This window comes from Patagioenas fasciata, chromosome 3 (assembly GCF_037038585.1).
Source record: "Patagioenas fasciata isolate bPatFas1 chromosome 3, bPatFas1.hap1, whole genome shotgun sequence".
Classification (NCBI taxonomy): domain Eukaryota; kingdom Metazoa; phylum Chordata; class Aves; order Columbiformes; family Columbidae; genus Patagioenas; species Patagioenas fasciata.
In genome coordinates this window covers 16724669-16796757 of record NC_092522.1, presented here as the reverse complement: position 1 = coordinate 16796757, position 72089 = coordinate 16724669, and positions in this window count along the sequence as shown.

The following is a 72089-nucleotide window of genomic DNA, read 5'->3' as shown; positions in this document are numbered from 1 at the left end:
AGGAAGAGCTCTGTTTTATAATTTATTTCAACCCAACAGACTAACAGTAGCTAATACAATCAGGTAAGTTGTGTGGAGACAGAAACAGTGTATGTATCTTTGTGAGATGTAGTGGCTCTGAAAAATTATCAGATTCCGCATATAGTTGATTAGAAGAGAATCTATAATACTACAGACAACCCAGTAGTTTTTAAAATGCCAGCTTTGAAGGTTTTTCTGATGAGTTCTCCAGTCTGAATATTGACTTTTTCCAGGAAAAGCCTATTCTAAGCAGCAGTGTATAGGAATGCCTGTATTTCTGAGCCACTGAACAAACTTTTATGTTGAAAATTCAAGGTATAATAATTAGAGTGAACAAACTTGTGGGAAAAATTGCAAACCAGAACAAATACTTTTATTTCACTGAAATCTGGAAATACTAATATTCAAATTACTTTAAGAACAGAGAAAGGGGATGATTGAAATTGCACATGCTTTTGATTGTACCCAATAAGTTAATGCATTCAGAGCAATTGTTTTGTACTGTTTATGAGAAAAGGTTTAATTTAGGTTTACCCAAATCTCAAAATGCTTGAAGAAATATGGTACACAATATATGTGCATAAGCTGATAGAACAGTGATTTTTGACTTTTGAAAAATCTACATTCAGGTCTAAACTTTAAATTTGAAGTAGGAAGCAACGTCAACTGGGGTGGATACTTTTCGTTCTTGAAAAATGATGATAGGATGGTGAGGGAAAACGTTCACTTTGGCTTCCTATTTCTTTCCTAGTAATTTTACAGATTTTGCTCTTTTCATTACTAAGTAATATAAAAATGATCCTGTTTCCCATTGTCACAGTCAAATGTTAATTTTTTCCCATGAAAATTTGACTAGCTCTGAGTCCTAAATTAACACTATTTGTTGTTTGGATTTACCATTTCAAGCTTTCTATAAGTATTTTTTCTCTACCTTGTCATTTGGAATACTAAGGTTTACCTTTCAGAAGGAAAAAAAAAAAAAAAAAAAAAGGGTATATAAATAATAAAGACAAGTACAACATAAATATTGTTGTTTGTGGAATTATCAATTTTTTTAGCCCAAATTAGGACTACAAATTAGGACTAAAATTCTGTTGCACACTACTGTGGCCATGAGGGCAGTTGGAGGAGATAGTCTGAATTACTGAGTGCTGTGGTAATCTTTGGCTTCATTTGGAAGTGCTAAGAGCTGTGGAAGCTGTATAAACATTTTCCAAAACAAGGTCTAATTAGATAGAGGTAGTTATGGCACCATCAATAGGGATTTAATACAAAGAAATCAGAGGTATAAGTCTGAAAGCTCTTTATTTATTACGACGCAGTTGCACACTTAATGCTTTGAGAAGGATTTTATGACTATCTAAAAGCAGTTATACATTAAATCTTCACATTTGCTTCGGTTCTGCTAGAATGTAAGTATTTTCTACACTGGGCAGGAGTTCAACAAGACAGGAGAAGAGAGCTTCAAAGCTTAATCAGATACCATGATAGACTGCTCCAAACAGTCTCCAAGCTTGCACTTCCAGTACGTATATTCACAGCTCACAAATTTACTTTATGAGCCCTGATGAGAATTCTGTTTGAATGCTTAGGATTCTTCTTCCCTTTTTATTGTGCTGCGTTATATTTTTCTGAATCCACTGCAGTGCTTTATGCCCTTACTTCCTTTGTGTAAGTTTGCATGCCAAAGTTAAGCAAGTTTTATGTTAAACAGCAGTTGCCTCTTTCTATGTGAAACAGTGACATCGCAATGCTCAGCTGGAGGTGTTTCAAAGTCAATTTGTATCAGTCAATCATCAGCTGGCCAGACTACACAGAGATTTTAGTTTTGGTTCAGCAGGTTAGTGGAAGGAGGAGAAAAGCCATAAATGGTTCTCCTGGACAGAAAAAATACAGGCAGAAAGTACAACTAAAAAAAGCTGTCAGGAAAAAGGGAAATCTACCTTTCTCAGCCCTGCTGAGGTGACTTCTTCAGTGATTTGCCCTACATATCTTTAAAATACTGCTGTCAGATACTCTTCCCTCAAGAAAAATATCTGTGAAATATGTAAACCCAAAATATTTCACCTTGGAAAAGCTACCCCACTGTTTTCTCTGGCTGTAATTCAGGAATCGTGTATCCATTCTCTTGTCTATTATCGTCTTAGGTTAGGTTGCATCTCCTGTGGTACCTATCTGTCAGTCCTCATAAAGAGTTGGTGATTACAGTGGATCACAGAAAATATGTGCATGGAAGCTAAGCCCACTGCAGACAGCAGAAATATTGAGAAGCAGAAAAATAGATCTCATAATGTATTATACCTGTGTGATATTTCTATTGGGAAGATATTTTCATGGATTTATTTTTAATTTATTAAAAGTTAGCAATTTCTGTTTAAAAATGTTATTTAGTTGTAATCTGATATTTTTACTGAAGAGCTATTGAACAAGCTGACTGGAAATATTTGTTCTCAAATTTATTTTGTCTTGGGATGTGTTACAAGATTTGTGTGACAAGACATGATCCAGAAGTTATCTGGATGTACTCTGTAAGGAAAGCATATCCAGTTGCTGAGACTCAGCCATGGCACTCATTTATCTACTCGTGGTTTCACAGAGCCCTTTCCACTGACAAGAGAGCAGTGGTGGTGAAGTCTGCATGAAGAAAAACTGAAGGAGAGTGAATTCTCTTTCTTGTTGCTCCTGCATAGGGCCTTTCTGAGTATTTGTGGTGTATGTGTGCATTTGAATGGAGGGGATGGGATTTTGGGACACTGGACTGGAAACAAATAGTAGTCAAGAGATTTGCTCTAGCATGCTTATGACATTAAGTTACCCCTTAGTAAGAAATAAGACCTACCTTTGCTATGCCTTTATCTGTTTCCTGGGTACACCTATTTCTCCTAAGTTCTCAATATCTGAAAATAGTTTGTATGACAAGCAAAAAATCACCAAAACTGAGAAGCCATTGATGCAAGTTTTCATCATCAGGCTCAGGGGACTAGGCAGCACAAGGTCTATTAATACTGTTAAAGGCTGAGGAAAAAAATGCATTGAATGCCTCTTCCACCTCTTCATTATCCCTATTAGTTGGATGGCCATCTTCAACAAATATCTGTCCAATGTTTTCTTTAGACCTTCTCTTGCTATTAACATACTTTAAAAAGATCCTTCTTGTTATCTGAAACAACACTAGCTAGTTTCAACTCTAAATGAGCTTTGGCCTTCCATGTCTTCTCTCTGCATAAATGAGAGCAAAAATGTTCTCTACTCTTCCAGAGAAGCCTGACCTCTCTTTCTGAGATCGTACAGTTTCGTTTTCCTCTTGAGCTCCATTAGGAGTTCCCTGTTCAGCAAAGCTGGTCATCTGCCCCACTTGCTTGAATCATGACACAGTAGAATTGTGTGTAATTGTAATATGTACGGAAGTAAGCAGGCAAATTTATTTCTTACTTACTTTTGGAGCCCTAATAGGCATTATGCTACTTACAGCTGATTGTCTCTTCAAGCTCTCTTGTTAGAACCAGAAGCAAAGAAAAAGTTCTCCCCAGGCAAATCTTGGGCCACCTGTAATGATCAGATATAGAGAACTACAGAAAGAAAACATTTTGTAATATGTAAGAAGTTTTATTTAGCTGACTAAATAAAGTTGCTGTTCTATGCTTTTTGAATGTCATGCATATGCCCAAAATCTAGACTAACAGGTATTCAGATACGTAACAGCATTATAATGGCACAGAAGCAAATTGTTCTTCCTCTTGTTTGGTGACTGACTTTCAGCTTTGCTCTTTAATTGTATCTGCGACAATCTTGTTTAGAAGGCGTACCCACCAAAACCAGTACACCACAGCCTAAAATAAGTTGATGGATAATGTTGCATAAGCGTTACAGGTGACAAACAGGACTGGCAGCAAAGGGGTAAATTTTTTTCTGTTAAGGCTATTTTGTCTTTGAACAGAAGTGTGGCCCCATAAGAGATCCCTAGATAAGAGCTTTAAGGTTTCAGAGAGGATATGCTGGAGGAATCAGATAATGACTTTAGTGTTAGAGAGGCTTAAGGTTTTAGCATTAGAATAGATGCAGAGACCATAAATAAAGGATTTTAATTTTGAAGCATAGTAATACAATTGAGTAATGTCAGGAAACACTTTAAAAATCAAGACATTATCAAAACTATGAAATGGAAAACGGATTAACCTGCCTTTTTGGTCCATAATTTTGCAATCCTTTGCAAATGCTGCTTGCCAGTAATAGTATTTAATTTTTAACCCAGTTATATCTGGTCTGTTACAAGTTTAATTCCACTCTGGCCATGTGGGAACTACTTTTTATTGCCTTGTAAGTGTTCTTTTTTCTTCTTGGCATTTGTTTGGGTTTTTTTTTTTGTGGTTAATTTTTTTTTTTCCTTCTGCAAAACCAAGTAGGCAATTAAAGGTATATATTTATTTTGATTGCCTATTTCTCTGAGCTGCAAAATCATCCTCCCAAAACTGGTGGTTTTCTAAGTACATATAAAGACTATTCTGTAACTATAGAAATCTAAACACTAACATCATGAAGCTTTTTTCCTCATCTTGATTCTTCATTATTTGTTAGATACCAGGTAGTGAGGACAAACATAGTGGAAAGGTATCTGTGTTGCTACTTGTGTGAATTTGCTCAAGTCTTGCATTCAGCAGACCTGTACCAACTATCCCATATGAGAAAAAACAAAACAAACCAGAACAACCACTTATTTCCATATATGTTATCTTCAAAGACTTTGCTTTATCAGTATAGTTTACAGAACTGTTGACTTTTAAATAAGAAAATAGCCATAATTCAGGTTTGCTCCCTCCTCCCTTTTTAAAAGTTGAAAAGAGATCACCTGTAGAACACACTTTGTAATAACTATGCTCTTTTTTGTTCATTATCTGAAGTTATACTAGGATCGGTTTTCTATGGCTAATATGTCCACATTCATGACTGCGCTTTTTGTCCGCTTGTGGTGTTTGTTGTTGTTGTTTTTCAGAATAGGATGTCTGACCAAACAGTCTGAATAATTTAATAGCACATGATCATTAGATTTTAGGGGAAAACCAGAGGGAGGATGCACTATATAACAACAAATACTGACATCATGTCTCAGCAGTCTAGGTAGCAGCTTATTGATCTTACTGTACATATGAGACCATGGCTTGATTTCCCAGATCACCAGTTAGGTTGAGAATTGAAACACATGGTAATTAGCAGTCAGTTTTGAGATCACGGTGTACTGAACAAGCAAGTTAGAATAGCTGTCTCCTGGGGAGATGGAAAAAGAAGTGAAGGAAATTAGGGAGATGTTTCTGGTTTGCATCTCAGGGAGGAACTAGCAAGTCTGTGATTCACAGTACCTATGACTGAATCTCTACAATTTATGGCACTAGGGAACATTTCTTGTGAATACCATAAACTTAAAAATTCCTGCACTTGTTCCCTGACAAATATGATTTCATGCAGCTGTAAACATCTTTTATTTGTATTACTTTATCACATCAAGACAGATCTGAATTATTTATTTACATGTTGATTACAACAGTATGCCAGGATCCTTACCACCAGGCAAAGTCCAACACAGCAATTCACTTCTACTTTGTTTCTCAGAGCTTCACTGGGGCTCTGGTAAACCTGAAACTTGCATGCCCAGGTTGTACTTCACTGAATGTGAATATTTGAAGTGCCAGTTGGGATCCTGACCTTATTGAAGGTATTGGAAGCTTTGCTACTGACTCATTGGGGCCAGGAGTTTGCCCATTGTATACCGAATTATATCAGAAAAACATTTTCTGTTTTCTTGTAAGAAGCAAAAACTGTCTGGTCCTTATAGTAAGCCAGGACTGACATGACCCTGCCTAGATATTTTAAATCCCAACTTATTACTATAAGGTGTACCTTCACATCAGATGGATATGCACAAAGCATCTTCAAGCCTTTCTAAGTAGTAGGTTGTCTCTCCACTGAGTGTGTATGCTGGATTATCTACAAAGAGGGTCTAATAAATGGGAAAGTAATAAAATGGGGGAGTTATTTTATTTTTGTGGTGGTGAATTTTTAATTCTTTTTTCTCATGGTGTATGTTGGTGAATCATTTGAAAGAGACTGTGACTTATAGGAGGAAATGTGTAATTTTTTAAACACTCTAACTTTGGTTTCCTCAGATTCTAAAATTTCTTTGCACTGTTTGCTTGCACTGCACTTTTTGCACTGCCTGCTTGCTCACACTGTCTACTTCTGAAGCTCTGTGTCTCTGGAAATTTAGTCAATTGTATCTTGATGCATAAACACTTGCCTGATTGCTCTGCATCCTCGTTTGCTTGCGTGATGGATTGAATGTTTGGCATCTGTCCCCAGAGGCCATCCTGAAAATAAGATGTTGCAACTCATGAGTTTATCCAAGTGAATAAAACTGAAAACATCTCGTAAGTACACAGAAAATTATTTTTTTTCTTACTGATAAAGAGAGATTAAGATGCAATAATGTCAGTTATACAGGGGAAACTTCTTTAAATACCTGAGCCCATTATAAAAATGTGGAAGTTGGGACATGCATTGTGCACTGATAGCAGGATGTCACCATGGACACCAACACAGAAAAGTCAAATATGATGAAGGAGAGGAAAGGGAAAGAGAAGAAGATGTAGTATCCATGACAACAAGTGGAAAAGAATAAGACTAAAAAGTTGAAATATCTGTGCTTGTCTGTATTATTAAAATGAAATTTGCAAAGTTAGATACACACAGAACATTATTTCTGTGCAGCTGGATTTTGTGCAAGTTGTCAGTGTCAGACAGGTACAAAGGAAGTTCAAATGGTGCATGGATCTTTTCTATTGTATATGTATATTCCTGGAGTGATTTGTATGAAACCAGACTGCAGCTGGGTGAATAGTGGAGATCAGATCCACTTATCATTTTGTGTACATATGTATATACATAAACCTGCTCTTAGTCTGAATGTCTGCATTGGCTAATGATGTGACACAGTATATTGCAAATGCATGTGACGGCCTATAAGTTGAGGTACAACAATGTGGTAGGGATGAGTTAGACGGATTAAGAAATAATTTTTCTTCTTGGCAGGAGCTCTGCTTTTGAAGCCTCAGTACGTGGTTTGAAGCAAATGCAATGGGCAGAGGGTGACAGGATAAGTGCTTGTGTTATCTGATGCCCAGAGAATACTATATGTTTCGGTCTCTCTGAAATATTTTGGGCTACTCTACATGCATCCAAATGAAACTGCTTTGCATTTGCTACATCATATTTAATTTGACCTGTCGGAGCTCTAGCATGTAGTCCATTGACATTGTAATACTTCCTTGCAACGGAATGTGCTTTGGGACTTGAATGCGTGCTGCAGTGAATACATCATTGTAGAATTTCTTTCCTAAAACATAACTCTGAAGCACAAAGCATTCTTGTGCAAGTAGAAAAAATGAGATTTTTTTTTTTTTCACATTACAGTCTATTTCATTGTAGAAGTATTTGTAAATATTATTAAGTAAAAAACGTGAAATAAAAAATTGTTAGTTTAGCATTCAGGAATATGAAGCAAAGCTCCTAAAAATATCAGTGAATATATGTTGTTTTCTTATATACAGTGAAAGCTTATATTCCCAAATAGCATGGATCTTGAGAGCTTTTTTATTCAAATGCTTAATTGAGTCCCTGCATGAGCTAAATCCAAAGCCCATTCAAATCGGTGGACAGAATCCACTGTCTTTGACGGGAACTTGGTTAAAGCTTTAAATGCAGAATAAAATGCACATTTGTGAAAGAGAAGTAATTGGTGGGTAGAATTCAAATAGTCTACTTGAAAATAGTTTCAAATGAGATTTTTATGTTGACTGGAAGCTACAATTATGTTGCATAAGTTCAACCACAGAAATATGTCTGACCATACTTCTCCTTTTAGTTATATGTACTTGTTACCTGAATGAAAAAAGTTTAAACATATCAAGTCAGCAGAAAAACAGAGGAATTAGCGAGATTTAGGGCAAATATGCATTTTAAAAAACGTGTTTGCAAACCTGTATTTATTCCCTAATGGCTGTATAATCCAATGAGTCTTTTAGAATTACAGAAAAGAGCAGTTTTATTTCGCAGTAATATTTAAAGTTAACAGGTTTCTAACCATAAAACCTAGTCCACTTGAACTACAGAGGTTTAACTAGCCCATATTAGGTGTTTACTTATATGGAAGATCTCAGAAAAATAGCCAGGAATCACAAGAAGTGGAGTTAGTAATTAAAGAGTTGATGTTATGTCCATATATATATTGTTTGCATACGATAAAACTTGTATAGGTTCCTTGAATAGCTGACATTATGGGATAAAGAAGACATGGAAGTAAAATATTAATGTTAATGTAGAACAGTAGATTAAATGAAAGATCTATAGACAGGATATGAGAAGGAAGAGAGATGATAAGCAAGAATAGCAGCAATATTAGTAGAATTGATTCCAGAAACCAGAAAGAAAGTAACATTTTAGAAGTTGCAGTAATCATATGCTATCACCCACACAAGAAGACTGGAAAGAGCATAGCAAAGTCTTGGATATGATCTCCTTTATTTTGAGTTAAGACAACAAAAGGAAGATAGATAAATACTAGTCTGATATAATTTCCAGAACCACATGAGAAAGTGTTGGCTTTCTTTTTTTTTTTTTTTTTGATAAAACTACCTCAAGAGACTTTTGCATAACTGATTAAAAGAGATATATATTTTACCATTCATGGTAATGAATGCACAGAGCTCAAAGCCAGGCCACATGTTGAATGTTAGTAATATTAACTTGAATGAACTGAGAAGCAAAACTCGAAATATGTAATTTAAAATTAGACTTTATATTATAAAGTTAATTGCTGTAATAAATGCAAATGTTTTGCTTCTCAAAAATATTTTTTCTAGAGTCTGGGTTGTTTGGTAGTAAAGGCAACAGGAAGAAATTTGTATACTCTGCATTCAAGTCCTAATCCTGACACAGGTTGATCCCTGATGAAGTCCACCGGGGTCCATGAAATTTCGGTCACTAAACTTCTTCAGGTCCACAAAGGAATCCTGAGGCAATGATTTCGTGCACATTGGTAAAATATACATGTTTTATGTATGCTCAAATCTAGGATAATCCACCACTTCTAAGCAGTATTGCTTCCAGAAAATAAATCTTTATACAATCAACAGTTAAATAATTCCAAAGAAAATTATGGGCAGGTAAATGAAGGGAGAAGGAAAGGATAACCAGGAACCTCTGGAGAAAGAAGTGTTAATCTTTACTCTTAGATTCTTACTCCCTTCTTCTATATGTACACACATCACACTGTGATTATTTTTTTTTTTTTAACAGCTATATAATGAGTTACAGGCAAATATGTTTGTGTGTGTGTGTGATTTTTCTCTAATTTACATTTTATTTAATGAAGATTGTGTTTATACTTAAATGTTGTTAAATCTTAGCTCAATAGCTCATTGTAGATGTGTTCTATACCCAATATGAATGTCTGACTGTGGTTCAGTTCTTTTAGTACTACTATAATACTAAGCACAAAAAAATTCATATTTTTATCTGTTAGAGACAACTAAATAGATGTAAGGAGCCTTTTCTTGTATTTTATTTTTTTAGTCAAATATTTTCAGTAATTAAAAAAATTACCATGTAATTCTAATTAGAATGTATAGTTGCAGAGTACAATTATAGATACAATCGAATGATATTTGAGATCTTTGTCGGATACTTCCTTTACACTTTTCCTGTCTATCTTTACCTGAAAAGAATACAAAGATATTAATGTCTTCCTCCAATCTCTTCATTTAAGGTGAAACCAATATAATTGGCAAGTTGCTGGGAGAGTATCAACCAATCTGCAAATGTGTCAGGAAGTCTCTATAGCAGTTTGTACATAAGTTTACTTCACCTTTGTACAGTGAATACAAATCAATAGTATCCTTTTGAAGAACCACTGTTGCTCATTGTACTTCATGGTTTGAAGACTGAAGATGGAAAATTAGCAGCATATTTATAGACCGGATATATCTGCATATATTCAGTAACACTGTTCTTAGTATCTTTGACTGATTTCTTTACAGCCTTTATTTCTGTACAAAGAATTGTTACGCAAAGCCTTGACACTCTGATGAAAAGTTGTAGCTCCAAGGGTGTGCAAAGCTGTGCCACATAATAGAAGACTGAAACATTTGTGTATGAAAGTCTGAAAAGTAAGTGGGAACTTACTTTTTACTTGCTTTTTACTTACACATTTCTCTGATATAAGAAGCTGGAAAAGAAATCTTTTTGGATCTACTTGAGTTTGCACTTTGTGAGATTTACCATGAGAGGCTGCTTTTGACCGTGCCCAGAATGAACCTGATGTAAATGCTGAATTTCCTCTTGTTTAAGAGGTTTTGTTTGAGGGAAAGCTCTTGTCACAAAATTAAAATTGAATACAGGAGACATTGTTTTTAAGATTCTCAATTTTCATTGTGTGCTGGAGATACAATCAAGTCCAGTTTTGTGTTTGTTCAATTATCACTGTAAATATTCTTATGATATTAAATTTTAGGGTGGGAAACAAAATCTTTATGGTAGCTGCAATTTGTCTAAAATACTTCAGTATAGCACCAAAGGAGAAAGTCCACAACAGATCACTGTCTTTATAAAAAAAGAGATAATTCAGGTAGTTTAATGATGTCTAGAAGCATGGACATGTATCGCAAAGGTACTTTCTTGTTCAATGCTAGTATAGCTGAATAAGGTGCTGGCTCAATTTTCTCTTCATAATGATGCAGTTTGGGATGTATGTTGTGTACCAGTTGCACACCACCCAATGAGGTCTGGAGCTTTCAATACAACTGCTGATGGTTCTTTGGCCTTTTTATGCCCCCCTGTGCCTGTCCTCACATAAGCACCTCGGTCAGTGCCGATTGTCACATCCTGCCCACCTCGGGGCACTATAACACCTCACATTCATTCTGTTCAGCTGGAGGAGCAGGAGGGGTGGGACCCTCAGTCAATACACAGGGTCCTCAGCCAAGGAGGTGCCCAAACCCATAGAAGCTTCTGGACCATGTTCATAATGACCACAGCCAGATCTGACCAGACTATAAAATGGGACCCCCACTGAAGATCTCCTTTGAGTGGTCTTCTGGGAGCAGTAGGAGTGTGATTGAAGCCTTCCCCTTAGATCAGGGATGCCATCTAAGGGAATTTCCTGGGATTGAGAGTCCTCACCTTCTCCTTGGTGACTGAGTTTTCTTGTTGATATATCATAGAGCCCTTGCCCCTGCCCTACTCAGGTAAGTGGTTACTTCTTCTGAGTACCCTTGAGTGATAGCAGCTTCTGTTTTGAGTAAGTGTGTACCTGCTGTGGATCATCATTCTTGTGTGGTCATATAGCAAAAATATCCCTAACTGGTATATTGAGCTTGCTTGTTTTTGGAGTGCTGATTAATTTAGGATTGTTCCTTCCTCCTACTTGCATTGGTTTCTGTTTGGTTTTGGTTTCAGATCCAAATTGAAGTTGGTTTGAGTTTGCAGTTCCTTAGAGTCATTTTAAATATTATATAGATCATTTCAATGGCATTGAAGCAGGATCAGACCATCTACCTGGATGGGCATATGACCATGTATATTTCCCATTGTGAATACTGAGTTTGTTAAATAGTAGGGAATCATGTTTTGTGGATAGCTTTTTTTTTTTTTAAGTATATTCAAGTAGATTGAAGATACTGCTTAGTACAACTTCCACATTTTACTTCTGATGTATTTTATAGTCTCTTGCTTACAAAGTGCTCACATGATCTTGTAAAAATACTAACAAAATATCCTTTATACTTATGTTTATTACTGTATAGCAAGTGCCTACACTTCACTGGGGATAAGCATCTGATAGTACTATTTGAAGGGTCCTGCAGAAGAAGAGTATTTCATGAATGAATTTTACATGGAGGTCTTTTTGGTACAAGAAAATTAACATCCAGAATAAGCAACTAAGCAGAGCAGAGACAGAGGAAGATTGTGCAGGGGGAAGATATAGAAAGAATCTTTCTTTTCAGTAACAGACTTTTCCCTGTGTTTTGAATACAGATGAGATTAACATGGCTGTATTTGTGGTCATGCTCCAGAATTACGAATTAGATCAGGATAGTTCCCAGAGGAGAGTCGTTTTGCTTAACTGTTGAGACAGACTGCAAACAGAGCATGAAGCTTTGTTCTGAAAAGTGATGGGAGAGCTAGCACTTTCTGTTAGGTTTGTGTTCCATTTTGGACCCTAAGATATGAAATGCATGGTAACCTCTCTTTGAATATGGAAGGGTAATTCAGCTTGATGAAACAATAGAATTCTGTGCTTAAAATAGCTTTCTACATTTCATATTTTAATTAGTGATTTAAAAGCAGCCTGATATCAGATAAGCATGGAAGAGTAATTAATACACAAGGGGAAGCAGACATGGAACACAGGAAATAATTTTTGTCATCATTTCAGTTTGGAAAACTTTCCTGATGTCTAGAAAAGAAGATGAGACATATTTCTTCTTTGATTTTATAAATTAAACTTTTATCTTTTCTCTCTGTATGATGTTCAATAACTTCCTAAAAATTGTTCATACTGTGGGACTAAAATCTCACTGTCTGTAAATAATAATTGCTCAAATAACTGCAGTACTGCAAACCCAGTTCACCCTGTTGATTAACTAGTTATTCTGCAAATAATCCCAGTTTTTATCTTTAAGAATACAATTTTTAAAGGGCAAACAAATATACTGATAGAATGGATACAAATATAGTGTAGGTATATTTTACACCTTTGCGAACTATCAGTTCCTTATACTGCAAATCTTAAACTTATCACGTGGTAGTAGAATTCTAGTGGCAAAACCATGCAAGTGCATTTCTAAGGATGTGATCAGAGATGCTAATGGGCACCAAATGGATTGCAGAGTATAGGGCATAAGAATCAACCTCTAGACAAATAATTCTGCATGCCATATTAATACTTAATTTATGTTGTTCCAGGATAGTAAAAAATTGATCACAAGGCCTCTGACAATAAAATTAAAAAAAAAAAAAAAAAGGAAAAAAGAAAAAAAGAAAAAAGGAAAGAAGGAAAGAAGACTACTGAAGCAAAATGTGTGTTTGTATTCTCATCTGCTGGTTCAGAAAGCCAGATGCAGACCTGCTGCTCCCGTAAATGGGAAATGAAGCTTAGAAAGCAAGTATCCTCAGGAAGGCTAGAAGACGTGCAGTGTGAATTAATATTTTCAGCTGATTTCTATGAATTCCATGGTGGGAACTCAAGCTGCTATCCTTTCTTGTGCTTATTGATATCTGGAAGCATAGGGAAAATGCTCACAAATATACAAGTGACACAGCTCATCAAAAGCCCAAACTTAGAATCACAGAGTCGTAGAATGTCTTGAGTTGGAAGGGACCCACAAGGATCATGGAGTCCAGCTGCTGTCCCTGCATATGAAAACTCCACAGTTCACACCATGTGTCTGAGGGTGTTTTCTAGTCTCTTCTTGAACACTGTCAGACTTGAGGCTGTGACACCTCCTTGGGGAGTTTGTTCCAGTGCTCCACCACCTTCTGGGTGAAGAACCTTTTCCTAATGTCCAACCTAAATCTTCCCTGGCACACCTTCCTGCCATTCCCTTGGGTTCTGTCACTGGTTGCTAAAGAGAAGAGTTTGGTGCCTGGCCTTCCTCTTCCCCTTGTGAGGAAGCTGTAGACAGAGAGAAGGTCGCCTCTTAGTCTCCTCCAGGCTGAACAAACCAAGGGACTTTAGCCAGGGAAACTGTTGGCTCATGTTCAACTTGCCATCAACCAGAACCCCTAGATCCCTCTCCACAGAGCTGCTCTCCAGCATCTCATTCCCAAGTCTGTATGTACAGCCAGGGTTGCCATGTCTCAGGTGAAAAATCTGGCACTTGCTCTGTTGAAGTCCATGTGGTTGATGATGGCCCAGTTCTCCAATTTGTTCAGATCCCTCTGCAGGGCCTCTCTGTCCTTGAGACTGTTAACAGCTCCTCCCACTTTTGTGTCATCACAGAACTAAGTAATCCCTCACGTCCCAGGTCTATGTCATTTATAAAGACATTGAAGAGTGCTGGCCCTAAGATGGATCCCTGTGGAACCCCGCTAGTGCTTGGTTGCCAACGGGACATAACCCCATTTACTAGAACCCTTTGAGCCTGGCCTCTCAGCCAATTTCTCACCCACTGCATTGTGTGTTTATCGAGCTGTGTGCTGGCCATTTTGTCCAGGAGAATATTGTGAGAGACAGTATCAAGGGCTTTCCTGAAATCCCAAATCACATCAACAGGCTTCCCTTGGTCAACTAGGGGGGCAACCTTGTCACAGAACGCAATTAGGTTTGTCAAACAAGACTTTCCCCTCATGAATCCATGCTGGCTGGGACCAATGACTGCATTGGCCTTCAGGTGTTTTTCAATAACTCTTCTCCATGATTTTGCTGGGCACAGAAGTGAGGGTTTATTTCTCCACCTTTTTCAGCATATGTGTATGTTGACCTTTTGCAAAGCAAAACTTACATAGAGAATTTCAGAGTATGGAATGTTACCTAAATGAGATGTGAAAAATTAACCTTTTAATTAGGTGAAGCTATCTGTGCTAAGCAGGAGTTTTGTAACTGGTACCAACACTTTGACTTCAGTTGTGAAGTCTATTCCACATTCCAAGAACCGAACTACATATCTCCTCTCATTAACTCACCCTGAAAAGGTCCTTTACATGAAGATTTGATGTACAACCCTTTGAAAAGGATTTGGGCTGGTAGCAGGTTTTAGTGACCGGGGTAGCATTCTTGTAATAACTGACTGACAGATCAATATTACTCCCTTAAAGTATTAATTAGCAAAGCATGCTGGGTCTTTTTAATTATTTTAATTTTATTTTTTAAAATTGTCTACAAAGCAGTGAAAATAAGACGAGTAAGACTTGTAGCAGTGTAACTTACACTTCGTTACCTGAAATAACTTTTATCTACACAAGCTCATCAGTAATTGCCTTCTATAATTAGTAGTCATAAACTAGAATTATTTTTTAGATCTTCTGGTTTGATTTTGTTTTGATTCACTGAAGATTGAAAAATAACACAAACAATTCACAACTCTTCATTTATATTCCGCATGTGAAACTAAATATCATTTCTGCTCGATGCCTCATTGTAGCTAAACTTCTTCATATGAACAGTGAATACAAAACAACAACAAACAAGGAAAAGTGTTTCTGGTACATCTGTGCACTATTTTCAGAGGTAAATTTTGATTTTAAATTCATTGGAGAGACAGCTGCTCTCTTGAGATCGTCTCAAGTTCCATTTGTAATTGGAGGAAGGAAGAAGAGTCAAAAAATAAGAATATTTTTACCCAGGTTATTTGCCAGCACAACTCAGTGCACCAAATGTATACATGATAATGTGTGTGTGTGAAAATCTAACAACTGCAATGACACAAGAAAGTAGTAACGAAATTGATTCCAATGTCGCCTTTATTGTAACGGTATGATAAGACAAAAAAACCCTATCATTTCTACGCTGTACATCTACATGAATACTGAATTTCATTGTAGGAATAGAAATTTTACAACAAGCAAGAATATCCACCACACTATGGCTGTGCAATGCAGGCATGACTGGCTTGCTACTCTGTGACTAGAGTACCTGACAGACATACCACAAACTGGAAGAAATGTTGGAAGACTTTCAACAATGATGCTTACAGTGTGTCTTACAAATACAGTTAAGTCAGCATGTATAAACAAGAAGGAAGTACCTCATTATACTGCATAGGTCATGGCTAGCCAGAAAGATTACAGAATCATAGAATAATTTTGGTTAGAAGAGACCCTCAAGATCATCAAGTCCAGCTATAACCTAACACTGGCTCTATACCATGTCCCTAAGAATCTCAACCACATATTGTTTAACCTCCAGGGTTGATGAATCAACCACTACTTCCCTGGGCAGCCTGACAACCCTTTCCGTGAGGAAATTTTTCCTAATACCTCATCTGAACCTCCCCTGGCTCAACGTGAGGCCATTTCCTCTCATCCTATTAAATGAAAATTGTAATGGTGTTGCAAAGACTGTGACACACACAAAGAAGGCTCTTAACAGTTAAGGACAAAAATCTGAATAAGCTGATAGAGAAGGTCTGTTATCTCACCTGAGGTAACACCGTATGTTCTCTTTCAGACATCCCAATCTCAGATGAACCCAACTTTGGTTTGAAAATGGCAGTTTCATCTTTTTAAGTCATGTTAATAGGATGAGGCCTACCATGCAGATTTTGTGAAGACATTTTGTATTGATTTGTGTAGCCTCATCTAAGTGTTCCTGCTCCGGCAGGGGGATTGGATTAGGTGACCTTTTGAGGTCCCTTCCAATCCCTAACATTCTGTGATTCTGTGATTTAATAGGAAAAGTAATCCTAAAGTAAGGACCACATCTAACAAAACCCACAGCCTCAGGAGCAGCACAGGTTGTAAACAGCTCTGGTTGTAAAAAGTCAAACAGTACTTGCCCTTTGAATCTTCTTTTTTTTTTTTTAGTTTTCTTGGAAATATTTACTGGTAAAATCTTGTAATAGCTGATAATGTTCAAAACCGATCTTTTATTTATCTCTTATCTCTCTGCTGGTATCTTTTAAAAAGAACTGCAAATATACTGAAAGAAAAAAAAAGAGTAAGCTAAAATAAAAATATTTAAGTTAGCTAGTGAGTTGCTAGTCTCTCAAGTATTTTTAACCACAGCATAGTCTCACAAGCATTCTTCAACACAACAGTTCATATCCAAAGAATTTTCCTGAAGCTAAATTTTCAAGCCAACGTGACTTCACGTTTTGAATGCTTGAGCTGCTTTTAAAATTAGAGCTTGTAACCCTTATCATTTCAAGTTTTCAGAAAATCTTAAAGTCATCTTGAACAAATACTTGATTTGGATAAATATATCTTTGAAAAACATCTTCTGATTCAGGTGAAGATGTCTCTATTCCAAATATTAATGCTGGCATAGTAATCTTACAGAATACCTATAGGGAAGACTTTCCCTAAGTATAAGCACTTTCTCTGAAAACAAGGATGACATTGTAGTTCCAATGAAGCAAATAGAAATTTTATCATTTTTGTTAAGATCGGGTTTTTACCCAAAAATTCACATTGTCAACACTTACATGCCTTTCCTGTACTAATTTCCATTTTTCCTCTCCTGCTTGTGCTAGTATTCGTATTGCAGAAGTTTATTGGAGAAGCTTAATTCACATGGATAAATTCCATGTATAGAGCTGAATTCAGAGGAGTGATGGATCTAGCACTTATTGAGATGTCATATATCAGGTATTAGAATTCTAGTTGTCTTGCACAGTTTCATCTTTTGTTGAAGAACAGGGAAGAACAGTTTTTCCAGGACTACCTCTGCCTACATGCATTATGCTGCACACATTACCAAGACTATTCTGCTCTTCTAACTAGAATTCTGAAATAATTTTATCATTACACACGTGTGCATAGTTATGTTGGATAAAGGATTCAAAATAAAAATTCTTCAATTTTCCTCATTTAAAAAGTGGTATTGTTGGTATTAGCATATTATAAATCATTTATTGGAATACTTTTGGATTAACTACTTGAATTTTAAGAGAAGCTTTTTTCCTGTTGTGATACACTTTCTTCTACGGGATGAAACACAGGCTTTAGCTGGTAGTGTGCTGTAAAACCCAGAGGGCTTAGCTCTACTCTCAGTTTTATTATATGAGCTGAAATCCCATTATACCTGGCAGGGTAAACCAGTTTCCTTGCCAAGCTGTTGGTATATTTTACTCTATTTATAAATATGAGTAAAGAAATATGTATGTTGACATGATGTTTTCTACATAAACAGAAAATAATCAATGTGGCTAGCACATGAGTGGCAGCTACTGTTTGCTTTGAATGAGGAAACACTTATTTTCATAATGATTTTATGGGGCACAGGGAGGGGAGAATCCTGAAGCTTTACAAAATGTGCCACACTGTATCCCAGTCTTTCCTTTGAAAACCACATTTTTACAGCATTCATATTCTTAAGTGTCAATACATGGGATATTATTTTTTTCCATTGAGAACTGTCTGTCCAGGAGACCCATTTGTAATATCTGACAGTGAAAAAGTAGATCTCGAATGCATGGCAACATTTACCTGCAACACATTCGTTTCTCAGAAACAGACGTGCTCTATGACAGTTCACTCTATTCTGTCTTGCATTTCTCTGTGCTGTCTATTAAGACTTGCTAAAAAAATCAATTATTTTCATCAGAAGCCATGCTGCGTTCTGATTGAAAGGAAATTGTAGAGGAATTAATGGCTTTGAAGTAATAAAACCAAAAATCCTTCTCATACTCTCTAACATTAATAAAATCTTACTTTTTAAGACATGATTCAGATAGTCAGTTGTTACTGGCTGAATTCAGTACAACAACTGTTATCATTTCTATTAAAACAAATATGTTTTTAATTAAAGATGGCATTTTAAAGCTTGACTAGTGACAGAGAGTTCTATTAGCAATTTCAAATAATTGGATAGTGTTGAAGGGAACTGTAGGAAAGACTTTGGGTGAAATTGCCCCTCTTCACAGAGCAAACAGCACTCAGCTTATGAATCACTGAAGTGTTGAGCTTAAAGCCCTCAATGCCCATGATTTTCATTCTCCTTATAGCTTCCAATATGCATGAGTTTTATACAACACTTTCGGCTTACCTACCTCAGTAAACGGCAACCGTCTCTGTAGCCAACCAACAGCAAGGACAAAAGTATACTGAAGCAGAGGTACTGCAATATGTATGATGAATATTCCTGATTTTCTGGAAATCAGGAAGAAAGTTTTCCAGTGACTTCAGCAAGTTTTGGGTAAAGGTCTTGTTTTTAAACCTTATACTAAAATGTTTTTTTCCTATTTTTTGTTTAATATTCTCATCAATTTCTAGAAAAGCAAATGTTCTAACAAAGCGGGAAGCACTGTCTAAAACATTTCTTATAAAAGTGTGTAATAGCCATAAAAAACTGCAAAGATGTTTATTCCCCATATCCACAGAGAAGTGGAAATAATTCTTACTTTGTATAAGCACAGGTATGAGTTCAAACAGAAGTACCACAGATTCCTGGAAGAAAAGCCAACCAAACAAGCATGTCTGCATGAGCATATGTTCACACACAGTCAACTAACCAAGAAGCTATGGCAGTCAGGGATAGTCAAATCTTCTGCTTTATTGGGAGAGATGACATGAAAAAGGCTTTCTCACAGATTTACTCTGGGTCCAGCATCCAGCCAGGTATGTGCAGAGCAAAGCATTATTTACCTATGTAGAGTAAATGGAACAGATTAATTCAGAAATAATACTATCAATTTAGAAATTCATTTGTACTTGAGACATGACAACCCTGGCTGTACATACAGACTTGGGAATGAGACGCTGGAGAGCAGCTCTGTGGAGAGGGATCTGGGGATTCTGGTCGATGGCAAGTTGAACATGAGCCAATGGTATCCCTGTCAGCCAAGAGGGCAACCGTGTCCTGGGTGTATCAAGCACAGCATTGCCAACCAGGCGAGGGAGGCGACTGTCCCACTCTGCTCTGCTCCGCACTGGTGCAGCCTCACCTGGAGCACTGCGTGCAGTTCTGGGTGCCACAGGATAAAAAAGACATTAAACTACTAAGGAGTGTCCAGAAGAGGGCTACAAAGTGTGTGAAGGGTTTGGAGACGAAGACGTATGAGGAGCAGCTAAAGTCCCTTGATTTGTTCAACCTGGAGAAGAGGAGACTAAGAGGCGACCTTCTCGCTGTCTACAGCTTCCTCACAAGGGGAAGAGGAAGGCCAGGCACCAAACTCTTCTCTTTAGCAACCAGTGACAGAACCCAAGGGAATGGCAGGAAGGTGTGCCAGGGAAGGTTTAGGTTGGACATTAGGAAAAGGTTCTTCACCCAGAGGGTGTTGGAGCACTGGAACAAACTCCCCAAGGAGGTGTCACAGCCTCAAGCCTGACAGTGTTCAAGAAGAGACTAGAAAACACCCTCAGACACATGGTGTGAACTGCGAAGTTTTCATATGCAGGGACAGCAGCTGGACTCAATGATCCTTGGGGTCCCTTCCAACTCAGGACATCTATGACATTCTATTACATTCTGTGACTGTCTATGACATTCTATGACATAAAATTCCATGAGGATTGTTAATCAAAATATATAGTTCCCAGCTAAGAGGAAGTTAAGGTACAAACACTTTCTTTTAAGTGCAAATAATGTCTTTCTCACTTTAAAAAAAAAAAAAAAAGTCAAAAACCACCTTAACAGTAATGGAAGCTTCCAAGTTTTGACATCCAGTAAACTACATAATTATCTGAAGTATAAAAAATTTGCTTCTGGTTCACCCATATCATATTTTTACATTTTGCAGTGCTTTCTATAAAGTTTCATTAAATCCTTCCAGCATGCTTTACCTCAGGTGCGCTATATGCATTCGGCCACAGATAGTATTCATTAGAGGTTCCAGTAGAAAACCAAAGCAATTTATACTCAGATATGTCATAAATCTTGGAAAAAAAAAAAAACAAGTAAATTACTTGCAGCTGTTTCTAACAGTAGCTGAAATAGTTGTTGGTTGGTTGCTTTGGGGTTTTTATGTACGCTGGGAGTTTAGAAAGTCTTTGGGAATTGCAGCCTGCTATGCTTCACCAGAAATGGATGTGAAACAGAATGAAAGGTTTATGAAAGTTAGATATTGTGTAATAGTATGATGAGTTACACTATGAGAAGATCAAGCCTACACTACTTCTTGAAAGGACAGTTGTGCCTACTAAATTTTCCTTAAAACTTCATAAAAAAAATATCAAACACATCTGACAAAACATGTTAAAAAAACCAATCCTTTCATTAATCTTGCAGAGTGAGTTTACATAGCATTGTTGCACTGGAGTCAACAGAACTTATTCCAGATAACAATTGGACCAAAGATGCCTCAGGGAAACTAAACAAAACTGTAAGAAAACATGTCTAGTCATAAACTATATATACTGGTTAAGCAATAGGAAACAAAAAAAAATTACTGGTTGATATTATTCACGGAGAGAATGATTTGCTATGATTCATATCACGTTTGTTTAGTTTGTGAGAGGTCATTTCATCATGAAGAAAACCTGTAACACCTTTAAAAGCAGGTTTCTGTAGTTTGGTCCTTTCTGTGCTCGGATCCCAGGGGTTCTTGACCGAATAAAGAATACTGTGTGTCTGGAAAGTTAAGATATGCTGAGTGAAATTCAGTCAGAACTGTATAAACTGATATTAACATAAAATGATTTACTGTTACTGTTACAGCTGATGTCTCAGAATGCCTTTTGAAGATATGAATAGATTCTGACTAACAAGTTAGCGAATGTGTTCTTGCTACTGGATATATGTTGTATTACAGTGGAATTCATTTTGAGGAATACTATCATATAGAACAAACAGCATCATTTGCAAGTATACAGCAATTGAACTAACACTATTATTTGTTATATATATGTGTAATAAAAATGAATGTTGTCTCCCTTTCACTTGTCTGTCTAGGATATATAGATGTCTGCCTGTGACCTTTATATTTTGCCATTTTAATGTACTTTAGAAAATTAGTAAAAAAACTCACTAACTTCAATTTTTGTCTCCAGGATAACATACACCACTTTATATTGCTTACTTCCGCGTCTTAGCATACTTCTCCTAATCCCATTCCACCCTTCTCTTTTGGATCTTCTTAGGTCAGTAGTATGGTCCGAACTGAGGAAAACGAAACAAAACAGAACAAAACCAGGAAAAAAATAGCATTCTTAACAGAGCTTTTCTGTTTAACCTTCATGCATATATAAAGCCAGATGCCATAGAAAATTACTGTCAAGGAATGCATCTGGCAGTTAGAAAAGGAAGTGGACAGTGTGTTTACTAATATTTGCTGATGACACTGAAGAAGTTCTGCAAATAAAAATTGCAGATGTGAGAATCTCTAATTGGCATTTAAATGTACTGGAGGAATCCTGGCAGTCTGTAACAGATTCACTTTTATAACCGTAGCTGAAACTGAACATGAGTAACAACATTAGTGTATAGGTAGACAGTAATTTAAACTCGTATACTTATGAAATTTGAACTCATACAGACTTTTAATAAAAAGAGTTAAGACTGTTTGGGGAAGATCAGTAACCTATTATACTTCAGTAAATGAAGAAGAAAGATAGTGTATTTACCATAGCTATATAAAAAAATCATAAAAGAATGAACCTGTCCTATCCTCGAAGGATGTGTCAGTACTTGTGGTACTGTCTTACGTCTTGTCCTCCTGTCCTCTTGTGAGATGTGAATGGAGACTAAGCCTGATTAATAATGAAAAGATGTGATAACAATTATTCTGAATTAGTTATTAAAGAAAAGAGAAATGTCAGCCTGAACTAGAGAAAAGTTTGCCTGAACTATTTGTCTTAAGGATATCGGTATAAATTGCTTAATCACAGAAGTTTAATTTAGAATTAGGATTAAAGAATTCACCCTGTGTCACTTAGAGAAAACCACCAGCATTGCAAATTCGTTGGGACTTTTCTGGAACAGAATCCAAAAGTGGATGTGCAAATTCAAGGGTTGGCGGGCCATAAATTGAGCTAAAACCCAAGTCTTTTCCCAAGCCTCTTTCTAATATTCTAATGAAATGCTATTATAAGAGTATTCTCTGAACTTCTTTTGCTTGTAACTTTTATGATATAATAAAAAATGGTTATAGCTCTTGTATCAGCTACTTATTAGTCACATGGAGAAAGATAGGAATTATAGTAAATTGCATAACGTTCTTAATAATTTTTTCTCACTTCCTATAAATTTTCATGAGGTACTAAATATTGAACAATTTAAAATTTTAAATACAAGCATCAGCTGCTCAGCAGTACATCCTGAATCAGCTGAGGAAGTATATATCTGTATATCTATTGATTCAGTCTCCCTACAAACTCAGTCAATTATTTCTGTATGACCACAAATACATTGATCTCTTTTGTAATCAAAGAGTGATAACTTTGTCACTAATGAACATGTATAGACAGTGGAGATAGTGAGCTGTACCAGTGGGAGACATTTGATTGCTCCTGCCAATTTGCACAGGAGTCTTAATGCCTGTTTGCTAGCTTCCAAAAATGACTATGCAAATAATATAGAAGAGCTGCCTAGACAGAAGATATTAAGGATCACCGCTTGAGGCTCAGTTGGCTGCCTCAAAAAAGCAAGGCTTTTAAGAAAAAATGTCCTGTTGCCACTGATGAGTTTGTTCCTTTGCTTGTGTTGCTGAGGGCCATGCAGCAATATGAGAAGCTGCTACCCTTTCCTTCTTCCTCTAAACCTAGGAGAAATTGGAAAACCTTCACATGCCATAAATATATTGTCAAAAATTATCACATATTGTGACAGTGAATTATGATAATTTCTTAATGTTTTTAATCACAAAGAACATGTTCAGACTAGAAGGGTCTGTCTGTCAGTGTATCAGCAGGGATTCTGAAGGCACATCCGAGGTGCAATGTGTTTTGCAGATAGTTGTACCATGAATCCAAATCTATTTTGTTTTTTGATCCCGTTGTTCCCTAGAGACACATAGGAGACTACCTATGGTGAATCAGTTTGGAATTACTTTCTAGCTTTGCCTATACTTAAGGTTTTCTTTGACATTGATGTTTGAATGTGACATTGCCATACCCCTGAGTATGACAGTCAGTTCTTGGGATTTTGCCATGGAGAAAAAGTCATTGACGTATGCTCTGGATATACTCTTTATGAAACTCATTTTATCTACATTTCTGAGAGAAAGATCATCAAAAAGAATGGAATGACAGGCTATTTTTCCTAGAATTTCAGTCTTTCACAAATATCCACATCCAAGGGAGTAACATTGCTACCAAAATTACATCTAATAAAAAACCTGAAGAGAGGACAAATATATGCCATTTTCTTCTTTTCCTATCTATGCAGCATCATGGTCATTATCATACTGAAGCTGTAAGACCTTATGGACCAAAGATTTGATCAGGCATGCAAATTTTGAATTCCACAAGATTGTGTTCTTTTTCCAGTGAGTAGGCTCTGGGATTTAAGAGGAGATTATTAACTGCTGGGAAACTCACATTGTGCCTTTTACTTAAGGAGTAATTGGGAGTAACTGGTTGAAGGGAAAGGAAAAATTTAAACAGAATCAAAGGAGCAACAGTCTGAGGATGAAATGCTTAGACTGCGGAAAATAAACTTAAGGGACCTGATGATACACTAGGCAATGCACAAGGTAATAATTTTCATCTGGATATATAACCTCAAGTGAAACAAAAGGCTATTTTAAGGCACTTAAAGTGACATTTTGGATTGTGACTGTTCTTTTCTCACAAGCTTTGTTTTGCTCAAATATTATTGCACATACTCTCGGGGCTGTTTTCCCTGTGATCATATGAAATTTTTACCTTACCTGATACCCTCAAGGGCATATTTACAAGCTCTTAGACAAGATAAGTCAAATCTTTAACATGAGGAAAAGTTGAAATAATAAGCATGAGAGTGGTAACACAACTTAAATGGAAGGTAATACCAATTTATGATTATTAATAGAAGTTATATTCTTCTGTACAGATTGGATTCTGACTGAGGTATGGTTTATGGAAAATCTTATTTCTGTAGAGGTTTTTATTGTGAACATTAACAGTTGAGGACTCAAGTGCTTAGTACATGCCAGTGGAGATCAGGTTTTCACACTATATCTGCATCCAGCACTTCCCATTGCAATCAGACATTCAACATTTTGTAATGTCTAGTGTAGCTGAAAATGTTGAGTTCTACTGATTTTACTGAACACCAAACGGGATATTGTGACACACCTAAAAATTAAATAGCATTATGTAATTAAAAGATCAACTTTCCTTTGATTTATAATTTTTTGAAGAATTTTTTAAAAGTCAAGCTTAAAACCCAACAAAGTACTCTAACAATTCTATTACAGATCCATCAGAACAGGGATAATTGAGCCCATGCCTTGAGCAATAAGATAAATCTAGTTCTCTGTTGTTCTTACAAACACTGTCCATGTGGAGCAGATCTAAAACAACAATGCAAATACCCTTAGAAGAATAGCAATGATCTAAAAAAAACCCCACAAACAGATCCTCAAGTTGGCTTAATTTAATACCTGAATATCTAGTGTATATGTTAAATTAAAAGCAGGTCACTTTAATTAAGATCTCATAAACTCATGATCTTTGAATTCTGCATTTTTTTTAAGTGGGTTTGTTGGTTAGTTAGGACCTTCAAATACCTGACTTTTCTTTTACTTATTGAATATGGACCCATTTAACCCTACACCTGTTGCATAACTTCCTTATTCATAAAGATGATTTTAACCCCACTACAGCTAATATTAATCTATAGATTTTATAAAGATGCTGACTGTTTTGATTCTTTATCATATATTGGTATATAAAATTTGAAGGGATTTGTTCCAGTTATTTGGTTTGGACTAAATGAAAATACAAAAATACAGTAGTGACTGTATATAATGAAAGCGTCTTTAGGCTATTTCAGCATTCAGGTATAAGTGGTCCAAAACACCTAAGATCAGGGACCTTCTTATGCTGTGGTCATGGATTAGACAAGGATTTGGGGCATGATGTAGCTGGGGAAGAAAAAGCTGATCTGCTCTTCTGTTGTAATGGCTAGCTTAGCAAATGTACAGTGAGATGTTAATGCTTTCATGCAACTGAATGTGTCATTTTTTTCTATTTCATGCTGCTGAGTGGTCATCAATGTGTTCTCAGAAAAAACTAATGACGTATTCAAGCTTTTGATATGTATTTTTTAGTGAATGTGTGACTCTAAATCAATAAAGAATCATGTCTGCTATTACAAAAGCATATTGAAGGCAAAACCACAGGTGATGTTACTTCTAGACACCACAGTTTATGCTTGCAGTTATCTAGATTTAGAAATTTCCCTGCCTTTTCAAGCTTCTTTAATTTCAAGGTGCTCAACATCTATTCCTCCCTTTACATTCTGGATATGAAATGAGAGACAACTTTTTCCTTAGTACTCTGTTTTTGTTTGTTTGTTTGTGTTCATTTTTGATTTTTTGTTGTTGGTTTTTTTCAGTTTCATTTGGATCAACGCTAGAACAGAAACAGAAGACCAGAATACTTCTTCTAAGCCCCTTTTGTCTAATCTTGAATTAAAGGACTTAGTTCTGCATATGGACTCAGAAAATATTAGAGTAGCCCTTACTGACCAAAGGATCACTCATATTAGCAACGGGGTTGTTCAGTTTTATAACAGCCGAAGGTGTTCTGCCTGCTTCTCATCTTTACTGTGGGAGAAGTATGAGTAAATATTCTGGAAGGCCAAGTCATTGCATTATACAGTTACTTGCTTTGTGCTGACAATTGGCTACAGTGAGAAGCTCTTTGTAGCATCTTGTAAAGCAACACCTGCCATTCTTATTTTTTATAATTATGTATGAAAATCGGAGAAAAGCTAAAAACCTCTCTAAGCCAACTTTCAGTTTTTGTATATGTGCTGGTAGTTCTAAAACGTCTATTCAAATCAAATATTTTCTCTGCTTGTTTATCTTCTCATTCTGAAACTCTGTTCAACTAAGTACTTATTTTTTTTTTTAATTTTACCTCATGTTATGAATATAGTTTGCCAGACATTCAGTACGGAGAACAGCTGACCATAAAAGCAACACATCAAAAGAGGCAAATGCATTCATACATATATTACTTTGGGGTATTGTTGTGGTTTAATCCAGCAGACAGCTGAACACCACACAGCTATTCTCTCATACCCCACCTCACAGTGAGGTGGGGGAGACAATTGGAAAAGGAAGAGGTAAAATTCATGGGTTAACATGAAGACAGTTTAATTAGGACAGAAAGAGAAAATAATAATAGTAAAAGAATGTATGAAAGCAAATGATGCAAAATGCAATTGCTCACCACCTGCTGACCGATGCCCAGTCAGTTGCCAAGCAGTGGCCCCAGGTTTATATACTGAGCATGATGTCATATGGTATGGAATATCCCTTTGGTCAGTTGGGTTCAGCTGTTCTACCTGTATCCCATTGTCAGGGACCATATTTTAACTTGTCTCAGAATCTGCTTGCTCCCGTCTCTGCTGCAACCAATGACATCACTCCCCAGAAGCTCGCGCAGTGACAGTCTGTGGGAGCCTGCAAGCCTGCCCAGCTACAAGAACTTTGCCTGGCTGCAGGAGACTGGGTCCATGGGGATCCACCCTGGTGGCAGTCAATGAGAAGCCTATCTGGCCAAGGACAAATCACCTACCCCGCTAAAGCATGTGCGGTGCTGCAGGGGACCACACACTGGGAAAGAGAGGGAAGACCACATGGAAAAAGGTGAGAATCAGGTATTATAAAAAAGACCACATGACAGGTGTGTGCTCCAGAGACCACCACCACTTATAAAAATAAGGATGATCACAGACCTATTCTGACTTTTTCTTTCTTTAACTTTTTAAGCAGCTTTCTTTCATTAAAAATACATTTGCAAGAGTAACGTATTTCTTATACAGCATATACTTCATCCCCCTTTTGCACCAAAGCCATTGAATAAAAAGAACTGGGGTTCACCTTCTGGTGCTTATGTAAATAAGGATTTTACTATGAGAGGCTACATCATATGAGCTCATGACTGTTTGTACTATGTAACAGGTGGTGAAATTACTTTGATCCAACTCATCCAGTCCTCATGGCCAATGTATGAAATGCAGAGCTACAAAGCTTTTACGAGAAAGAGTCTGAGAGGAGATCACAGAATCATGGAATCACAGAATGTTAGGGATCGAAAGGGACTTTGAAAGATCATCTAGTCCAAACCCCCTGCCAGAGCAGGAACACCTAGATGAGGTTACACAGGAATGTGTCCAGGCAGATTTTGAATGTCTTCAGAGAAGGAGATCCACAACCTCCCTGGGCAGGCTGTTCCAGTGCTCTGTCACTCTCACTGAGAAGTTTCTTCTCAAATTTAAGTGGAACCTCCTGTGTTCCAGTTTGTTGTTCCATTGGTTGTTACCGAGAAAAGCCTGGCTCCATCTTCGTGATGCTCACCCTTCACATATTTATAAACACTAATGAGGCCACCTCTCAGTCTCCTTTTCTCCAAGCTAAAGAGACCCAGCTCCCTCAGCCTTTCCTCATAAGGGAGATGCTCCACTCCATCATCTTTGTGGCTCTGCGTTGGACTCTCTCGAGCAGTTCCCTGTCCTTGGACTGAGGGGCCCAGAACTGGACACAATATTCTAGATGTGGTCTCACCAGGGCAGAGTAGAGGGGAAGGAGAACCTCTCTGGACCTACTAACCACCCCCCTTCTAATACACCCCAGGATGCCATTGATCTTCCTGGCCACAAGGGCACAGTACTGGCTCGTGGTCATCCTGCTGTCCCTCAGAACCCGCAGGTCCCTTTCCCATATGCTGCACTCTAATAGGTCATTCCCCAACTTATACTGGAAGCTGGGGTTTTTCCTGCCCAGATGCAAGACTCTACACTTGCCCTTGTTATATTTCATTAAATTTCTCATGGCCCAACTCTCCAGCCTGTCCAGGTCTTGCTGGATGGCAGCACAGCCTTCTGGTGTGTCAGCCACTCCTCCCAGCTTGGTGTCATAAGCAAACTTGCTGACAGTGCACTCTATTCCCTCATCCAAGTCACTGATGAATATATTGAATAGTACTAGTCCCAGTACTGACCCTTGAGACACTCCACTAGATACAGGCCTCCAGCTGGACTCTACCCCGTTGACCACAACTGTCTGGCTTCTTTCCTTCAGCCACTTCACAGTCCACCTCACTACCTGATCGTCCAGACCGCACTCCCTCAGTTTAGCTGTGAGGATGCTGTGGGAGACTGTGTCAAATGCTTTACTGAAATCAAGATAGACCACATCCATGGCTTTACCATCATCTCTCTACCTGGTTACATCCTCATAAAAGGCTATGAGGTTGGTTAGGCATGACTTCCCCTTGATGAAGCCATGTTGACTGCCCCTAATGACCCTCTTATGCTTGATACGCTTTGAGATGGCAACAAGGATAAGTTGTTCCATCACCTTTCCAGAGATGGAGGTGAGGCCGACTGGTCTATAGTTACCCAGGCGCTCCTTCTTGCCCTTTTTGAAGACTGGAGTGACATTTGCTTTCCTCCAGTCCTCAGGCACCTCTTCCGTTTCTTATGACTTGGCAAAGATGATGGAGAGTGGTCTAGCAATGACCTCAGCCAGCTCCCTCAGCACCCACAGGTGCATCGTCTCTGGATCCATGGGTTTATGTATATCCAGATTGATCCCTAACCCAGTCCTAATCAACCAAGGCATACTTCTCCATTGTCCTGACTTCCTCTGGGGCATGAGGGGTACAGAGCTCCTCAGGACAGCCTCTGGTGGAGTAAACAGAGACAAAGAAGGTGTTCAGTAACTCTGCTTTCTATGTATCTTCTGTCACCAGGGCACCCATCTCATTCATCAGTGGACCTACATTGCCTCTAGTGTTAGTTTTATCTGCCATAGATTTGAAGAAGCTTTTTCTGTTGCCCTTGACCCCTCTTGCATAGTTTAATTCTAAGGAGGCCTTAGCTTTCCTAGTTGCCTCCCTCCATCCTCTGACAACAGCCTTATATTCTTCCCAAGTGGCCAGTCCCTCCTTCCATGATCTGTAAATTCTCCTCCTCCCCTTCAGTTTGCCCAGCAGTTCCCTGTTTAACCACGCAGGTCTCCTGGCTCCCTTCCTTGATTTCCTGCGTTTCGGGATGCTCCAATCTTGAGCTTGGAAGAAGCAGTCTTTGAATGCTAACCAGCTGTCTTGGGCCCCTTTACTTTCAAGTACCCTTTCCCACATGATTTCCCCTAGCAATTGCTTGAAAAGGCCAAAGTTGGCCCTACTGATATCTAGGGTTGCGATTCTGCTTGCTACTCTTACTGCCACATTAGATCCTGAACTCCACCACCTCATTGTCGCTGCAGCCAAGGCAGCCCTCAACCTTTACTGCTTCAACCAGCCCCTCCTTGTTAGTGAGGATGAGATCCAGCAGCATTCCTGTCCTAGTTGTCTTATCTACCATTTGCATCAGGAAGTTATCATCAATGCACTGGAGGAACCTCCTGGACTGTGGCTGGCTGGCTGAGTAGTCCTTCCAGCAAACATCAGGGAAGTTAAAATCCCCCACAACAACCAGGGCCTGTGACTGTGAGGCCACTCTCAGCTGCCTGTAGAAGGCCTCATCAACTTCCTCACCCTGATCTGGTGACCTGTAATAGACACTCACAACAGTATCACCCCTGCCAGCCTGCCCCTTAATTCTCACCCATAGACTCTCAACTCACTCCTCATCCATCCCTGGACAGTACTCAATACATTGTGGTTGTTCTCTCACATAAAGAGCAACTCCACCACCTCGCCTGGTTGGTCTGTCTTTCCTGAGAAGGACGTAGCCATCCATGATCACATTCCAGTCACGTGTGCTGTCCCACCATGTCTCCGTAATTGCTATCAGGTCATAATCTCCTGACTGAACACAGGTTTCTAACTCCTCTTGCTTATTCCCCATGCTGAGCATATTGGTGTACAGGCATTTCAGGGCATGAGCTGAGCACACCAAACTCACCCTACAGGGTTGGGAGGCCTCCCAGTCTTCACCGATACTAGAGAGCTGCCCCACTGGTGCAAGCCCAGCTACAACCCTGTCCCCCTTCAAATCTAGTTTAAATGTCTCCAAATGAGCCCCGCTAATTCCTGTCCCAACATCCTTTTGCCCCTGTGAGATGCTTGGATGAAAACTAAACTTACTCAAGTTTCTTGGTGTATGAAGAAAAGAGACTATTTCTCCCTTATTAAGCAATACGAAAATAGTGAAAAATGTAATTATTTCCCTGGGAACTTCTGAGAAATCTGACCTTTCATACATCATATCAGATTTCTGTAAGCAACTTCCATTCCAAAAACCATCACACTGTATAAAAACCCATTTTGTTAACATCTGATTCTGTCTTCCTTGTCTTAAAGGTCAGTCTTTTCATATGCAGATGAACTGCTTGATATAAGTCAGACATTGATACGCAGGAAAGACTCACATGTATTGATTTTGGATAGTATGTACAATTTTAACTTTCTTATGACAGTGAGGTTAATTACATATTGGTGTGGAGGTTCATATTTTTTTTTTTTTTTAAAGTACACAGGGACATTAGCAATAGCTATCAAAAGAATAATAAACACAGTTGGAGCTCTTTTTCTTTTTTTTTTTTTGTTTTTTCTTGAGCATCAAAACAAATTAACATAAATTAATGACTAATTTCAAGATAATGTACATCTCTCAGAGAAACTATACGTATTCTGTACGTTTAATAGAAATCGATGTTCTGCTCAAATTAAACTGTGTTTTCCATGTCCTGTCTAGAAAGCACACCCTTTGAGTGCAGAAACGTACCTCATCAGTGCTCCTCTCTCTCTAAATTTAATTAGATACTTCACAAAAATTCTGAGAGCCAAGAAAAAAAATCCCTTGATTATAGTTACACCCTTTTTTAGCTGTCATGTTCTTTTATGGAGTCTTTTAGCCTAGGAAAATGGTAGTGATCTGTTGTTGCACATGTTTGTAACTTGTAAGTGGTCACATGACTACTAGAGGTCTTCTTCTGACTGCCAATTTAGTAGCATCAGTGACTTTCTCACTGGAAGGAAATTTTGAGGAGCAGTGTTATGTATACTCTTTTTGTTGTATTAATAACAGGTTTAAATGACTTTATGGGATTTTTCCAAGGGAAAGAACTTTCCCTTTTTGTGCACTAACAGAAGAAAAAAAATCACCTTCATTTATGTCCTTTAAAAATCCTATAATGTAAAATATATTCTGATCTCAGATCAGACTTCATGTATTTCATCCATGAACTCCAAAGAAACTGAGGTAGCTGCGGGCATTTAGTTCTTTAGTTTCATTGCTACTGAAAGATCACTGGTAAAACTGGTCAGTAATTCTCTTAGTTTTACTTTATGGGAGATAACTGTGGAACTGAGATTGTGACATCTTTTATTTTGTTAAATTTGTGTTCTATTTGACTATGATATAAACAGAATGGAATAAGCAAATCACTTGAATCTGCATATCTAAAGTATGCTGCCTATAAGTTAATTTACATTTTAACTGAAGAAATCACGTGCAATTATACTGCTCTCTCTACTATTAAATGAATTGATAAACTGGCCTATAATTTTTAGTTTCCAAAGTCTCCTTGGTTGCCTCTCACAGAAATGTTTCCAAATGTCCTAAAAATTCACTGGAAATGCAGCTAACTGTAATTGTCTTCCTTGTTATGCATGAATGTTTTCGCTTGTCCATAGGTCAAAGGCACCAGTATCCCGCTTGTATAGCCAAGCACAAATAAGTTGAACAACCAGGACATCATGTTGTTACCAGGAAAAGGAACTACTGATTAATGCCACTTCAGTATTTGGCAAGAAGAAAGTTAAAGACAAAATAAAACATCGTTGCTACAGCATCCACATTTGTGATTTGGTTTATTATTTATATAAAGAAGGGCCTGTTTCAGAAGCAAGATAAATATTTTCAAATGGAATCAGAGCAATTTTTTTTTTCTGAAATTCAAGTAATCCTTCTACATAACTTTCTATAACTTAATTTTTCTTCAATGAAATCAAGCCTGACAACCGAACTGAACAGTGTGCTGTATCTTTGTGTTTCCAATATGCAAAATGTTTACACATAAAGAGAAGCGAGGGTATAGTGATTCATATGGATTTGGTAAATATTTTGCTTTCTCTCTTATTTGATGGACTTGTAGGTTCCTTTAAAGATACACATAGAAATTCTTTAAAATATACTAAGATCTTATTCTGAAAGCAATCTGTCTCTAGATAGATAGAGAAATACTTTGAACAGTACCATAGACCCATGTATTTGAGGTTCATCTCTGATTAATGATTTCCCCTTATTTTGTGTGCCAGCCTGTGTTACATCTGCTAACCCTTCAGGCTGCTTCACCCACAAGTGATAGCAGTGTAGTATTCTTATTTATAGTAAAACTCAATGCATGAAGACACTTGGAGTACACTTCTAAGTGGCTGCATTAATAAAATATGAAATGGAATATCTGCAGGATTAATTTTTCAAGTATAGAGACTGGTTACTAAAGAAATTCCAAATCTTCCTGAATTAAAATTCTTTCAGAAAATCATAGAATAGCTTGGGATGGAAGGGACCTTAAAGATCATCTAGTTTGAACCACCTGCCATGAGCGGTGGGTGGCTCTTTGTTCTCCCAGTCCCTGCCTTTGCTTTCTGTGACTGGGTGGTGTGGCTAGAGTACTTGCCAGTGTAGTCTGAGCCTTCTCCATATGCCAGGTAACCAGGTCTCCCATTTTCCTTCTGGAGACAGACTGCATTTTCCCTAGTCTTCCTTTTATCACTGACATACCTATAGAACTTCTTGTTACCCTTCATGTCCCTGATCAGATTTAATTTCATGAGGGCTTTGGCTTTCCTAACCTGATGCCTGTCTGGTTGGACAATTTTCCTCTCTTTCTGTTTTCTAATCACAAACAGAGTACTAAAATTCAAATAGACATTTTTTTTTTTTTAGTTAAGGATAGATTTGTGGAAAGCTGTATGCAGATGAACAATTAATAAGAAGGGTATTCATCAGAAAATTCATTACATTTTTCAGTAATTTGAAAAATTAAAGGGAGCTGAATTTGTGGTTTTAGTAAATAAACTGACATAGATGGAGATATGTTCATACTTCAGGGGATCCGTTTCATTCAGAGAGTTATTATACTCAAAGAAAACCACAAGTCCCAAGAGACTTCACAGGAATGTTATTTTGTTTTGATCTCAAGGTTATTGTAGTAAGCCAGCAGCTTTGACCATATGATAAACCTTCTTGTGGGATGTTACTCTCCTTGCATAAAGCCTAAAGCAAACACAACCTGTTTTTTCAAAAGTGGATATCCAGTTCGACAAGAAAATGGAATCTGTAATAAAACTAGGAGTGAAGGGGAAAACCTATTACTTGCAGGCTGAGAATTTAAAATTGCTGTGACTGTTCTTGCTGTTTTGATTTTTAAATGAAGCTTGATTTTTGTTGTTGTTGTTATAGTTTTGTTTTTGCTTTGTGTGTTCTGTTTTTTTTTTTTTTTCCCTTCAATGTGAGGAAAAATATACAAGCTTGAAAACTTTGTGTTATGAGAGATTACTGTAAGAAACACACCTTAAAACATTCTTTGTGGTTAAAATGTGCTTCATATCGTTATCTTTGGTTGATATACAGTATTTAGCAGAGGTTTTTGTTTGTTTTCCACCATACCAAATAACACAGAATTTATTGAAACTTGTTTTTTCACTGAATTTCTGGTTCTTCAGCAGAGTCAGGGGTTTTGATTCTCCCACACGCTTCCCATGTGACTTCTTCAGCCAGTTTGTCACCTTGTAACACTGAATTAATTTGTTCCATATTTTGGAGGTCCTTTGAGGATAAATCTACATATTAATGTAAAGTGACAAGATATTAAGGTGGTAACTGTCACCTTTTAGAGAAAAATCTATAAATAAGAAAGCCCTGTTAGACTGTCGCATTGTGGCACAATCTATTTTTGTATAAAATGAATTTTGTTCTTTCTCATTGCACTCTAACAGATGATAACTGATTTTTATTATCTTGTCAAATGAAACAAAGTTACAAGGTACTGTAATGATTCGTGATCCAGTCTAACTTCCAGTGATGTTAGCAGAACTGTTTCATTGCTATCAGAAGCCATTATTGGGTACCCTTGGTTACCTTCTCAGAAAACATTGCTGTCTAAACAAGGTAGCTACTTCTCTGCCATCAGCCATGTTTCTCCTGAAAGACTGAAATATATTGCATTGATTTGTGTAATATTTCAGACAAAAGCATAGCATCAAGAGCCTTGGGCTCTAGAACTCTGCCTCACAAGCACCTACATGGAGGAGACCCTGGTCTTTGTTGTCCAGCAGAGCACAGCTCCCTGCTACCATATAAAAGACCGGTTTTAGGGGTAAGCAGGGATTGAAGCATGTTACAAACCTGTGGGAGACTTGAGAAAGTGGCTCTTCTGGACTTCTCAGCTATGCGAGCTAAACCATGGATGGACTCTGATGCCTGTATGTCCATAGCTGTGAGCTTTCAGTTATTTCTTGGATCATTCCCTAGTACCATATTTATTTATACTGTGAACTAAAAATATATGACAAATAGAATCAACCTTTATCCTTCAAAGTTATCTGAAAGCAGAATGCAAATCTACTTTTAGCTTTCAGAATAATTTGCCCCATTTTCAATAATAATAATAATGATAATAATGATAATAATGATAATGATAATAATAACAATAACAATAACAATAATAATAATAATAATAATATCATGTGGATGGACATGAGGAAAGATTTTTTGGTAAACATTGTACAGTATTAAGCAACATCTCAACATTTCACTGTGGCATGTTGTAAATACACTCGTTAATCCAAATTCATCAATTTCGGATTAAGTCAATGGAAATGTTTTCAATTATTTTACTGGGAATTTTATCAGGCTACTACTATTTAAAGGAGGAAAAATGAAAATATTAAAAAGAGGCATCAAGAAAATAAATTAAATGTAACAGTGGGAACTTCTTGAAATAATTTTGTTATTAATTTAATTGCAGATGTATTATAATTATTAGGAACATCCAATATATGTACATGTCCTGGTTTTGTTGAAAACAAGTTTATCTTTTAGTGAATTTGCCTGTCAGCTAAAGCTTTTGTATTAGCTGCATTTTCCTGTAAAAACCAGATATATGTTTTGGTAAACATAGCAATGGAATGCGAGGTTATTGATAATTAATTGATGCATATCTTGCGAGAGGAGCAACAAGAAACAAGTGACCAAGAAACTGACCAACTGACTATAACATCCCATTCACGAGAATACTTAATATAAAGGTGGGAGATCATGAGGATCTCGTCCCTTTTTCCTTATGGCTGACATTAGGAGAGGACCTTGCTAGTCGTCCCTGCGAACTGAGACGTAGTGAGAGACTGAATCCAGCTCCAGCTGGCTACAGAGTCCCATTCCAGGACTTCGGGTGCTGGCTCTGCAGTTGCTGGGACTTTCAAGATTGGTTTTGTATGTTTTGTATTATTTTCTCTATTCTTATTAGTAGCATTAGTAAAGCATCTTTAATTTTTCCAACTCTCTTCTCTCTGCCCTTCTCTCCCTCCTGATCGCCTGTCCTTAGTGGGAAGGGGGGAGAGGGAGGGGCTGAAGGGGGAAGGTGGCGGGTAGAGGAGGTTAACAATACAGCTGCCAGGGTTTTGTTGTCACCCCGCAATCAAAACCTACAACAGTCCAGCAGAAACTATTTTGACTTCCCCACTTAGAAAAACAACAAAAAAACCCTAAACCAAACCAAACCCCAAACCAACCAAACAAAACCCCTAACAGATAAAAGCTGAAGATTAATTTGTATTCATCCAGTCATCAAACTTAATTCAGAGACAGAAATCATAGGAAATGGGACAGGTCTCTCAGAAAGAAAAGACAATTATTCATGAGTCTATGTGTCTGTGTATGCTTAGAACAGCACAAATGTCTATTTTGAATAATTTAATAGTTATGTAACTTAAAATTGCTATGAAATATTTTAAACCACACATGCAGTATTTGCTGTTGTGGCTCTTAATATAACCTAGGAAGTTCTACTTTTAAAAATCAGTCATGAAGTGTGCTGGTAGCTCCTATATATATATATGTGTTGTTTTTTTTTTTTTTTTTCTGTTTAGAGGAGGAAATAACATCCTTTCACATCCTCATAGGCATCTTTCCGGTATTCTTAAGGCTTAAATGCTAGCTGTAAGGAATGGGACACAATGTGAATATTAATGTTCTGGCTGAGCTGACAAATGTGCTCTGTTTGGGCTGTGGCCAGACATGACTATTTAAAATATGGAACTAGTCCAGAAGGCTGAGGTTTTCAGAGATTTGGGGAAAAGCCTGGCATAAGTGCTCAGCAGCTACTTCATAAAGAGATTGCTCTAGAAATCAGCAATGTGAGGGTGAAAAAAATGAGCTGTGACAGGACTGGAATGAGTTGGAACTGTTCAGAATTGTGAAGGAGGACAAAGTTTCTAGTGCATCAGTACATGGACAGAGTGAGAATGACAGGTGAACAAAAGCACAAGGAGATAAACTTTACCACAGTTGTTTGCAGTAAACTGCTTGCAAATACCCACACATTTCACGATGTTCTAGATTTCACCAGTGTTACGAATATTATTAAAACAGTTCAACTGATCTTCCTTCTATTAGTTTATGTTCCTATACAAGCAAATTTCCTCCAGTGATGTGCTAACCTTGAGAGGGATTTGGTTGTAAGATGACCATCTTATCACAGCTCTCCCTGGCAATGTCAGACCCAAGCCCAGCTGACTTGTAAAGGGAGCTGTCAAAAGCTATGCTTCTCCCTTATCTATCTGGACATCCATGTTTGTAGATGCCCATCTTAAACCACCCTTTTCACAAATTCCAGAAATCCATAGGGATATTTTTGGGGCAGGGATGGCTCATTGGACTGTCTACTGAGTACAAACAGGAAGGAAGCCCCCAGAGGGAGAGGCAACTGGTATTTAGGATAGATTACTCCAAAGAAAAGGTGCTCATGGAACAGGCAAGCAAATTAAAAACTATTTATCTGAAAGTAATTCAAACCTTTCAGCAACAGAGATAACTTGCTGCCTTTGTCAAGCTTAGATTGGAATTCCATCTATCTATAGTATCCTTCAGTTTTCCCAGTTTTTGTTCCTGCTGCTTATGTTCCTTTTGTTCCTATTTACTCACTAAGAAGTGAATCAACTTTCTAGCATCTGCCACCAGGATTTAGGTTTGTGAATGAATCTTTTAGCCAGATAAGAGAAGTATTCTAATTTAAACTTTAAAGAAAGTTACCTGGGCCCTGTGAACGTTTCAGACCACCATGCAAAGATGCTGCCTTCATTCTTAAGTAGAGGGAACACATGCTGCTGTTAAGAAACAAACAAACAAAATAGCTGGGTAGAACTTTGGCTCTTCTCTGAAACCTTATATATTCTCTTAGCTGGGCAGTTCTTTATTCAGCAACTCAAAGCTCAGCTGTGATTCACTAACTTTTTATTTAGTGTTTTGTTCCCTGAGAAGGCAACATATAATCTGTTGACATGACTCTTTTTAGCTGTAAAGTGAGTGGCATTGCTATGACAAAATCACAAGGACTATGCCAATTGAATTTTTGACCCTCTAATCTCAGAAATCCCTTTGCTAAGTATTTTTGCAATGTAAATGCTCTACAACATTCCTACTTGCTTTATTGCAAAATGCACAAATGCTTTCCAAAAAAAAAGTATTTTACTATAGTTTTATAGGCAGCTAATATTTTCTTTCACTGTTCCATGCTAAGAGAGCCCCTTCACTGTTCATGTCACAGGGAGTTCAGAAACAGTAGGTCCTCTTTGCTGCCATTGAAATCAGAGTCCTCCTGCCATGGCTTTTAACACACGTTACGGTATACTGCTTTTAAATAGTTAGTGAGGGTAGGTAGCCAACTTCCTCTGATTCTGCCATCCAGTTCTGGACTGATACACTCGAGATTTCTTTTGGGAGTAGTAGAAGAAGGACACAAATGTGGCTGCAGGTCTTTGGCAGCTATCCACATGGACAGCACGTGTGGACGGTAATGGAGCTGTTATCCAGGAATAATGAAGGCAGAGGTTCATGGTCATAAGGCAGACAGGAGAGGCAGTGAAGTGTGAACCCTGGGGCTCTGGTGTGTGTGTGGGACAGCCAAGCTCCACGGTGACTGCACTGGATTTTGTGTAGGAGCACTCAATGGTCAGGCATCCCAGGGCAAAACGTTGAAATCATCCATATTGTGTCTTTGTTCCCTCACCTTCCTGATAAGTATTGAGATTATAGCTTCAGTTTAACAAAATGTAGCAATAGGAAATACAGATGTAATTTTTAAAGGCAGGTCTTCATCTGTCCAAGCAGATTTTTAGGCCTGACCCCTCTGGCCTTCCACTTACACATTGCAGGATATGTATTCAGAATTTGCCTTATCCCAATAATCTTAAACACTGACAAAAACTTTAAGGGAAACCTATCACCAGCTGCTGAAAGACACATCTTCTGTGACACAGAAGCATCTAGGGAGGCTGACCATAATGACTAAACTGGGAAGAAAGGACCCTTGCAATAGCACAGTTTTGAGAAAAGCAGAAATACTTAGTAATGAGGAGAACAGCAATATTTTTTTAAAAAAATTCACAACTCGTACAAACCCCAGCTATATTGCCTATTGTTTTCATTCAGCATGGTGACAGTGGGGAATTGCAAAAGATAACACTTGCCTAGTTTCTTTCTAAATAGTTATTACTTTTCCCACAAAAAAAAAATGGATCCAGAATTATTTTCTAATGAGCCTATTGTTACTCTGACATAGTCTCTGTGAAATTTGGTGAGGTATTAGGAAAATACTTGATTCTCTTCTTGATATTGATACAACTGTCTTATGATTCAAAAAATACCAAATTAGTTTACTTCTTATGACTTTGTTAATACTTAGAAAGGTAGGAAAGAACAGAGGTATTATGAGCTGACACATGTAATGTCATAGGAAAATCCTAAAGGATTTAACAACTCCTCTAAAATGACAAGTACCAAGCAAAAGATCTCATAATTTTTGAGATTACTAGTGCATGAATGTATATAATTGTCTTTGTGATTTGACATCTGTCTAGTTAGCATGTGTTTTTTAATGAAACGGTTAACATCTGCTACCTTGGGTTACTCAATAAATAGTAATGACAACTTGAGGAGAAAACGTAAGTGACTCTTGTGACGTGTAATAAAAGCAGCAGTTGATGAATCAATAGGAAACATTAGAGATTAAAAAAGCAGGTTATTATTAGGTGGTTAGGCTACTGGTAAATTTTACTAAACACAAATACTGTTTTCAAAAAGTAGCTTTGAATATGATGAACATGTACTAAAAATTATTTGAAAAGATACTGGTATCTTTACCAAAATGACAGAGTAGCATTTCATTCAGTAGATCTTGTAGATCTTGTATTATGGCCCACTCAGTGCATTTAATGATGTGCACTATCTCACCATTTTAAGTTATTTCCATAGCAATACTAGAAATCTTTTAATAGGGCATGCTGGAAATTATTACTTCTGCTATGATACCCATTGCACTGTATCATTGAAGTTAAAAATTTCCCCTCAGCATTTGGTGGTGACAAAGGTTATAACTGTGTAAGCAGGGTTTCAGAAAGTTAAGTGGAACCGCTCTTTCTGTGTGAAGTGCCTTACTCCAGCGTAATGCTAGAGGGGAATTTATTTCTTAAGTTTGAAACATAAGTACATGCTCTTTTATTCATTTGGGAATATGTTCTTAGATTAGATGCAGTCTTCCATGCCATGCTGTTCTGCAAAGATTCAAAATAATGGCTTTATAGTATGATTTTAAATAACTCTTAAGGGATGTTGTTGATACTGTTTTATATAGAATCCATTGTTGACAAGGCAATTAAAGGTCAAAATCAAATGTCATATCCTAAAAACTATATTTTATAGCTTACATCATTATATTTTGTCAGAAAGGTCTTCAAATATTAATCATGCTTTTCACTGAAGAAGACAAAGTTAAATCCTTGCTATACAAGTCAGGAAAAAAAAAAACTTGACAAGTACATCTCCTACCCTCAAAACAAGCAACTTAACTGCCAAACTTTAGATAAGCTGAGGTATGTGTATGCATTTTCCCTCTTCTACTTCAGTCATTATTCATTACAGCAGGGAACCTGGCTCTTTGCATTTTAAATGAAACAGAAGACCAACTGTGCTCTGATACAATTTTATGTATATAATGTGGAAAAGGTATCTAGCTCCCATGACCTACTTCTGAGTGCAATTCTGGGGCTAGCAACTTGAACTAGATTGTCCTATTTCTAGACAGTGCCCAGGAACAGAGTGACAAAAGGATAGAGAGTCTTTCCTATCTGCTACCTGGCAATTAGGAAGCAAATAATGAACAGTTATTTGGCTTATTGTGGAACAGTGCTGAAAGAGATGGCTATCAGTTAGCATTATTTTAGGCCGTACATCTTCATATAATATAAGTAGTAATTACATACATGTTCAGGCTGTGGAAATATTTCCCGTGTTAGCTTTTATATACTCTCTGTTCTGTGTATTTTTAAGGAAAAAATATGTACTTCAGAAAGCTCCTATGGCAAATCACTTTTACCTTCTATTTATGTTTTTATTTATATTCTACCCTATTCCATGGTTAAATGACTAAGTGGCAGAGAAAAGGTCCTGATGAACATTCCATATACAATGCTAAAATTAAGTTATTGTGCAAATATAAGTATGATACAGTCCAGTTCACAACAGTATATGCACTTGCATGTATATATGCAGAATATACATGCAGTCATATGTGAGTTCCTTTCATTCTGATTTATACAAAGTCTCTGATTTTACAAGCCCCTTTATGGAATACATATCACCCGACATAATGTATATGATACATTTACTTCGCTCTGATGCATTGTTTTGAGCAACTAAATCATCATCCATTGACCATGCTTTCTTTTCAAGGAGAAATTTATTCTGCCTTAGATGTATTTCAGGAATATGGATGTGCAATTTTCTCACATGGATGAGATGCTTCACTATGAGACATATAAAATTTGGTTTGAAAATATACAGTAGCACCTTTTTTTTTTTTTTTTTTTTAATAATTGGATGCAAGTGCTAAATGGTGGAAAGCGTTTTTGCACTTTCTGTCTTTTTGGTAATCAAGCACATTTTAGGTCCTAAACTGTTTTTTGCTGTAGTCAGCACCTTTTCTTTGCTTTCAAAGGACATTGTCATGTGCCTTAGTCTATTGTATTTTGAATAATATTTTCTAATAATTTAGTATAATACCAGTCCTGCTAAAATTAGAAAATTTCACATTTGTGTAATGATTACCCATCACCTTTCCCCATGTATTTTATTTCAGGGAATAAATGGCACCTTTCCTTTTGTAACTGGACACAGCAGACTATTGCTCCAGTTTTAGAACTGAAAAAGTGTTAATAGTTTTTATGCCACCAGTTTCTTCTTGTCTCTGTATAGAATAATTTTACTTTCCTGTGATTTTTTTTATGACATAAAAGAGTTGAAGGCATGTATTCAGTATCAGTAGGTCAACTTGGCTGATGTGAAGAAAATCTCAATAATTCTGATGATAGGAATCTAGGAAACATGACAGTGTCAAGGTATATTAGGAGATGGGTTAGAATATGGTTTGGATTAAACATTTAAGGGATAAGAGAGAAAAATAATGAAAAAATGTAACTAGAATATTGTAGGTTCTATTAAAAAAGTTTTGGTATACAGATGTACAGCATGTGTCAGTCATTTAAAGGCCTATATTCTACTTAAGAAAATAATCTTATTATGAAGCAAGTGATGAGAGGTAAATGGCTACTTTCGCAGAGACAGTTCTAAAATAAACCCCTTCTTATTATTAATAGCAGAATGAGTCAGATTCATATAAGAAAATCAGCCTCCCACCTATCATGTTGATAATAGCCCTAAAAGGTTCTCTGCAATTGTCCAAGCAGTAACGGCAACGAGCTAAAAACAATCTTCTCATAATTATTTTTTTTTTTCAAATCCAACATAATATACAATATTTAACATAGAAATAATTTACAAAATGCATCTGATAAAAGATGAATAGTACATGACTCCACCATATAGTCGTCAAGAAGCTAATCATATCAACACTTAAGTACACATTTGATTTTAAGTACATGAGTAGACCAAATTAAGCCATCTGGATCAGTCATATACAGAGAATTAGGAAGAAGAAAAAGCTGTTTCTTTAAAAATTGAGCTAAAATTTAATGTTGCTTCTCATAAATTTAGAGAAGATTTTATCAAGGGAACACTGTTTTGTAAAAGCTGAAAGGTGTTCTCTTCATTGTCTGTAGCATTGTGGTTATCTAACTTTTCACTGTGCTTTAAAACAACAGTTACTTCCATTGGTTTGTCAAAGAAACTTTGACTTGCAGCTTCTTCAGCTGCCAAACCTTCTGGATAATTAGAGCTCAATAAGGAGTAATCAGTGCTGTATGTGTGCAATATATAAATGGTTAAATGTGATATGAATTTAAATCAATAAAAAGAGCATATCTTCACTATCTTATTCTAAGTCTTGATCCATTAAATACAAAATTCACCTGAATTTTGTATCAGAATGCATGTAAAAGCTTACACACTCCTTAGCCTGTGAGTAAAACTGCTTTGAAAAGTGTTTTGGGAAAAAATATAGCAGAATTGACAGCACTACATAGGTTTCTTTTGCCACATGTGTCCCGTGTTGTCTGTAAAAATCATACTGCCTTCTGCTGCATGAAAAATTATATTTTAAAGCTCAGTTCAATCCTTTGGTGAAATGTACTGTCCCCTGCAGGATGCAAAGTCTGTGAACACACATCATTTGTCTCATAGGTGCTACGAAACTTTTTCCAGGCCTCAAGAAATGCTAGAGCACTCCAAGTTTGCCAAATACACCACAGACATTGGCTGATCATCATGACAACAGTATAAGCTAGGCAATTATATTATCTTTACTTTCATAGTAGGAGAGAAGTTAAATCACTTGCCCTAGGCCATGTAGCTAACCATTTTGGAAAAAGGCTTGATCTTCTTCAGAAGCTGTTTTTCTTGTTTGATAATCTTCTCAGTTCATTTTGAAGTTGAAAATTTTCCATCTCACATCAGAATGAAATTAAGACTGTTGAAATAGTATCTTTTAGGAAAAACTAAAGGGAAGCATCCATCAGCTGATGGTTGACAATTTATCTGTCAAATGCAGAGTGAAGATATAGTTTCTAACCCTCATCTCTTCAGCCAAATGCTCAAAGTCCCTGGCTATTTGGAAAGTTTTGTCACCTTTCAACTTGAAAATTCAGCTAAGAGTCTGAGAAAAACTCAACTGACATGTTACAGTGAAACATATTTTTTTATGAAAGACCCAACTTAAACAGCTCTTCACTGGCAGTTAAAAATTGCCGATGTCAATGCCTCTGCATTACTAATGCCTCTTTCTGACAAGCACTGCTCCACCGGGATTTGTTTTTGCTGAGCAACGGCCAATAGAAGTTCCCAGCTGAAAGGACTTCTTTCCTCCAGAAGCCCAGGGCTCACATACACGCAAATCTACTGTGCCAGCAGAGCAGCATGCAAATTTTATAAAGACATAAATCTAGGTAAAACGACCACTAACAGAAGAACTGTCTGCAAAATGTTTTTTGGAGGACTGTCAGCACTGGAATATGTGCTTCACTCAGACCTGCCAGCTCCACTGATACGAGTACTAAGCTGTGGCTTTTAGAGACTAAACATCCAATTTGAGTGGTAATCCACCACCCCACCACTTCTGGCAATGATCTGCTGCATTTGGGGAGGTCTGGTAGCCCAGGGTATAGGTATTTGGAAATATTGAACAAAAGGATATTGTGTATTGTAGGTTTACCACCCGAAAAGTTGGACTTGTTGTTGTTAGGCCTACCAGCTTTGGAAGAGTTGTAGACTGTACATTTCCAATGTACACATATGTTTTAGCTTTTATGGAGAATATCTGCCATCTGCAGAGTAGATGCCTAGGAATATTTGTGTAAGGGAGGGTTAGTAGCACTGACGTTTAGAGGAATTTGCCATACCAGAGCCAGTGAGAAGAACTTGCTAGCTGGAAGACTATGTTCAATTACTGGACATGAAGAGGCTTCTACAGATTTTAAGTTCAGAAACCAGACCAGTCTGCTTGTAAAGAGTTCCAAAGTAACAAAGACTTGAAAAACATACACTCTTTAACCTTAATACAATATGAAAGAATCAGTATAATTAAGTGCAAATTTAATTTGTAGTAAATTTGTTAGTAAACTGAAGCCACTGTTAATCAGTTAACAAAAGGATGATTTTTAGAAACACTGAGTACATCTGACCTTCATCAAATGCATGCTTCTTCTTTTAAATTAATATAAAAATCTGTTAGAGTAGCTCCAATGCAGACCATATTGTTGCTTTCTTCAAATATGCTGAGACAAATTGAGAATGTAGATATGCATTAACAGAGGTGAGTGATTCATCAAAATCTGGAAGATCCACAGAAACTGGAACAAGGTATTACTAAACTGCTGTTGAAATATTATGGTAGATTTTTTTCACAATCCTATTACGAAACTCAAAATTGAGGTTTCAGTAGAGTTGAATCCATTCTTACATGCTATGCTGCATTCATGCGATATTATTCATAGGAAACATCAAATCTTGAATAACTTCAGGTCTATATGATACAGGCAATTACCCAATATAGATCAAGGCTCTGGCATGGTATGTAACACCAAAATTCTACTCTATAACTACCTCCTTTAACAGAATTTGTGACATATTGTCAAATTTATCGTGGCAGAGGAAATTGCAGGTCATATTGTTCACATTTGAACAAAATTATGTCTTAGATTTCACTTAACATCTTTTGGTGTTGATATGTCAATGACAGTAGAAAAAAAGTACTGATAGTCTCCTCCCTAAATAGAAGACAATGTCTGGTGCCTTCCAACCAACAAAGAATGTGTAATAGTAATAAATACTAAAAGCAGATAAAAATACTTGCTTTAACTTTGAATGTCAAGTGGTATTAAAATTTCAGTGATGTGTTTCGTCAACATATTTCTACCTGCAGTCCTAAGATGCTTAGAAACGAATTATCACCATCTGTATTGTTACAAAAGTATAAATCTGTTATCTGTTGTTTTCACCAAAACTTCAAATGAAATGGTGGCAGTAGTTATCCATTTAATCAGGTGTATCACTGAGTTCATATTTATTCTAGCATCAGACGGGTGGCAGTCTGGAAGACCTATCTCAGGGTAGTTCTAAATATTCTCTTAACATGTAAGCAGATGCTGAAAGTGAGTTACCACACTTTAGCAAGTTACGGCTCATTAGTAGAAACTGTGGTAACTGATCAAGTGCTGATTTAGTCCATCCAATTGCAAAGTATCAGACACAGTAGATTATCAAGTTCATAACATGACCAGTTTTTAAAGATGTTAATTTGGTCTGAAAGAATGGTTTTCATGCTGTACATAGAAAAGACTAAAAGCAGTCTACTTATCAGGGCTTAGATTTATAGTACAATAAATAGTAGCAGATATAATTACTTTTCAGTGTTGATCCATGCATTATTATTAAGGAAGGCTATGGTTAAGCATTAGAGACCAGAATTATCTTCTCCTCTCTGACACTAAACTATTGTCTGAACCCTACAGTTATTTAAGTTTTTCTTCCTTATTTCAAAAAATAAGAGTATAGGAAGAACTTTCTAGAGCTTTGAATACTGTCTCAACAATACTCTTCAAGTAGATGATTCTGTTTCTGAAAAAGCTTACCTCTTTAACTCTCTCAGTGTAAGACCAGGAAGGTGCAAAATAACTATAGTTTGAAAACAGACAGGAACAACTATGCTCAATTTCTAGTAAGGTAACTAACTTTTCAATCTGTATAGATTAATTAATAAAAACATTATAAGAATTTTTGAAGTTTTTGTTCTAGAAATTTGTGCCAACACAAATTCTGATTCTGAACATAAAAGAACCAGGTTCATCTCAGTTTCCATGGAGCCATGCTGACTTCCATACTTCCATGCATGAAAAAAAAAAAAAAGATTTCTTTGTTACATGTTCTGACTGCAAAGCAATGTACAGGATGAGCCTCTGCATGCCACCACTACCAGTTCCAAATGCCTTATCCCAGATTTTCTTAAGGCCTCATAGGGGTTTCAGAAATACATTGCAGATTTTAGAAATGAGCCCTACCATTGCAAATTATAACTTCAGTCTCCACTCTCTCTTCTTCTTTTCACATTTCCTCTTCCTTCCCCTTTCCTTCCTCCTGCCCATCCATTCCCAACTGCATCTTAAAGTTGTCTCTGCTGATGCTATCCATCACAATCAGCATCAATAGGTTGTTATGCAGTTCTTTGCAATTTCCACTTAGGCTCTAAAACTGATACTATCATGTGTTGCAGCTATTAGTAATAGGCTTTTGTGATTTGTATTTATACCACTGGGGACACTGGTATTTTGGAGGTCTCCGTTACGAACTTCTGAAATTGGTGGGTTTTCAGGTTTCTACTTTGGCAGTGTCAAAACAGTAGCATGATTTGTCAGGATATGTTAAATAGTCAGACATCAAGGACTCAGCAGACTTTACTTCCATACGGAGTCCTTAAAGTTTATAGCCTGTCTGCAAGTTTCTTGAAAGCCTTTGAGAAGTTTGTTAAAGTGCACTGTGTTAAAGTGTACTTAGGTGCAAAACTAAACCCTACAGGGGTTCATGATGATTTTGTCCCTGATTGATGAAAACACTTTTAAGGATACTTCCTCTAAACATTTTCTTACATTCGTGGTCATTGATTTGCCCTCAATAAAAACAAAACAAAACGAAACACAACACCTTGTTGTGTTCTTGAAGCAGTTGAATTGGTTTTGGAATAGAAAATTGAACCTTTCTAGAGGAGATGTAACAATAGGAAAAAAATGATAGTGTGCAAAATAGCAGTATATGCCATATTGTTAGATTAAAAGAATTTCTAGTATTTGTAATATTATTTCCAATTCTATGTCAAATACTTACTTTTTATTGTGTCACTCATCCCACAGCTTGGGCAGTTTATATTAGCAACACTAATATTTGAGACTACTTATGAACAGTCGGACTTGGATAGCCTTGTGTCCAAAGTTGTTCAACTATAATAATCACTCTTCTTTATATTTAAAAACTACCAAAATTTATATATTTTTTTCTGTGCCTTTTCTTTGTATCTTCCTACGTTCACATTTAAGGATATGACCTGAGCTTGACAGGAATTTTTCCAGTAAGTACTTCTTCAGCAAATTAGGATCTTCTGATGGAAACATAACTTTTGCAGGAACACACTGTTTTTTATGAACATTTCAGGAAAAAAAAAAAGGTTTTCTGAAATAGCTGATTGGAGAAAGAGGTCCTTTCTTACAGATAGCTGTATCATTCAGTCCTTCGTCTGAAACTGGAGCTTGCATTTCTTCAAAAAACCCTAAGATCACGATTTCCATGAGTTATTGCACCATTTCTCTGCAAGGTTTCCAAAGCAGACAAAATGTTGGTCCATGCTTGAGAGAAACATGCAGGAGAAAAAACAGAAACAGAGAGAACCTGTGGAGGAAGGTTGGCTTAACTAAAGCTAAAATGGAATAAGACTTCTGTCATGTTAAATTAGGAAAACTTTGAATAAAATCATTAAAATAAAATCTGCTTGAAAACCAGCAAGCGCTTCATTCTCTGGGGGTACATCAATTGAAAAATTCAGTATTATTCACAGCAACAACAGATTGGGCAGATATCAATATATTTCCTGTAGGAAACACCAAATAACCGCCACAACAAAATGAAAAGAGAAAAAGATCAAATGTATATATGCTTCTGTAAAAATGTTGGAATCCAGAAATAGAAGGAATGAACTGAAAAGCCTGTTATTAGATAATAATATTGCTACATTTGGCATGTACAGAAGGTGGTGGAAAATAATCTATGGAATCACTTAATATTAGGGAGTAAAACAGTTAGAAATACTGTAGTAAACCATGCTATGGAGGAGTGGTTCCAAAAGATGAAAAAATGCAGAAAGCACAGAGTGAAATCAGGCAAATACTTTTATATCAATAGGCACTGTTGCGTTTATATGAGTTTGAACATCCAGGGATAACTTAGAGTGTAATAGCTGTAATATAAGAGTATATACAGCTACTAGTCACCCTATTAGAAGGGTAGCAATAAATGTAATGGACAGAACTGATGAGCAAAAAGTACACTGATAGCAAGAGAATTTTATCACTACCATGTAAATTGGCTACATTTTAAAAGATAGCTTCTCAGAGCAATGGGCCAAAAGGAAAACACCTAAGCAGCATGAAGGAAGACATTTCTGTCTAGAAGTGACCAGAAGTACCTTTATATTTAAAATCACTGTAGGAATGGAAAGAATCCACTAAAACAATATTTCGCTTCAGAGAGGGAAATGAAGCGGGTGGTTGAAATATCTGTCCAAAAGGCTGGAATATTATAGCTGTAGCAGCACAATCATTTAAAGATGCAACAGTAGATTTTCAGAATAAATGTATACCCTACACGAAAACTGCAACAGGAGAGGTGAGCAGAAGAGGGGAAAGGATGTAGAGGCAAGGTTTGCATATTTAACAAAAGAGTAGAGAAAGATGTTAGAAATAAAAGACCTTTTTATAATAGATGTGGCCAACTAAAAGAAACAACAAAGGACATACCAGGAAGTTAAAAATTTAACATGGCAATTCTTTAACAAGTCAAGGAAAATCTTACTAGATGAAGAAAAACCCCAATCCCTATGAAAAAAACATATTTTCCAATTACATTGACCTTTACAGGATTGATACAGTCAACAAATGGCAAAGAAATTTAAAAAACACTCTTGGAAAACAAGGTAACAACAGAAAAAGGAGAAAAAACTATTTGGTAGTTATTACTAGTAAACTTAGGGAAGTTGCCATAAATATTTTTAGTGGGAGTGAATCTGACAAATTGTTTAAATGTAGGTGTCAATCACAAAAGTTTGAGAGTACTAACTTACTTTCATTCTGGATAGTATATGCACAAAGCTAATGAAGTTTTTCTTGATCTATTAACTTTTGTGTGGTTCCTGTTGCTTTCAAATCAGCCTCAGGAACAGAAGAACGTAGAACTGTAGATGCAGTGTCACTTTTTTATGTTGAGGGGGAAGAAAGTCTATTGAAGAGCAATAGACCAGAAAATCCGATTTATCTAGTGGATAAATTGTAAGAAAATGTAAAGAAAAACAGAGCTATAAGACATATGGACAAATATGATACAATGGATGTACAGTCAACATTGCTTTTGTGAGAAAGAAGTCATATCTGTGAAATTTTGTTAGATTTCCCTGAACTCACAGTTGGAAAATAGAATAAAGGTGTTATTAGGAATTGAGATATTCTAAGATGTTTTTGACATGATGCTTCTCTAAATCTCTTGGCTAAACTAAATTAACAGAAGGAAAGAGTAATCAATTCAAAGACAGGAAAAAAGTTGTATAACACATGGTGAGTTCAAGCTACCAGTGAGCCCTGGAAGTATCAGTGATGGATCTTGTAATCTCTCTTTACTATGCCTTATCTTCCTTAGTAATTTGAAAGGGGAATATGAATAGTGAAATGACAACATTTGACAATTAAAACAATTATTCTAAGTAGTAAAAACACAAACCTGGTTATAAACTACTGTGAAAGTATCTCCTTAATACTAAGTGATGGTGATGAACCTGATGTTCCATTTTAGTATTAGCTACTGTGAACTAAGTTATATAGGGGGAGAATCAGGAACAACTGCATCTACATAAAAAAAAATATGAGCTCTGAACTGAATGTTGTGACTCAAAAGTTGGTGATTGATGAAAAGGCAAGACTTTTGAGGTAATAAATTTTTAGTTTGTTTTGAGATCATGTTGTTTTTGGAGTCATAACCAAGTTTTTTGTATGAAAATAGAACTTTAAATAGAACTTTAATCCATAATGATCTGAATTTAACCATCTGTAATTACACATTATATATGTATGCACACAGGTATATGTATATGTATATGTATATTCAGTATTTTGCCACAATGTTATTTTAGAAGTAATAAGCATTTTAGAGTTATCATCAATGGTAGGTAATATACAGATATTTCTAAATCCAGAAGTGCCAGACATAGTAGTAGCTAGCCTATTGACATCAAGACAGTATTGACTCGTTATCAATTCAAAAGGATCTATGCTTCTTGAATTACCCATATTATTAATATTCTTCTGGTTCCTGGATTTTCCCAGGAGATTTTTTATATAAAGGCCCAACCCTGCCTGGCTTATGAAAGATGACAAGAATACAATGTGATGTGTCATGCTTGCACAAAAAGTTTATGGAAATGGTAAACCTGATTTTCTTTGAAATGCGATGCTCAAATTAACTCTGTAGTGGAGATATTCTTTGTCAGTTTCAGCCCACAGAAAGATTACATAGCTGAGCTACAAACTAGCAAAAATAGAATTTCCAAATGAAGTGCTGACACAAGACTCAGGCATAATAGGATGAGCACTATCACATATGAATGAGTCTTTCTTCTACAGTGGCATGTTGTGCAGTATGCAAATAACTTGGCTTAATGAACAGCTTCATTTAAAAAAGAGTTCTTGTAGTTAAACACTTAGAGACAGTTATTAATGTTTTAATTTTATGGACTGAACTATGATGCATAAAATTAAATCCAGCAAAACCCTAAAAATAGTTTGAAAGAAGTCAACTAAATGATCACAGGTTAGTATTCTGCTGCTGGGTTAGGGTTTTAAACTTCAAGAAGCCAAAATAATATATCTTGCAGGGAGTAAATAATAAAAACTTTCATCTAAAAATATGTCTGGATATTCATGAAATGTGTCAAAATAACTTTAGTTAAGCTACATGAATCTATTATAAAGAAGTTTAAGATGACCTAATGGTTGCTTACAGGTACAAGGTATAGGTATACACTATGCATAAATAGGTAGAAGGCTTACAGGTATACACTACCTATACATGTTACTGCTCTGGACGAATTAGTATAACTTAGCTTAGAAGGAGGAAAATCTTAGCCCAGAGCTCTGAATAAAATAGACATACCCAACAACACTGAGAGTCTTAACTGATTACAGAGATACTGATATACTAAACCTAAATGAACCTATTTATTTGTTTATTTCCCTGCTGGGCTTCTGCCAGCCTCAGGCACAGGCTGTGGGACTCCATGTCTGGGGCTCAGCTCAGCAGGGCTAAGGTGAGGTGGGGGCCCAGCCTGGTCCAGCAGTGCTCGGGAAAAATGTGCTATGGTTCCTGGAGATTTACTCAAGTGTTGTGGGAGGCACAAATCTGTCATTTGATCCCAGCAGGTGCAAGTGATTGTTCCTGCCTGTGAGAGGACAGCCTTGTGCCTGGGGTCGACTCACCTTGTGGCTCCTTGTCACTGAGTATGGTCCCATCCCACCTTCCCTTGCCTTTCTGCTGGCTGGCAGGGGCCAGGTCAGAGGAAGAATCAGGCATTTACATTGCTTTCCTATGAGAAAATGCAATTCTGGACAATCAATGCAACTAATGCACAAAGTGAATTTATCTACAGGGTTGGAGATGCATTTGTCACTGATGAGGCTTCTCCAGCCTTTCTCCCTCAAATGCTGCTGTCCTTCCTGCGCCCATGCTCCTTTTCTTGACTGCAGCAGGCCTGGATGGGAACAAGAACAAACCAAATTACCCTTGTGCCTTTTCCCTCCTAACTCAGTGAGCCAGAACTTCTTGAAACTTTCATATAAGGCCACTGACCTAACAATAAGAAGGTGTGTAGAGCAATGGCTTACATCCTTTAGCGGTCTTACAGGTAGCTGTAAGATGGCCTGTGTGCTGCACAGTGTGGATGTTGCAAAGAGCCCCTTGGTGGCCTCCTTGGGCAGATCTGTAGCCCCTGAACAAGTTCCAATGTGGTTTTACCCCTCATCCCCTTTTTTGCCACTCTTCGCCTTAGTGAACCCCACTCAAAAACAATAGATCTTGTCCAGAAGCCTTATAAAGGGGGGACCATGGCCCTGTCTTTTACTTTTGTGTAATTCCTTATCATTCACATTTAAGCTTTAATTATTCAGCGTGTTGGCTCTTGTTAAAGGAAGTTTTATAAATTCTATACCTACGCTTTATATATATGGATATATATATTTATCTAATATGTGTTTTTATATGTTCACATATAGTGCTATATACACATATAAATATATCTTTCTAGATAAAGTATATCTGTGTACACATAAAGAAAATATTTATCCGTATTTTTGTGCTCCTTTAGAAAAAGACACAGTACATGTGATGTCTGGTGGAGGCCAGACTCCTGTTGGAAGTTGGGGTTAGTCACTTACTGTCTTGGATAAACATTGTCCTCATCCTGCTAGTGATAATTTGGTGAAAATAAGAGAAGAAACTAATGTCATGAACAGAGAAGAAGTGGAATAACAGTCTGCTTGGGGAACTTGGATATTTTGTAGGAAGTACCTTTCAAGTTTAACAGATTACCTGAGAAAGTGGCACACTATCTGTCAGCAGCTACTGCTGGTGATCATTTCTTTAAACACTGAGAACCCAAAATGCCTGTAGAAGCCGGCTGTGATAAAACACTTGGGAAGCTTTGCATTGAAGAGCTTGTGCTGGTGATGGTGTGATACAGGGAAAAAGGGAGGAATCTTTTGGGCGTCACAAAAATTTTAAAATTATTCAGAATTTGTTTTTATAGCAGAGTTTGGGTACACCATGTAAGCCATTAAATGTGTAATAAAAAATCCTGCTTCTAGATTATCATGCACATATTTCCAATTCAATAAAGGAGAGGATGAAATGAATACAATCCAAACCACATTTATCGCTCTATTTTTTGTCTGTGCTCTTGTTTCTCTTTAATCTTTCACTAGCTTGTTCCCCCAAATTGCTTCTGCCTATTTGTCTATTATTCATCCAGCCATGTCAATTTTGTTATAAGCCAATAAATACAACTGATTACATTTTTATAATATTTTTAGTTGTTCATAATCTAAACATGCTATGTTATATACACTTGGCAAAATATCTTCACATTATGGATGTGAAGACTGTCTCAAAAAAAAAAAAGCAAAATAAACCAAACCAAACCAAACCAAACAAAAAAAACAAACAAAAAAAGCCAAACCGAAACAAATAAACCAACCAAACAAAACCCCACAACGCACACACAAACAAAACCAAAAACTAATCTGGTATATTACAAGGTTTTCATGCTTGGGAAAAAAAAAATATCATGATGGAGAAACAGAGACAGATGTCAGGGTTTAAGGATAACAACTGGTGTTCTTTCATGCTGTGCTGACTGTTAGATGTGATGAACAGCTGTGAGGCTGAAAGGAAGAAAGACTCATTTGATAGACAAGAAGACTTGGGAGGTTTTGGTCAAAAGTTTTAAGAACAGTTTGGCCTCCGCTGTTCCTAAGATGAAACAGGAAAAGCCACTGAATAAGTCTGGGACAGAGGAGAATAAAGATACAAGTAAAAATACAGACATACCTGCCAATACACAATTGTGAAGGCAAAGTCACTTGAGCAGAGAAGAGCAGACAGAGCAAGTAAAAAATAGAAAAAGGTTTTTCTTCCTTATTACTCATTAGATCTAATAATTGAATCTTGATTTCAAGGAAGAATGTCTTCGGACAGTTGGAACAGATGAATTGTTCAGGTATGTTAGATGTGACAAAGCAGGAAAACTGTCCAATGGCAAAGGGAATCTAAAGCAAGTTTTTTATAGAACTTTATGTACGGTCAGAAGGTTGGAGCCAAAGTAAGAATAAAGTATAAAGGAAAGAGTAATTTACAGAAGATGTTAATATTTAAAGTAAACTTCATGAAGTTTGGAAAGGATGATAATACTTTCAGATTTCTTTTACTGTTACTATAAAAGTAATATTCTAATGAGGGTGATCCCTACAATCTAAAGAAGAGAGAAATAGTGGTCTTATGATCAAATCATGACCTTTGGTTTGCTATGCCAATGGATCCCTGGCTGCGACAATTTGGAATATAATGGCAAGTTTAAAACCCAAACTGGTTCACTGTGTGCTTCTGCTTTTGGCCTATGTTGTCTAAGCCATTACAGTTCTGGTGATCTGAATTTGTAGTATTGCAATGTTAAATGTTAAGTGGAAGCTGACAGTGGGAATCTTATGTCTTATTTAATTTAAAGCTAAATCACTACTATAATTTAGAAGAGTCAACACTTTGCAGCTTTTATTTTTTTTTTTTTTTGCTATTTCTCTTCCTAACATGAAGACACAGTGAAATGTCTGCATGGTTTAAAAGTGGATCAATCTACCAGTTTCATCTAATAAAATGTCAGAGTTATCAGATAGGAACAAATTCACCTCTGCTGTTAGTGAACAATGACAATTAGAATAGACATTTCCCCCTTCAAAAGGAAGCCAAATTAAATTGTAAACCTGAAGTAAAATCTGGATGAAAACTTGCTGAGTGAAAGGCTTCAGTGAGATTGTTATTCTAAAAAACTGAGGAACCTTCCCTGGACTGCATTTCTTTAGGGTGTTTTAGAAGTACAGTACAACGGAAGTTTAGAAAAACAAATGTAGTGTATGAAGGAGTCAACACAGATGAGAACCAAAACTCCCTGCACATATGTAGAAATAGATGATTAGAATGTTGTATCTGTCTTACCTTTCAGTTAGAAGCGTTTTAAAGTACAGTTGAACTGTCTCTTGAGTAAATCTCTGTTATATTCCAGGTTTTAGTGTTCCCCTGATTTTACAGGATGGTGTCTTGATGCATCTAAACTCTCTGGTTAGTTAATAAAAACAATGAGAAACTGCTTACCTTTCTGTTTTTTTACCTATGTTGCATTAAAATGTTTCCCCTATAGGACACTCAAATGATCTTCCGTAATCATTGCTATTACTAATTCATGCTTCATTATTAGCTAGAAACTGATAGTTTCAAATACTTGCTTCAACAATTTATGAGTCCAGTGTATGTCATGAATACTATAAAAAGTACTCTGTAGAACAAATAAGAAGTGAATATACAGGATTCTCTTTGGAAGAAATACTACAGTTTCTCACTTAAAGTGGACTGATTTGGGGAGCTGAACATCAGAAGTTAGTTCAAAGATGGATATGAAAAATTGCACAAGGTGGATCTTAGAATCGTGGAATCATAGAACGTCTTGAGTTGGAAGGGACCCACAAGGATCATCAAACCCAACTCCTACCCCTGTGTATGACAACCCCAAAATTCACATCATGTGTCTGAGGGTGTTGTCCAGTCTCTTCTTGAACACTGTCAGTCTTGGGGCCATGACACCTCTCTGTGGAGCCTGTTCCAGTGCTCCACCACCCTCTGGGTAAAGAACCTTTTCCCAATGTCCAACCTAAACTTCCCCTGGCACATCTTCCTGACACCATTAAAAGATGATTTTTACAGCAATTTGCTCATAAGAAGATATTAAACAAGCAATTTGTCACAGAAACTGTATTTTTAAAAGGCAACAGTGAGAAACATATCTTTTTTAATAAGCAATTCATGATGAGGAGGAGTAAAAATCCAACACAATACAGTTTAGTCATTAGTAGTGGCTCATAAGTTCAGTGTTTTTACAGGAGGCTGATTTGGTTCAATAAAATGCCAAATAAAATCAGGTTGTCAAGCAAAAATATTCTTTAGACAGAACAAAATTATGAAATTCCACTTTCACTTTTTCAAGTTCCCATTTTAGCACATCTGGAATGTAAAGTTAAAAAGCTATATTGCAGTGCAGCATTTAACCTAATGTGTTTGGTTGCTCCCCAGTTCCTGATAATTTCACTGAAAATATATGTTCTTACAAAAGCAGATTAAATTTGACAACTTTCCCCTATTTATCTACCTATTTATTAACAAAATTTATGGAGAGAAAGCTCTCAATAAGAAAACGATACTGTTCCTCCTGTGTCAAACCAAACAAATAGATCTTGTATTTCTGTTTATAAGTACATTTATTGCAGATCGTCAGTTACAGAAAATTAAGTATCTATAAATCACATTTGTATTTTATACTAGAAGATATTAAAGTCTGAGTATTAAAGACATTAGTTTCAAGGGTAAAAACTATGAAAAACTTAGAATAGCTGGGAGTAGTAAAGCATTTTTCTAATCAAATATGAATTCTCCAAGTCAGTATAATTATATAATGTTATAGCTGTTGTAATAATGCTTTACTGTACTGAGTTTTATGGGGAGAATTTAATGCATTATTTGCTTTTGATCAACAGGCTTGTAAGTACCAAACAGTAATATTCAAGACAATGAAAATATTAGATATTAAGAGCAGTCTGGCTCAATGTACTGCAAAGTTAAAATGTCTAATACCGTAAAGCTTGTACATTGAACACCATCTGTCCCTATGTAGCCCAAGCGAGGTGAGCACCTAAAAAACCCCCATGTCCTGAATTATTTGCTGGAGTTGTAGCTCTTTTATTTCATCAAATATGTGTAGTGAAAAATACCTCAACATCTGGGGAAAAAATGGAGGAAGAAGATTTTTTTTTTTTTAATTATTTGTGAGAATTGGATAATGTTTCTGGTCATTCAAGAATGAAAACACCAATAACTTTTTAATCTTCTTGGCAAACATTTGACCTTGTTCATGCAAACATATAAGAACACAATTGACTTTATGTGTACAAATAGTCCCAGGAAACTGCTTGAACAGAATGGTAAACAAGGGATTTTTAACAAATTTGGGGAAACAGAGTAGAGTTCCTTCCACTAACAGATGGCTTTGCAGCAGGTAACAGAAGAAGATAATGAGTAATCAAGTGCAATGACTAAGGTGCCTTGGACAGGTTGTGTTTTTTGTTCTGCTTCCCACTTGATCTCTCCATCTCCCTGTCTGTAAGGGTTCAACCACTAACCTACATTTAATGAGACTTCATCCTTAAAATACTTCAAAGCTAAAGAAGGTATAACAGCAGCATTATGTATAATCTGATAATTGTGAAGGAGAGTATTAGTAATATGGAACAGAAGTATGAACACAGTATTTGAGAAAACAAAGTTTTTCTTGAAATGACATATTTTGAGATCCGTGCCAGAAACAGTGCAATGAAAATGAAACAGATTGGTGGTTTGATAACCAACTGCTAAGAAGAGGTAGGTGGCCTTCTAGCTAGCTAGGAATTTTACATTTTTATCATAGATTTGATGAGTCATATAGTGAGAAAGCTGTTTTGGAGGGACAAAACACAGAGTTGCAGGGAACATATTTAGAGAACGTTATTTGGCACAAAGAAGCAGGTACTCAGGGAAGTTATTCAAAGATGTTATAGCAGCAAGAACTCATCAAGATTTCTGTATTGCAAATATCGAGAAAACAAGTATATTTAAAAATCCAAATACAATGTATTCTACACTCATTTAATGGAGATAACAACAGCAAGGTTCATCAGAAATATAAAGTTATTTTACAGAACTTTATATAGGATAACTATTATAACTGAGATATGGAGCCACATGAAACTTCATACTTAAAAATCTCTTCCAATGTGAGCACAGAAGGCAACTGCATAGGAGAAAAATACAAAGTGTCTTTGCAGATGTCCTTATGGTTTCATAAACAAGAGACAGATGGCAGAAAATACAAGAGGTGAACTGTTGTATGTGTGATGTGTGTGTGTTTGGGGGGTGGGGGGACACTGTGCTTCCACAAGAAAAACAGCTGAGTGAGCGGGTCAGCCTGTTCTTATAGGACAGGTAAGTTGAAGCATCCTAGAGTACTTTAGATAAACAAATCCTGCATAAACTCAAGCTTACAAAATTGTTGAGAAAGGCAATTTTTAATTTGCTTTTTTATCAAGGCTAAATATTAAAACAACACCAACAAGTAGAAATTCTCTGTGGTATGAAACATTTTACATAGGTGGTATTATAAAAGATAATGACTGGGGTAATTCACATGACCAGAGTACTACAAACTGTTTTACCTCATTCAGGAATTTAGAATACATGTTTGTGTGCCTGAGAAAGAGACCTTCTGTATTAAAGAAGTCATTACCTGATTCAAGGCTACTGAAAACTCAGAAGTGTTAGATCTTGAATACCTGCAAGTCAACGCTTTAGCGTGCACAGTTCGACAAGAAATGCAGGAAGGGGTCTGTTCTCTATTGGTCAAATTAAACTAGACAACTGGATAAGCTGCCCTTTTAAAGCATTGATTTATTATTAATAGGGACTTCTATTTGCAGATACATGCTGGAGAATGCTTGTAATAACTATTTTAAGAGGCCTGGGTTTCAAGAATTTTAATATTTCAAAGCTAAAAAAACTTTTGAGAGAAAAATTGAGAGGAAAAATTGCATGAGAATGTAAATTAATATTAAGAATCCTTGTTGAGTCACAACCTCAAAGTACAGGATGAAAGCTTTAAATAAACTAGAGTAAGAATAACTCATTCTTTCATCATGCTTAGCACTAGTAGATAAATATTTTTACAGAGGTGAAGTCTTTCCTCTGAAATAACAATTTCAGATTCAAGAGCTGTGTTGTTTTCCCACTTAAATGAGCATTTCTCTTTTCTGTGGCCTTGGCTAAGCCCACCTGTTTCTTCTCTGTATAGCTCAATTTACTGAACGAGTGGTGAAATGAAGGTAACAAATGGCTATTAAAAAGTATCATATAGTCAAAGGAAAGATAGTGGGTCGGGTGGGGGGTTTTTGAACTATATTTGGAGCATGATAAATCCAACTGGGTCATAAGCCAGACACCAGATGGAGATGATGAACCTTTGAATAACAATGCAGAAAACACAAAGGTATTCCCTAATAAGAAACCTTGTTCTGTGTTTGGAAAGCTCTGAAATTATGTAGGTGTGACTGACAACAATGAAGCACTTTTTAGTCCATTAACAGACAGGAGATACCATCTGCTAGGGATTCAACTTTTAAATCAGTAAGGCTAAGTGAGTGGCAGGGTCTTCCAAACTGTGCTTTCAGGGATGACATTTCTTGAACTGCAGTGGAACTCCTGTTCACTTTCTCCGTTTGGAGGTGGACAAACGTCTCTTAATATAACCTCTAATACTGAAAAACCCTGAACACCACACACTTTTCCCAAAAGAGCTGGCTGAAATTCTTTTCAATTTTAAATAAGTGTACTGAAATAAGTATACTGAGGCAGCCCACAAAGCTGTTGTCCCTTTTTTCAGGAAAAACAAACAAGACAATCTGCTGCAAACTGGTTAATCTGACAGGCTTCTAGTAGAACAACAGAAATTAACAAGATGAAAACAAAACAAAACAAAAAACCCTAAACAAATAAACAAACCCCACCCCCTCAAGAAATAAACAAATAAAACAACAACAAACCACAAACGCATAAAACCAAAACACCAACCAAGTACACAAACACAAAAAACATCCCAAGCTGATAAAGCACCAAAGAATGTAAAAAATACTCAATACGACATTTGCAAAATTTGTCTTGTGATGTAAACTTATTTTCAGTATTTGAGATTGCAATTTTGATGGATAAAGGTAACTGCATATGTATAGCGTATCGGCTTTTAACATTGTGATAGGAAAATAGCACTATTCATATCTATAAAGCCAAAGTGAAGTAAATTAAGAGCTACCTAGTTGGCAGATCTCAAAAGCAGTTATCACTGGGGATGTTTTCTAGCAGAATCTTGAAGAGATACATAATAGGTCTAACATTATTTAGTATTCCTTCAGTAGTCCTAAGTCACTTAAATCACTCCAAAATAATTTAAAAGTCACTTACAAAGCTTGGTGGACAGCCAAACTATTAAGGTCAAGGAACTGTTTAGGCAGAGGTAAATTAAACCTATTGAAAGAAAAAATATTTTATTGCAAAATTATGTACATAGTAATAAATAATCCTCATAATGCCCACATAAAGGAGTAGGAGCAGAAAGAAGAGGCTAGTTAAAGGAGACAATATGAAGAAGATTGTGATCAGAGCAAACAAATAATTTACCGTGATCTCTGTGTGTGATGTGACAAATGGGGTTGTAATGTCAGCTATGGTTGTAGAATTAAGGAAGCACTGAGAAAACAAAAGAAAGGTTTTCCTTTTCTACGCTTGTGTATGGCAGTGATTTTTAACAATATTGGAATACTGTGTCTGTTTTTGGGGCCCAGCTTTTCATGAGTATGGAGAAAGATTAAATTTCAGAAAGATGAGACCTATAATTAACTTTCAAGAAGTGCTCAGAGAAATGCACAAAATGACACTCTTTAAATGAATAGATCAAAAACTTGTGATTACAGTGTGTTAATACTTTCACAGGAAGAAAATGTAAGATATGCTACAGCAAAAAAAAGTTAAGAAAATTAAATAATTTGAAATTGAAGCTAGGTAAACTGGAAAAAAAAACAACAACATTTGAATGGAGTCATGATTACAGATTAGAGCAAACTAAAAATGGAATGAGTATTTTCTTCACCTCTTGGTTTCTTGGTGCCTGGATTTCTTTCATGCAAGTCTGACTCTTTTATTTTTCTTCCTGTTACAGGACTAGAAATGGCTTGGCTTGGGGGTTTGTTGATTTTTTCTTTCTTCTGAGTTTTCAGTTGCTCTGTTATGTGCTGCAGCATATTGTGTCTCATTGCATCAATCACACTGTGTTTCCTGAAGTAAATAATACATTGTCAAGTTATGTATTATTTAATGGAGCATAGGGCCTTCACACGTGAACACACAGGTATAAATTTTCAATTTACCGAGGTGCTGGAAGCTATATTTGCCAGAAGGTATGAAGGAAGAAATGAGTGAATTCATTTTCTCTAATGTTAAACTTACTTGGATATGGACTGAAAAGTTGAAGTTCAATTCTGTCATCCACTTAGGAGGGATTATGAAAAGTTTGTAAAAGGAATGTATTTCCTGCTGTCTAAATACCCATCAATGCTAACAAACCAAAAAGCAAGCACTGAAGAATTTAAGACCCTCAACTGCCTACAGTTCAAGTAGCACTAATGAGGGGCAGGGCAGAAGGCTGTGTAATTCCTTTGATTTTTAAAAAGGTTAATCTAGTACATTTAAGACTTAATCTATATTTGGTACTCCATTGTATCATTTTATCATAGTTGTATAATCAGTAATCGGCCTTGGCTGAAAATCTGAATCTCACAACTTTATGTGGTAAAAATTCTGGTTTTGCAAAGGCATGTATAAATTTCATTCTGAGTTTGATTAAAAGCTGTGTTCTGAATCTCTGAGTGGTACGTTTGCACATGTAACTTCTAAATCCCACAGTATTTTTTCCTTACAGTTAACAATAGCAAATTGAGAACTAAGAAATTTACTTACTAGCCCAATCAGAAACTTCAATACCTTGATAAGTCTAAGTACTAATGCATGTACTGCAGTAGTGAATTACATATGACTAAGAAGCTACATGTGGAGGTCATATGAAGTCTTTACCAGCAGTAATATTGCTCACACTGATGTTCAAACACATGTCCTCACCTTGGCCTTTATCATCCTGTATTATTGAAGAAAGAAGAACTTTCAAAGTCTCATTTGTCAGTTGTTCTTCTTTTAGGCAATTCCAGAAGTTAGCTGGGAAAGTGGATATATATGACCCCTGCTCATTGGCCCAGACAACTTGCGATAAATCTGTGGTAAGTGAGGGGACTTAACTATACTGATTTATGTCAAATATATTCTCACCACTGACAGAATAAATGTTACTGCAGTGACGACAGGGGTAAAAGTATTTGTTTATAGGTCACTCTCTTTTCATTTGTATTTCAATGCTGATATTTTAAAGTTCAGTTAGGAAATCAAATTACAAATATATTGCATCATTCCATTAACAACCTTTATATGATCCCCTTTGACTTCTGCAGGCATATTTATTATTTACAGTTATTTATGCAATATTTTTGTAGAATATATTCAGCATATTTTTTGCCTGTAAACCATTCACTGACTTCCTGCTTTTTGTTGTGCTTGTGCCTATGATCTCCGAATTAGTGTTAGTATTGGTTTTGCAAGCAGGTAACAGATGTGTTATGCAAGAGGACTGCTAATGAATTCTGGATAATTCATGTAGAAATTTAAATTTCTGCTATGAATGTCCAGTTACTGTCAAAATATTTACAGACTGCGAATCTGACTCCTGGGGCCATAACTACTAATAGGATATTAAGTCTTGATTTTAAGTTGGGAAAGTAATGCTTTTATTTAGCCATACTATTACCTTGAACCGAAAAGCTAGACTATCTGTTACCAAAACTATTAATTTAAATAATCAGGGATAAACATAGAAAAGTGAAGAAAAATGCTATTTTGTGATTAAGGATGCTGGATTATATTTTCATGCAGTTAGATATGTTTCTTGTGATACAGATATTTTTCTGGATTTGCTACAGTCTTACTGTATAAGTCTAGAAGGATACAAGTAATTTCACTTGTGTACAGCACTTCCAACTATAAAATACTTTCAAGTTTTTAATTTTAAACTTTCACTAGAGGTATGACTTTACATCTGTTGAGCTCAACAAAAAATTCTCAAAGTTTTCCCAAGGTAAGAATGGGCACCATTTAAAGTGGTTTTATAGTTATACGTTGATTTGAATGTCTAAGATTAATTGTGACGCAAACAAGTTAAAAAAAAAAACAACACTGACCTATGACTTACACATAAAAATTACAGCTTTACAATTTGACCATTTTAGTTGTCCAGGTACTTTCATGATGGTTAGAATAGATTGGTTGCGTATGATATATATCTGTATTTCCAGAAAATGATTTACGTTTGCTAACTCTTTATATTAGAGTCTAGCTTCTTCTTTTTTTCAAAATGTCATTATTTGTTAAATCCAATATAATACACATTAAATTGTTTAATTACATACAAATTAGATTCAACATGATGTGAACTTGGAATTTTAGATGAATAGTCTGGTAATTAAGCACTGTAGTTTGATAAAATTATGGAACCTACTGAGTCCCTACTGAGGAACTGTGAAAATGTATTGAAAAATATACACTCAAAGTAGAATTTTAAATGTTACTGCAAACTTTTGAAACTAATATTATACAGATTCAGCCTTTACATATTGAAAAATTAAACCTTTGACATTTTTGTTATTACTGAGATTCTTGAATTTTATTCTTCCTATGCAAAATAGCAATGTTTTCTAAGTTTCAATTTTGACAAAGTCAAATTTCTAATAAAAAAAAATGTTTAGCAATAAATTCCTCTAACTTTTGAAGTATTTTACATACTTTTGAGTCCCATCGTGTTTGTATACTGCTCATTTTGGTGATTATAATAATGATGTTATATTTATGTGTTCAAAATTTAAAAATACATATTTTTATATGATTGCATATATTAACTAAATATTGTGTTACAATACATTAATATTATGCTACTACAATAACATGGCATTGAAAGTTACAGATCATCTTAGGTTACCTGATAATATTTTGGATGAGACATGACTTTATTAAAATGACTACACTCACTGTCTTCAGTATTGAGCTGATCAAAAATATTTACCGTACCGGGGTTCTAATGTTTGAAGCAGTATTTTACAAATACCAAGAAGTACAAAACTTTATAGCTGAAAGCACATTTGTTTGACTGTAGTATCTCTCTGACTCAGTGAATTTTCTCCTACAGATCCTTAGCAAAGGTGTTTTCAGAGTGCCATGGTGATCTCAGCTGTATGTGTTATAGGTGGTTGAAGCCTTTTATTATTTTTTTTTAACTGTCACTAAGTAATCATCTGTGTGAGAGAAAATAAAAAGGTTTAGCGCTATCAACTGATTTTATTATCCCATTCAGAAGACATGAAATTATTTGACAGAACTATAAAGTGGACAGAAGTAGATATCACTACCACCTTTTAGAACAGTAACCTGAGAAAGGACATGGTGCTATTAAACTGATGCAAACCTTCCTAAATGCCAAAGGCCAGCCAAGGTCCGTCTGATAATGTCACATACAACTTATTCAAAACAGTGAATTCCACAGTAAAATAAGTCCACTAAAGTATAAACAAAATTACACAAACTGTCATGGACCTGACCTGTTAAGGGACCGTAATATCACTGCCTTATAGTGATGTCTGGAATTTAATTTTGCATAATTCTAATGAATTATTAAGAAGAAATGAATCTGTGGCTACAGTTCAAACTCCCATATGACCATATATTGTCTTTCCTTAATTATACTTGCATGGTATCTTCTGTAAGCCATTATTCACTTTTGCGATCATGGTTTAAATCTAGTAGAGAAGTGGTTAGGAAAGCAACTTTCTTGAAACAGCTGGTAATCTGAAGCTTTATGTTAAATGAGCACAGAGCTTAATTTCAGCTGAATGCTGACATCACTGTTCAGCTTTTTGTCCAGAATTTGCTACCCTTTACTGATTAGTACTGAGTAGATAATCATGAGGCTAAAACATATCTCAGCAGTCAGACCGATGGCAGTTCATGCTAGTAATGTTAATTATATTTGTTATACTCATGAAATAAAGCTATTTTAGGTCAGTAATGCTTGGCCAGCCTGATATTTTTCTACAATGAGATGACTGGTTCAGTGGATGAGGGAGAGTATTGAATACTGCTTATCTTGACCATTGTAAGGTCTCCTGTAGCATCCTCCTAGGCTTGCTGATGAAGTACAGGCTGGGTAAGTGAGGTAAACAGAGGCAGGCTGGAACTGTCTGAACTCCCAGGTTCAAATGGTTGTGATCAGTGGCACAAATTTCAGCTGGAGGACAGTCACTAGCAGTGTACCCCCTGAAAGATACTGCGACTGTTGCTGTTTAGTGTCTTCATTAATGATTTGGATGATGCGGCACAGTGTAGCCTCAGCAAGTTTCCAGAGGATGCAAAACTGAATGGAGTGAATGATATACCACGTGGCTGTGCTGCCATTCAGAGAGTCCTTGACAAGGTGGAGAAATGGGCTGAAAGGAACCTAATGAAGTTCAACAAAGGAAAATGCAAAGCCCTGTACCTGGAGAGGAATAACCCCATGCAAAAGGTCACGCTGGGGGCTCACCATCTGTGAAACAGTTTGTCAGGGGAGGACTTTGGAGTCCTACTGGACAACAAGCTGACCACAAGCAAGCAATGTGCCCTAGGAGCAAAGAACTCCAACAGCCTTGTAGACAGCATTAGGCAGGGCACTGCCAGCAGTTCAAGCAAAATGATCCTTCTCTTCTACTCAGCAATACTGAGACATGCCTGGAGTGCTGGGTTCAGTTCTGGGTTCCCCAACACAAAAGAGATGTAGAGATACTGAAACAAGTCCAGTAAAGGGCCACAAATACAATTAAGGGACTGAAGCATCTCTCATATGAGGAGAGGCTAAGAGAGCTGGGACTATTCAGCCTGGAGAAGGCTCTGTGGGAAGTCTTACCAGTGTGTATAAATGCCTAATGGGGTGAGTGGAGAAGATGGAGCCAGACTATTGTCAGTGGTGTCCAGTGAAAAGACGAAACACAATGGGCACAAATCAAAATGCAGTTGAAATTCCATTCAAGACTGAGTTAAAAAAAAAAAAAATCGACATGAGAGTCCATCTGGAAAAGTTGCCCAGAGAGGTTTCAGTCTCTCTTTGTGGAGATACTTAAAATATAACTGCATGCAGTCCTGAGCAACCTCTTGTAGCTGACCCTGCACTGAGCTGTCAGTTTGGGCTAGACAGTCTCCAGAAGTTTATTCCAGGCTCAACGACTCTGTGATTCTGCATGTTTCTAAACTTAAATTTAGTTCTTTCCTTCAGACTGAAATTATATTAAAGAGTTAACACCTTCATAACAGTAGAACAATGTTGAACACCTTATTCTCTGAAGTAGATATTAAAACAATATTTGTAGTGACTCAGAAGGTCAAAAATTTGGTCTTCTAGTTCACATGACATGTTAATAATCTGATATGGTCTCTACCTTTCAGAGACAGGGGACCACCAGCTAATCCCAAGGCCATTGTTCTTCCAGTGAAAATCTTGAATTGTAGACTTTTTTCCTGAACCTATATCTTTGAGAATCCTTTAATTAGTTAGAGTGGTAGGATTATGTCAGGAAAGAATGGCTCAGAGATTATATAATCAGCTTTTGGTTGGGAAGTGGGATTAATTTCTCAAGGGAGATCTGGCCATTTTTGATCATGTGAATCATCTGGCCAGGTATGACACTGTATATAAATATTAATTGTATACAAAGCAAGACCAATGCTGGGAACTCTGAGCTAACCTAGGCACCTCTTATAACATAGACTTTATTCAACAGAGTTTTGGTGTTTTTCAGAAAACTGGTGTTTTTCAGAAAGCTGCAGGCTCTTCCTTAGAAGCTCTCTGGAAACCAGGTAGATGCGGTTTAGCACTAGGCTTGCCCCAAGCTATTCAGTTCTGCAGAGAGGAAGAACATAACATCTCATCCCTGGGACTGCTTGTCTGGGTTTGTTAACATGCAGACTGCATTCACATATCTTCCTGTTCACTTTACACTGTGACCCATACTCTCAAAAAGAGCCTAACTGTGCTAAATTCTCACTGTTGCTAATGCCAGCAGAGTGGAATTACACTTAAGTGTTGGTGTGAAATTTCTCTGGGGTTAACAAATACTTAGTCTGAGACTGCATGGGCAAGTATTTTAAGTCTTTTGGCATAACCTACTTTGACAGTGCACACAAATAATTTGAAAAAAGCTAGCCAAAAAGAAAGGATGTCTGAAATGCAGGAGCTGTTTCAGTCTGATGTTACTAGTAGCCAGTGAGATGTCCAAAAACCTGCCAAAGTCTGAGAGAGCTAACAAAGGCAAAAGTACATTCCTGAGAGGTGTTCCAGTGTTGTTCTGAAGTTAAGTTGTGGCATGAAGAAACATCAGAGAAAGTCAATACTCCAACTAGAGTTTAACAGGGTAAAGGCACAGAATGAGCAGTTGGGCCAGATTTTCCTTCAAGAGACTATTGCCAAGAAACCTTGAGCTGTGATGAAGTGATAGACAAGATCTGTCTTGTTAGAAACTTTAAAGGCAACCCATGTCCATGGTCTTCACCAGTATTGCAGTGCTCCAGCAAATGGAGAATGAGAATCCTGATTATATGTCCTGCCTGTCACAGTTTCAATGCTGTCTTGTTAATGCTTGTTATTTTGTAGCTGACATCTGGGTACAAGCTTTTCATATACATGCTGCATTTTTTGGCAGATTTTTCTGAAGTATAATGGAATTCAGATTTGTCCATTGTTTTCCGACCTGCATTTTCTTGCTTTCCTCTGGTTCCCAAAGATGTCCCTATAATGGTGCCCAAGATTAAAAGTAAATAGCTACGAATGGTTTTGCATTTCATTTTCTATTATGCCCACGTCTATGTTGTTCCACTTTATCAAGCACCCACCCATATAGCTTTATTTTCCTTAATCCCTCAATCTTTTTGCATGCCCATTCTTTGCTTTAAATAAATTTAAGACAAAACCCAACATATCCTAGGCAGTATTACTTTAGAAAGGTGGCAATAAATATACTGCTAACTCCTCAAGAATAAAGAAGTACAGCTTGATCATTGCACTGAGCTATTTAGATTTTTATATGTGTAAAATTAAACAAAGCATAGTGGTTCTTTTAGGAGTTTCATCTTAAAGTGACTGGGAAACATACAGAGTGCTCTGCTTCTGTTGATGATGATTTGGTGTATTACATTGGTCCCTGTTTTTCAGACTGTATTCTTATACTGAAGAAGTGAAGCATTGTAAGGATCATGCAGTTAGCTAGGTAAGCTGATTAAGCTTTTTAAACAAAGAAATGTAGGCATATCCTTTTGCCTTTGACTATACCTGTATGAGTACATATTCTCAACAGCATTTTACCTTAACCACATCAAAACAGGTTTTCATTTTAGTTTTTCTAGATTTACAAAACAGCCAGACTCTTTGTTTTCTTACATTTTCTCCAATATTCCCCTTTTCTCTTATTCTCGGTTATTTATTGTTGTTCATTACTAACCATTAAGTGCCTCCAGAATAATTTTCATGCTTACGTCTTCTGCTAGTAAATTCTATCAAATCTTCAGCCCTGTAATTCTGTAAAATGCCTTCTTTTTCATAACAATATGCTAATTCATGTTCAAAGAATCGTATCCTGCAATCCATTTCATAGTTCCCCATAAGCATTTTCTATTGATTCAATCAACTTATTTTTCATCACCTAGCAACCTCCAAATTCAAAAAACAGAAGTGAATCTCTGCAACAGATATTTTATTAATTTTCAGCTCATTGTCATAGACATTTTATAGTCTCCTCAGCTAAAATTAGAAAGCTATGTTTTGACTTTGAATAATATATTTATCAGGGAAGATTTTATTCCATTGAGGTTAGGGTGCATCAAATGAATTTGTTTGCAGTTCAGCAGCCACCTGCGTTATTAATAGAAAGTTCAGAGCATCTGTGCTTCTCATCAGATTTAACTGATAGCACATTTGGATTAATTGAGAACAACCTGAAAAAAAACCCCAATAATCTATTTATTCTTAATCAGGCTATACATTTAAGGGAAGCTTGAATTCCTAATGCTGCTATTCAGAATTCATGTGGTATATAAAAGAAAGAAGAAAAAGAAGAATAAGATCTTGGAAAGCAGAACAAAAATTCATTTGTTGCTCAGCGCCAGCTTGATGTAGAGTCTTTTGTGGAATTATATTTCAAGTTTAAAGGCAACAAGGCAAGTTTATAAGGTAGACACAGAAAGTTATTAAGCCAGTTGCAGAATTATTACCTTCATATGTAATTTTAAAAATCCTAGTGGAATTTTATGGTAGGGAAATAATCCTTCAGTCAAGACCATAGTTCCATTTTTATTTTTAAGTACTAAGTTCGGTAGATTTTGTATGTTTTGGTAATTACATAGTTGACAGATAATTTCTGTATGGGCTATTTTAATAGTCATACTGATCTTCTGTAACAGAATTCACAAGATTAAAGCATCAAACTTCCTGTAACATATGCACGAGCAAAGAGCAGATACTTATGAATAGGGTTCATGAAAATGGAATGCCAAAAGGAGGTATTGCTAAGACATGTTAGAAGGAACAGATCTGAAATTCCACCTCTTTCATAAATTTGAGTGTGCATGAGATATGAATTGGCAGATAGCAACAGCTGCAGTTGTGTAAGTGACCCTGTGGATTTGGTCACCTTTTTCAACTTTCTCTTGAAAAATATCTGTGTGGTTTTAGAGCCCTATCACTCAGGCAAAGGAAACTAGTTTTACATCCTCATTAGCCTTAAGTGGTCCAAATCTACATCTCTTATCTGTCTCTGACCAATCCTAGATCTGATGGGCTACATTAGAAGGGAAATTTCTTTTATCTGCTTTTCATGAAAGTGATGCTGAGGTGGAAAAATACTTCTAACTGGTTCCCTATCTCAGGAATGATGGAGACTTTTTCACTTTTCTGTCATTGGACCAAGAAAAGAGGGAGAGAAAAAAAGGGTGGGAAGGGAGACAGAAATACACAAATCGGTAAAAAATGAGAGGAGTATATATATATATATATATATATATATAATGGTAGTTTAATGTTTTAAGTACTTATTTCTATTTAAATATTGTTTTCAAGCTCCTATTTCTTCATTCACCCCATGTTTGTTGGCTTTTATAAGAGCAAGGTTTATGAGGCTGCAATATTTACAGACTTGGGAGAGGATGTGGTCAGAAGTACTTCAGTTGGTCTAAGGACTTATGTCCTTCAGGTTGCCCATCCTCTCAAGCACACATCCCTGGTCTGCTGGCAGACTTACACATCTTATAGTCCCTCTGTAGATCAACTCTAGAAAACCAGCCTCAGTTTTAACAAAAGACAACCAAAAGGCTGCTATTGACAGCATTTATGCTGACCAAGAGTGTTTTGACAGAAACAGGTAAGGCATTGACTGCATTGCAGGCTCTGGCCATCTGAGATTGTGGTTTCACCTGGGACTCAGAGATGGTTGGGGAGGTGGCCTGGGGACAGCAGCACTGCACCTGACTCAGCAGCCACCGGGACAGCATGCCTGGCTGCCAGCTATGACTTTTATATTTTTTTCAGCTTTCTTAGCTTTAACAGCCCTTTTAACAATTCTGTCTCAAACAGACATCATAGTGATTTCTGCCATGAATTAAAATAGCGGTCGTTGCAGCTGCCGGTTTGTGTGGTCTATGAAATCCTGACTAAAAGACAGCAGTTTTGAAAGGTCAGTTCCACACTGAGGAAAGAATGTGGATCATCAGATGAAAATGATGTGCCTTGAATTTTTGCTGTGTGATATTAATCAACTCTCCAGAATTTATTAATTTTTACTTTAAAAATAATAATAAAAAAATCTTCTCAGTACTGTGTCTGTCTGCCACTGTTTTATTTAGTATTTGGATGGAACAAGATTCTAGCATGATCAAAGGTCATCTTCCTTTTTCACTCGTTTGACAGAATGAAAAAGTTGTAGTTACTGACAGCATCTTTATTTTGCCCAGGGAATGCATTTTATGAAGGTAACACCTAATTCTAGCAAAAATAAACACCCATCACCAGTCACAAAATTGAAAAAAGAAAAAAAAGTCTTCATCTGTTTGTTTTTGTTTGTTTGTTTTTCATATTCCCAGCCTGTCAGTGGTGATAGGACTAAACAGAGGCAAGCAGGGAAAGCAAATATAGCTGTGAAACCCTGTCAGTGAACTTTATTTTTTTTATCAGAATAACATATGTGCTGTCATGCATCTGCAGTTTCACTGTTAATTCAAACTTTTTTGCTTGACTGAATTCATTGCATCATTCAGAAAAAAAAAAAAAAAAGATGGACAGATCTTATAGGTGAACAAATATACACAGTTCATATATGGACTATAATATATAAAACATGCATTACAGAGTCAGTCAGCATCATCCTTACAAATTGTTTTAACCTTTCCAAATAAGATCACACTGCAGAACTTTTGTGCACATTCAAAAATCAGAAAGGACAATATTGGGACAATTTCAGTCAGCATCAATTTTTTTCAGGTTTTAAAAATATCACTTACTAAAAGGTCATCTGTGGTAGCTCCACAAGCAAAACAATCTCCATACTTTTGCAGGAGAAGCTGTTAGTATTTTTTATACCTATTTGTCGCATTGTGGAAAACATGGTCTTTTAAAGTAAATTCTCTAAAGGAAGATGTGAGGATATTCAGGACCACATTATTCTCTATTAGG